Genomic DNA, 72,089 nt, shown 5'->3' on the forward strand with positions numbered 1-72,089 from the left:
AGTTGTTTCAAGTTAACACAGTGATGAGTTCTGTAGGTGTTACCTGTAGCGAAGCAGGCAATGTTGTTGTAGCAGGTTGTTAGTTTGTTTAGGTTGGTTTTCTTGAGGTTGGTGAAGATAGGTGAGGCATAAAGAAGAGTAGAAATAAGATGGGAGTGAGCAATCCTAGTTCTGGTAGATGGTGTAAGGAATGGTCTGATTCGATATAAGGATCCTATTTTTCTGTTGACTTGTTTTATGGAGTTGTTTATGTGTTGGTTGAAAGAGATTATTATCAATGGTAATACCTAACAATTTAGTGGTGGAGTCAGGTGAAATGACAGTGGCACTGTTGGAGGAGATGGAGAAGTTTAAGGGGGAGGTCCTAGAAGTGGGTGTGAAAAGGAGCAGTTTAGTTTTTTTAGCATTTAATAGGAGGAATCGACTGGAGAACCATGTTTCTATGGTATTAAAGATTTTTTGAGTAAGAGAGATAAGTTCTGGGGTGGAGGATGCGGAGCAGATGAGCGTAGAATCATCAGCATATTGAATGCAGGTTGCTTGAGGGATTATAGTATGAAGATCATTAATGAAGAGGGAAAAGAGAAGTGGGCCAAGAATAGAGCCTTGTGGAACTCCGATAGAAACAGGCAAAAGCGAAGAAATGTGGTTGTCCCAAAGAACTGATTGTTTTCTATTTGTGAGATAGGAATTAAACCATTTAATGGCTGGGATATCAAAAGATAGGGATTCAAGAGTATTAATTAATAAAGAGTGGTTGACCATATCAAATGCTTTGGAGAGGTCAATGAAGCGGGCAGAAGAGAGTAGGTTGTTATTACGGTTCTGATTAATAGTGTCTACAAAGGAAAGCAGAGCAGTAGTAGTACTATGATGTGGTCTAAAACCGTGTTGACAGTTTGCTATTATGTTGTGAAGAGAGAGATGTTGTACAAGTTGATGGTGGATACATTTCTCCATAATTTTGACCAAAGGTGAGAGGAGAGCAATAGGTCTATATTTAGAGTATTCTAAGGAGTTTCCACCTTTATGAAGTGGGATAATATGAGAGACTTTCCAGATATCTGGGATGTTTCCTTCTTTGATTGTCCTAGTTATGAGAATAGATATATCACGATAACCTTAGCAGCCTTTTGTAGAAAGAGTGAGGGGAGCTTATCAGCAGAGGGGGTACAGGGTTTTAGTTTGTGCAGGAGTCTGTATATGTAAGATGTGGAGACAGGTTGTAGAGAGAATTTAAAGGTAGAGTTTGTTAGGTTACTTGGTGGGTTTAAGTTGTTGTGACAACATGTAAAGGCTACCTGCAATGTACATGAATGCATGCAACAAAGTCATAATTCATAGAGGTCACTTATGCTAATGTGCAATGGCCATGCATAAGCATAAGCAAATGAAGGCATAATGAGATGCAAATGAGAAATTATGTAAATCTGTGTATGCCAAGGAGGCCTTCTCCTACCTGAGTCATAGTCAAACTTTTGTGCTTTTCTGTCAGTCCACTGATTTGTTATAAAAGGTGTAGTCATATCTATCCTACCTAATTTGCAATACATTATGATGTTGTCATGTGCTGGTAGCCTTGTTATTTCCCAGTGTGAGCTGCTTGTCTTGGACCAGCCAAAACCACTTGTGCCCAGTGACACTTGCTGACCAAAAAGATGGATGTGCAGGCATAGAATAACTCACTGTAATTTTTGACAATCAGGAGATACCTGATAAGTTTAGTGTGGACACTGAAGAGTCTCAGTGAGTATTTATGGCCTACATAGTGGTACTGGGGGTATGTGTGGACTTTATTTCTATGTGGATACAAAGGAATGTATAGCCCTCATTATACATTCCATGAGGGCCTTCCAGAGACATACTGGAAACACACTGGTTATCTCACAGATTTCTGTTTTGGGGAGACTACTGCAGTTCCTGGATGTATTCTTTTTTTTTATTCAAGTAATTTTTATTTTCAAACAAATAAAAGTATTGCAGATACAACATAATCTGAATTCTAATACATTAAGAACTATATACACTATTTACATTTGGCCTGAGGAAAAAATCAATCAATGAAACCAGTTTGATTCAAAATACATAGATTAACATACAATTAAATAAAGCATTTACAGTAATCAAAGAGAGGCATAGTCCAACTGTATATTTTCAATAAGATTTAGTACCTTTTGTGACATCCCTGCAACTGTCCCAGTAATCAAGGAGCCTCAGTCCTCACCACTGGCAACAGTGAGGGATGTACACAATGGGAGGATGACAGATACACACACAGTAAATACAATTTCCCTTAAGAGCACACAGAGATTGCAGTCAGTCAGGGAGTGGTTTCACCCTCTTTCTCCAGATCCCCAGTAAGACTCACCAATGGTAGAGCTATAGGGTTAAGATTTCAGCTGAGTGACCAGGTTAAGACTTCCAGCACCCTCTCTGTCTGACCAGTGCTTCATGTCCCTGCCCAAGTAACTGACACACACACACAGACACACACACACACACAGACACACACACACACACACACACACACACACACACACACACACACACACACACACCATGGAATGAGTGGCACAAGTTTACTAGCTATGCCCCCTTCTGCCCAGACTACCAGGTACCACCAGCCACCCTTATCAGCTACTAGATGGCCCTTACAAAGGGTGACCAATCCTACTGTGTAATGCTATTATCCAAATGGAAAGTGTGACCAAGACTTGCAAGGCTATTTAGGAGTGGCCTGTACAGTGTCACCAAATGCATATACAAGTATTTTAAGAGCTTAAATATGTCTCACAAATATCAGCCACAAAGATAGATTTAGATATATTTAATAATAAATAATAAAAGAACAAGACAATACTCAATCAACATAGTTACTTCAGAGTTCAGAATCACAGGAAATATTTCAAAACAACATTGCAGGACAGTCTCAAATAAATAAAGAAAACATCTAAACAAATCTTTACTATATTTCTCTCTATAGCTAAGATAAATTAATTTTCCTAGTTACTTGCTATTAGCAAATTAAGTGCAGATGATGGTGATGATGGATGTTTCTAGGTCCAAGACAAGATACAAAATGCCAAAGTTTCTCTCTGAGGGAATTCTTAAATTAATATCCCAAATTACTGCTGGGTCAGCTTGGATAACATCACTCTTTATCAACTGCCTTCAGTTTACAGGCTAACAGAAACTTAACATATGTGTGTTAAAATACATATCTCTTAGATGTGCAGCTGCAGGGAAGTCACAGAGCAATAAAACACTTTTACATTTTAAACATAGTAAATACTTCTCTCCAAGACAATAGAAAAAACTTCTAGCTCTTTAAATCCTGTCTTCTTGCTGCAATGAAGCTAACCTTTATATCACATCGTAAAGCACTTAATTTCAACTTATTTTTTTTAAGTTTTGTTAAGTTAATTTTCTATGTTCCAGCAGGGTATGCTGTGGTTAAATTCTTGAAGCTCAGTACATTACATACAGTTTTGTATAAATCATATCAATATTCACAAATGACATAGAACTATTTACAAAATTCCAGATAGCTGGGCTGGCAGTGTCACGTTACTCCCCTTCCCAAAAACTCAAGCTAGTTTTTGAAGTGACCCTTGAGAAACATTGCTTGAGAGGGTTGAGCTTATCTGGTAATACCTTACCACATTCCCTGTCTTGACAGACCATCTGTGTTGGCAATGCTAATCCCACTATGGTGCTGCACTGTCATACCGTATGCTTGCAACCCTAGGCTCCAGCTTAGTAACTTGGCATTTTGCTGGCTGGCTCAATGTAGCCATGTTAAGGGACTGTGGTATGTAAATACAGTGAATTTCCTTCCATACAGATAAGGTTGATATTTCTGCAGTGCCCACACTATGACTAGGCATTCCTTTTCTACAGCTGCATAGCATTTTTCCCTGTGTTGGAGTCTATGGCTGAGATATACCACTGGGTGCTCTTCTCCCTCTGAGGAAGCCTGGCTAAGTACAGCCCCCACCCCATGGTTTGAAACATCCACCTGCACAACAAATTATTTGCTGTAATCTGGACTGCCTAAGACAGGAGGTCCTCCCAAAGCTCCTTTAAGCTTCTGGAATGACTGCTCACATGCTGAGGCTCCACACTACCTTATCTGGCCTATTTGTCATTGTCAGGTCTGTGAGGGGAGCAGCTATAGTACTATAAGTAGGAACAAATTTTCTGTAGTACCTTGCTGTCCCTAAGAATGCCTTCACCTGCTTTTTGGTAACAGGTGCAGGCTCTGCCTAAATGGCTTCCACTTTGGCAGATTATGGCCTAATCTTACCACTCCCTACTCTATGTCCCAGGTAGGAGACCTCTGACATACCAACCTGATACCTGCTAGGCTTAATCATCAACCCTGCCATCTGTAGTCTGCCCAACACCTCCCTGACATTCTGAAGGTGCTTTTGTCAGGAATGGCCATAGATAGCAATATCATCTAGGTAAGCAAGGGCAAAATCTCCTGCTCCTGCTAGGATATGATCTACCAGCCTCTAGAAAGTCACTGGGGCATTTTTCATCCCAAAGGGCATCTTTGTGTTCTTATTCAAGCCAAAAGGAGTCACAAATGTTGACCTCTCTCTAGCATTGGGAGTAAAGGGCACTTGCCAGTAACCCTTGGTAAGATCAGTGGTGGTAAGATATTTAGCCCCACCCAGCAGCTCTAGGGCTTCATCTGTCCTAGGCATGGGGTAAAGCATCTGATTATGTGTGACTATTTAATTTCCTCTAGCCCACACAGAACCTGGTGCTGTCATCCTTCTTTGGTACCAGCAGAACTGGGGAGGCCCAGGGAGTGCTGGACTCCTGAATTATCCCTAGTTCCAACATTTCCTGTATCTCCTCCCTCATAGTTCTTCCACAGACATGCCAGCAGGTCTGACATGAAATTGGCACCTCTGTCAGTCAGCATTTCTTTTGGGAAACCTACCCTGCTGAAAATCTCTAACAAAGCACTTGCCACCTTTTCTGCCTCAATGGAGGACAGAGCCACTGCTTCAGGGTACCTGGTAGCATAGTCTACTAACACTAGGATGTACTTTTTCTCTATGGAACTTGGGTCACTCAGATGCCCCACAATATCCATAGCTACCCTCTGAAATGGCTCCTCAGTCACAGGCAAAGGCATCAAGGGAGCTCTCACCTTGTCTCCTACCTTGCCTACCTTTTGGCACTGCTCACAGGTCCTGCAGTATCCTGTTATACCTCCAGAAATCCCAGGCCAATAAAAGTTCTGAATAATACATCTCTTTGTATGTTTTATGCCCATATGCCCTGCAAAGGGAATATCATGGACTGTGGCTAGAAGTGTCAGACGATAGGCTCTGGGCACTACCAACTGCTGTATTCTCTCAACATCTAGCCCTCCCTCAGAGGTCCACTTTCTATATAGTAACCTTTTGTCCCAGTATACAGATTCCCCCTTCCCTAGAGAATCGGGTACCTCACTAGCTACCATCCCTCAGGCCTTGTAATGTATGGTCTGAGAACTGAGCCTGTCTCAGCTCTCTCTTTGTAACCCATACCAGCTCCCCTTCCACAGGAAGTCTGGCATCTTCTGACAGCAGAGCCTCACTGTCAGCCTGGGTACTACTACTCACCTCTGCCCTTACAGTCACTCTGTCCAAGGGAACATCAGTAACCGCAAGCAGCTGTGGCTCACCTTCAGGCTCACTGCTACAGGGAAGCTCCATCCCTGAAGTAAACACCTCACCAGTCCTGGCTGCAAGTGTGTGGTCTGTCTAGGTCTCCCCCAGGCTACCAGACTTGTATGCTTGTCTCCAAGCCTAACTGTGTGCAACTGCATACATACAAGGTACTGCATTATAAAAAGCATTCCCTATAAGGACATCTGCATGGATATCCTCAAACAGACCTACTTGCTGGCTTCCTTGTCCATCCTCCCAGTCAAGGTGAACCCTAGCTAAAGGTATTTGGAATGGGGTCCCTCCTAAAGCTCTGACCTCCTAAAGCTCTGACTGGAATAGATTGCCCAAGCAAGTAGTCCTCCTCTGTAACCATTTCAGGCTTCACAATGGTTAGGTCAAAGGCTGCCTCTCTCTTAGCAGTGCCCTCTTTCCTATCAACTAAGATAGGATATAACCTGTTGTGGTAGTTTGATACCCTTGTTGTCTTGAGACAACTTACTGCTGGCATTTTGTCATTCCCACTTACTGGCTTTCACACCTTTTATTCATCACCTTGCCTCCGTGGACATCTGTATGCAACATGGCCCCACTGGTTGCATTTAAAACATTTAACCCTTGATCCTGGATGTGTGCCTGGACTAGTGGCTTTCCCTGCTACTGGCGGATTCAGTTGGGGCAGTCTGGACTGCCAAACATAGGTACCCTTAGACTCATGAGCAGCACTGGGTGTCCCTTTCCTGTGCAGTAATGCCCTGCTTGGTTGGTATAGGTCTTCCATGTTCCCCAACTCATCTGCAATACTGCATTGTCTATCTGCTAACCAGATTCTCATGTCCCCAGGCAAAGTGCTAAGGGCTTGTTTCCCCAACAAAAGGTCTGCCAGCCCTTCAAAAGTGGTGACCTGACATCCACTCACCCACCTATGAAAATAAGTGCTTAGTTCAGCAACATATTCACACAGACTTTCATCTGTCTTGCATCTATGCTCATGAAACCTTTCCTATAAGCTTCAGGTGTTAACTTAAAACATTCCAAAAGACAGTTTTTTACAACATTATAACTTGAACAATCTGTATCGGACAATTTAGAAATAACAGTTTCAGCTTTACCATGGAATAAGGGTGTCAGGAACCGTACCCAGAGCCCTTGGTCAACACTAAACTGTTTACATACTTTCTCAAACATGTGAATGAAACTATCAAAATTATCCCCCTCTGTAAATTGTGGAAGAATTTTACTGACCTTTCTTGCTTTTGGGGTTCGGTTATTCCCTTCCCCATTACCTCCATGACCCTGGTGATGAGCCAGCATCTCCTTTTCATGTTGCCTCTACCTCTCCTTCTACTCAGACTGTAGACATTGCAGTTTCTTATTTTCCTCAGCCTCTAGACATATCAGTCATTCAGCTGCTTCTCTTTCCAAATGCTTGGCCTCCAGCACAAGTCTTTAACTCCAGATGGATTTTTAAGTCCTCTGTGTAAATGTTGAGCTGTCTATTTTCTGAGGGTTGTAGATGTCCAAGGCCAGTCTGATTGTCCTCCTGCTCACTGGTCTGCAATACAGCTGTGCCCAAAGCTGCAATCCTGTCTGCTTTAGTCACATTGGCATGCACCAGTCCTTTAGCCTTGCACATTTCAGCCAACAGGCTCCTTGTCAGCTTGCCATGCTCCTCTGCTGACATGTCTGCATCCTCTCCCTGACTAACTTAGCTAACAAAAAAAAAATCAATAAAACAATTGTGATATGAACTCTGAATGTTCACTGCATGGCTGATTGAGAGTACAAACACCTTTAATGACCACTGTACACAGGCTACAGGAATTCAATATCCACGCCACTACAAGCCAATTAATATGTAATGTGGGTAACCCAATGCCAACAAATTAATATGTGATGTGGATGTCCCACCACTGCTAACCAATTAATATGTGATGCCCCTGCACTGGCCCAGTAATCAAGGAGCCTCAATCCTCACCACTGGCAACAGTGCAGGGGCATCACACCTTTCTCTAAGGATTATTTGTAAACATGTTAGGACAGGTCCTCCGTTCTTTAATCTTGATGTTTTTCTGTGTTGTGCCTTTCAGTAAAGATAGAAATTCTTTGATGGATGGTGATGAAGTAGAATTCCATTTCCTCCATAGGCACTTTCTAGCAACTGATAGAATGGTCCACAATAAATAAACACTGTCCCTCTTCAAATACGGAGTTTTATTTATATTTAGTAACATTAAAGCTTTAGATAATATAAACAAATCTGTTAATAGAGCTTGTAAAACATATTAATATCATTCTAGAATTATTTTATATTAGTGCACTCATAAAAAATATGTATCCAGTCTGCCCTGCATGCTTGAGAACATCTCCAACATAAAACATTACTAGAAGTACTAAACTTGGCTATTTTATCTGGTGTTAGGAATGTTCTGTGGAGAAATTTCTGGGTATAAATTCTCCAATGCTGTGAACAAGAGGTTAATTTTACAGAAAGGAAGAGATTATTTCTTTAGTTAAAGATAAGGAATGCCCCTTAGTAAGATAATTCCAATATCTTTCTTGAGGTTTTGTTTTATATGTTATTAATATTTTATACAGACTTGAGGTGATGTTATTCATACTGAAATTGTTATAAACAATTTCATATAAATATATGACAAACTTTTGTTTTTCCTTTGAAAGAAGAACTATTAATTATTCGGCGTAAATCATAGGAATATGACAGATACTTTGTAGAAGTAGCCAATCTTGAGATGATAGCTTAAATTGCATTATGATGTCTTGTCTATCTAGTACCTTACATTCATTCATATAAGGTTGCCAACATATGAAGTTTTTAAGAGTCCCAGTATGTGAAGTGTTTCTATGCAATTTGTCAGTAAAATATTTTGTAATACTAAAGGGAATCAATGTCTCAAACCAAAGCTTGATCTCTATATTCATGTTAATAAATTTCCTGAATGTATTAAATATAAAATTAATGGAATTTAATTTTGTAGGTTTTGAAATATTAGATTGCATACTAAAACATAGGGCATATCAAAACTAATTAAATTGATTGGTTAGTGGAAAGTTAACTGAAGTATGACTTTCATTTAATAATATGGTTAAATGTAAACACTTCCAGTTTGCAGTATTATTAGGGTCAACCCAATTTATAATGGCTCTAATTATAGAGGCCTTGATATATGTTTCTATATCAGGAAATGTAATTCCTTCTTGTTCCCAAGGTCGACTAGGATGAGTAAAATCTATTCTGTTTTTATTTGGAAGCCATAAAAGTTTTAATAAAAAGAGAAATTTTCTCTTTGGGATCATAGATATGGCTTGTGAGATATATAATATTTTCTGTGAAGTTATCATTTTTATTAATTGTAATCCGTCTTCAATGCTTATAAACATTTTATTCCATATTTCCATGTGGAATTCAATTATTTTTATAATATTACAATTTATGTTTATTGTTTCTTTAATAGTGGTGCATAAAATAATAAAACACCAAATAACATGAAAACCTCGGTAGTTCGGTTACAATGAAGGCTGTCTTCCAAAAACCAAAATAATCCATTTCACCAAGAATCACATCCAAAATCTGCAGAATCAAGACTCTTTATTAACTGACAACAAGAAATGGATTTAATGTCCCTCATATGTTCATATATTCTTTTTCTTAGATGCCGTTCCATTTTGCCGACGTAATATCCCCAACAAAATTTGCAGTATGCTAAATATACAACCCCCTTGGTATAGCAACTGCTATATTTACTTGCCCTCAATGTAGTTCTCAGTTTGGGTACTGTAAGTTCCTTTTCTCCTGCTATAAAAGGGCATTGCGGACATCTGCCACATCTAAAAGTACCTTTTTGTTGGAAACTATTTCACCTTCATTATAGTACTTCTTATTCTCTAAAATATTCTTCAAATTGTGATTCCTCCTATAACTGTATGTCAATTCATTCTGAAAAAACGTAATTCTAGTGGGCATAGTTTTGAACATATCCCATGTTTCATTAATGCATTTTTTCAGCCATCCAATGTCCTTGTAATAAGTAAGAGTCAAATACGGTAATACTTTCTTCGTATCTACTTTTTGTACAGTTCTATTATCACCCCCAACTTCATTGACATTCAATTTATTTAATAAGGGTATATAAAAAATATCCCATCTATCTATCACATATTTTTTAATGTGCTGTGTTAGTTCTACAGGGTAGCCCCTTTGGTGAAACATATTTTGTACCATATCTACTTCACAAAGAAAATCTTCCCTATCAGATGTCATTCTGGCTACTCTGATCATCTGTCCCTTCACTATATTTCTTTTGAGTTGGCATGGGTGATCACTGTCAAAATGCAAGTATGCATTGGAATAATATTCTTTCCTATAAATAGTAGATTTGTAGGTTTTAGTTCTGTAGTTCTTTTGTAACTTAACATCTAGGTAATGTATCTCATGCAAATTGATTTGATGTGTAAATCTTAAGAAAGTGGTACTATTGTTGATAAACTTAATAAATTTATCTATGACTTCATCGGGACCTTCCCATAAAATAAATATATCATCAAGAAAACGATAATAACTTTTAATAAATGTAAAAAATTCAGATTCAAATGAATAATGTCTTTCCCAATATAACATTATAATGTTGGCATAAATAGGGGCGCAGGCCATCCCCATTGCAACTCCTTCTTTTTGGTGATAAAATTCACCTTGAAAAAATATATAGTTGTTTTTTAACACCAGTTCCATACATTCTAACACTAATTTGAATTCATCTGGTGTCAACAAATTCATCTCTATTAACATTTTTTCAAACCATTCCATGCCAATCAAATGGGGTATGACAGAAAACAAATCTTTAACGTCAATTGTAACAAACTTAATTCCCTCTCCATATGGGTCCTTACTAATTTTCTGCAAAAAATCCCATGGGCCAACTAAAATGTGTGGGTATCTCATATAATACTTCTTGAGTTTAACGTCTATGTATATAGCTAAAGGTTGGGTTTTGGATCCTTTAGATGAGACAATAGGTCTCATAGGGGGGTTTTGAATGCATTTATGCATCTTCGGTATACCAAAAATAGCAGGAATAACCGGTTTACTAACTTTCAAAAAATGATGTAAGTCCAAATCAATGAGACCTTGTAATACATTGTCTTCTATAATATAATCAATTTTCTGGTAGGAAATATTGATTTCATTTTTGGAAACTATAACATAACTGCTATCATTGTTAAGTATATCAAGCATTCTATTAGTATAATCCCATTTATCCATAAGTACATCTCCCCCACCTTTGTCCGGTTTCATCACCCGGATTCTTTCATTTCTCCTAAGTTCCTGCAGAAGTTTGTTTTCTTCATCAGTTAAATTACTTGCATCTCTATTCTTATTGTAATTATATTCATTCCTAATTCTTTTAATAAGAATATTTTAAAAACTGTATATATCTTGGTGAAGGGGGTTGTATACACTACGCCTAGTCAACATTTCTTTTTTATGCTGATGTCCATCCTCTTTAAATGTATGTATAAAATTAAGCTTCCTAGTAAAGATATTTATGTCCAATAAAATGTTGTCGATATTGGGCTTCTTAACAGGTACAAAGGTAAACCCTTTGGTAAAAAGCTTGAAATTAACTTCATTTATATTCATATCAGTATAATTGAAAATGTAAAAATCATTGCAAGAATGAACAGTAGGTTGTTGCTCCACATCTAGATGGAACTGATCTATAGGGAGATTCTCGTTAGAGTCACTAATGTTAAACTGCTCTACCTGTAGCTTCTCCTCATGTATTGTTTGTGATTGTTGTTGCCCGTAACTTGGGCATATGAGGGCTGTTGGGCACGATTCCTCAACCTCTCGGATCTCCTTGGTCCTTCCCCCTCTAAAGAGGCCCTTTCACTGGTGTTATTAAAACAATCATCATGTTCAATATCCTCCTGTTCATACAGGTAGTTCCCTTCCTGCCCTCTGTTATTGCCCCTTTCATTCCCTCTATAATTATCATGTAAGTGGGAAGATGGAAATTTTTTTTAAAAAAATTCACTGTCAGTATTACCATTTTCAGTTATAATTATTATTATTAAAAGAATAAGACATTGGATGGCTGAAAAAATGCATTAATGAAACATGGGATATGTTCAAAAATATGCCCACTAGAATTACAGTTTTTCAGAATGAATGGCATACAGTTATAGGAGGAATCACAATTTGAAGAATATTTTAGAGAATAAGAACTACTATAATGAAGGTGAAATAGTTTCCAACAAAAAGAGTACTTTTAGATGTGGCAGATGTCCACAATGCCCTTTTATAGCAGGAGAAAAGGAACTTACAGTACCCACACCGAGAATTACATTGAGGGCAAGTAAACATAGCAGTTGCTATACCAAGGGGGTTGTATATTTAGCATACTGCAAATTTCGTTGGGGATATTACATCGGCAAGAAAAAGAATATATGAACATATGAGGGTCATTAAATCCATTTCTTGCTGTCAGTTAATAAATTGCCTTGATTCTGCAGATTTTGGATGTGATTCTTGGTGAAACGGATTTTTTTGGTTTTCGGAAGACAGCCTTCATTGTAACTGAACTACCGAGGTTTTTGTGTTATTTGCATAAAATAATACCTAAATAATCAAAATTAGGTACTTGGTTGCCAATAATGATTTTTTTCCAGCTTGAATGTTTTCTTTTTATTCAAAAACAAGAATTTTGATAGTGTAAACCATAGATTGAATGCATTTTTATTAATAGATCTAACTCATTTAGAGTTGTTTTAGAATTAGATAAAGTGAGTAATATGTCATCTGCAAATAACATTATCTTAGAGGTATAATGAATATATATTTTTACACTTTTTATGTTTGAATCATTCCTTAATAATATGGCAAAAATTTCAATAGCTATAGCAAAAAGAATTGGGGACATGGGACAGCCTTGGTTGGTGCCCTTAGTTATAAAAATGGACTCAGAAGTAAATGGGTCTCATTTTATTTAGGTTGGATTGTTTTTTATATATATTCCTTAAAAGTGAAATGAAGCAAGGAAGAAAAATCAAATAAAGTTAAGACTTAAAATAAATAATTCCAATTTAATGAGTAAATTGCTTTTTCTATATCTAAACCAATTATTAGAGCTTCTTGATGCTCTCCATTTAATATTTCAATGATGGTTAGTATTCTTTTAGTATTTTCACATGTATGCCTATTATTTATAAACCTCATTGGATCTTCATCTATTATATGTGATAGTGCAATTTGTATTCTATTAACTAGTATGGACATAGTTTATAATAGTTAGTTAACAGGAGTGTTGGTCTACAATGCTAGGATCTTTATTTTCTTTTATAATTGGAGTAATTAAATAATATTTCCAGGAAGGTGGTATGATACCCTTTGTCAGTACTTCAATTAGTGTTTTATGAAAAAAGGAGGTAATAGAAGGGGGAAGGCTTATTCTTGGTGCTTTATTAGACTTAGTTTTTTTAATATTGTCTATGACATCTTGATTGTATATTTTATTTTGAATGGATGATTTTAATTTTTCTGGAATTTTCTTAATATTAGAAGCAATTGAATCCAAATATGAGAAGCTATCCACTGGAGAGTCTGACTTATAATACTCAGAGAAATTTTGTTTAAAGGCATCAGTAATGTCTCCTTTACCAGATACTATCTTTTTTTCTCCTTCATGAAGTATGTTTACAGTAACTTTAGTCTTTGACTGCCACTTAACCCTCACTGATAAGTTGTGCAACTGTCTATGTGAAGTATAGTAAGAGTTAATTTTTAGTTTTTCTAATACTAAGTTAGTTTTGTGTATTAATATTTTGGTATACTTTTTATTTAATTCTTTTTTTTCTTTTTATCAATATACATGTTTGCTATACTGTTGGAGTTGATTAATAACAGTTGAGATTGTATGTTTTTTAGTTCTAATTCTCGTTTTTAAGCTTATTTTTAAACCACATTAAAGTTTTACCAGAATATATATATATATATATATATATATATATATATATATATATATATATAATGTGTGTGTGTATAAGACTTTAAGGAGTCCCAAATAATTGTGGCATTAATGTCTGGTATGTAATTCATTTCAAGAAAAAAAAACTGGAGTTCAAAAGATAACCAAGGTTTAAATTCTTTAACTTGTGTGACATAAGCTGGGATTCTTGTACGAACAATCTTTTGTAGTCAGTTTGATGATTCAGAAAGCATGAATTATGATCCAAAATAGGGCAAGGGAGTATGAAGAAGTATGACATGTTTGTGTTTGTCTTGTGAAACATATATTTTGTCTGTTCTAGTCTGAGTATCAAATCTGTAATCCTGATGAGAGAAACTTAATGAATTGCTTTGTTTTATATTAATGGTGTCAAACAAATTAAGTGATTCAGACCACTGCTTGAAGTGTTTTGCAGTAGAAGTTAGACAAAGGCCTTATCTTAGTGGTTTCTGAGCTGTCCAAAATACAATTTAAATTCCCCCAATATTAGATTTTCCTTATAAATATTGATAATTAAATGCAAATGTTTTTAGCAGTTCCCACACCCATGCCCAGAAACCAATTTTGATTTACTATGGTCTAGATTCTATTATTAAATTTTAATTTAACAAAGGATATAAGGCCATTGTTATCTTCATAGTTATGAATGATTTGTAGGTTAACAATATTTTTTTCAAAAGTATCATAACTCTTCTTGTCTTAGATTTATAAGAAGAATAGGCTAAAATTAAATAATCATTCAGGTTCCATATATTGCTATTTTTAGTGTTGAAATGTGCCTCTTGGAGAAAGACCACTTGAGCTTTATTTAATTTTAAATATCTTATTAAGTTTGATCTCCTTCTTGGATTGTTCAGTCCATTAATATTTAAAGATAAAAGTAATAAACCCATGTGAGATTTTGGATGAAGTTATTGATTGAATGCAAGTATCTTTTCCTCATCACCCAATATCTTTTTCAAATCATATGTGAGGCAGATATTAATATATTCGGATGTAATTTTCAAACCAGTTTCCTTTACTTTCAAATGCTTAGTGAGTACTAAAACAGGCTAGAAAAAAATAAAAAATGTAGTATAAAGTATATTAATTCTAAGGATAATAAGTTTCCATTTCAACCACGGAATGATTAGCATTCCTAGTCCAATAGATAAGCATTGATCCACTGGACTAACTCTTTCCTCAAAGAAAATAAACACACACCCTACTGGGCTCTAAATAAGAATTAACAGAGACTTTTTAACACATTTTCTGTAAGATGAGATAGCACAAGTATAATTTCAGCAGTCAATTCTTAAATATACTTAAGTTACAAAGTTCATTACTCTAAAGTTGAATTTATTAAAATAAACTATATGTCATTAGAAATATTTATCTATAATTTATAACAAATTGATATTCTATTAGTCAGATATGTCTTCCAATCAAATATATATTTAAAGTGAGTCTTTCCATAACTTATGATTGGAATATGTCATTAGTTCTGTTTTAAGACTAATAATTTGACAAAATTACAACTTTTAATTAGAGATCATTATAAGAGAAAGATCCAAGCATTTTCCTTGTTTTACTTTAGAAGGAACAGAAGTACACCTAACTTACAGACCTATTGTTTTGTCTAAGGTATTAAGAACACATAATAAAAATACAAATAGTAATAAACATCATTAATTATAAAAATATATTACCATAAAAACTTGAATGTAATATTTCCTGACACAAGTACAACATAATTAATAATTCCCATAAACCCAGAATTTTCAGCATTAGCTAACTTATATTAAGTGCTTTTGAATATTACTTAACATTAATGACAGTTATTATTTTTCAGTGTAGCAAGGAAACCTAGACATTGCCTCTTTCATAAGTATGTGTTTCTAAATATCAGAACGTTCCTGATCTTTCTCATTCAATAAGTAGTTCTAGTCAGTTTTCCTACATACATAAAGCCTATATTTCCAAAGGATCATTATTTTGCCAGTAGCTTACTGCCCAATCAGTTTCTGTTGTCAGTTTTACTTAAATTTCTTATTAACAGGCTGAATCAATTGGGTATTAATTTTGTCATAAATTAAAACAAACAATACAGTGTTATATTATAATTTAATTTTGTTGCATATATCCATGTGAAGCATCCATGGTGAGCAAGACAAATTAGAAGTTCAGTAATTAGGTATAGGATGAGCCTGTCTTTTATAATAATGCCATTAATTATAAGGGAACTGTCCTGAATAAACTCAAAAGAGAAAGGTACTAACTGAGGTTATTTGCACTATATGTTACTCTCATCTCATGTTATAACTAAATTATGTATATATATATATATATATATATATATATATATATATATATATATATATATATATATATATATATATATATATATATATATATATATATGTATATATATATATTGCTAAAAGAATTCATAAAATAAATATATACTCCTTTAAAAAAATCTATTAAGTTACCAACAGACAGATTTACCTGGCTATCCTGTTAGTTATGATCATACATACTTAAAAAAAACCAAGCAAACAAGAAGCATTCACTAATCTTCCTTACTGTGGAAACCTGTTAATAAGTCACTTAAAATGTTCAAGAATAGTTCATTTAAAAAAGCTATTATATATATATATATATATATGCACACACACACACACACACATACACACACACACACACACACACACACACACACACACACACACACACACAAAATTAGCTACTAAAATAAAATTACAACATGATGCACCCTTCTGAAAACATTATGTCAAGCTGTGACCTACGAATACTGTGACCTAAGAATACAATGATTACTCCTGTCTTTCTCATCAGATATACAGAAATAGGTGTCAGAATGGCAGTTTAATAATACCGTCTTCTACTACAACTTACAACTGCATACACCTAGTTACTCCAAAACATTTTCTATGATGTACATATTACTATTCATTTTAATTAAGTACAGGAATTCATGTGTGCATCACTATGAACTATAATAAAGAACATTCCACAATATAGTTATTATAATTCAGTAAAATGCATAACTGAATCCATTAAAAAGTTGTATTTTAATGTACTGTTTCTTTAAATACAGATAATAGAGTAATTGCATAAAGCACTTACTTGCAATATTTTTTTATTTATTTATTTATTTTACATTTGTTGACCAGGAAAGTCCGACTAGGTTCCACAGATCCTGTTTTCACTATGAACTATAATAAAGAACATTCCACAATATAGTTATTATAATTCAGTAAAATGCATAACTGAATCCATTAAAAAGTTGTATTTTAATGTACTGTTTCTTTAAATACAGATAATAGAGTAATTGCATAAAGCACTTACTTGCAATATTTATTTATTTATTTTACATTTGTTGACCGGGAAAGTCCGACTAGGTTCCACAGATCCTGTTTTCAGCGGAGGCCCGGGGAGAAATGCTGTTTCTCTGTTTGTTTTAATTAAATCTCAAGTTTCTGATGCTTGTACTGTATTAAATTAGTTTTCATTTACCCAATCTAGCTATAAATGGTTTATAGTGACTAAATGTACTTCTGTTAGTGTTTTCCATGTATCTAGATGCTAGTTACTTCATAGGGGGACCAAAATATTCACTGTCTGCTTGGGAAGTATATCTGCTAAAAAGTTCCTTTTGCTTCCTTTCAAAACAGTGAAGGAGGCCTTAGTCTGAACTACTTAGCAGTGAGTAAGCAAAGGAACTACACAGGAACTCGTGGGCTCTCATGAGGCATTTAAAAATCATCACTACTCTGCTAGAAATGGAATCTTTTGATTTTGAGTAAAAAGGAAAGAAAAAAAGTCGAAATGCAGTAAATGAAGTTTAAATAAAATAAGCCCTTTATTAACAGTTATCAGTTCTTAAATGCATGGAAACAGTACAATAATCATTTCTATTTTCTTGGGAAATGTATTTTAAGCAGCAGAACAGTAAATTAATGTTTAAATTGCAGGTTAGTAGTTTGGCGTGTAGGAAGATTTTCCTTTACCCTTTCCAGCTTTCTAATTACATATAATAGATGGATTTTTATGTTCACGATTGATATATTTAAAATTATCTAATAGGAATCAAACAATAAACTAGATATCTTATAAAAGTGACAAGTTAAAGGCAGTGAGAATAAGCATTGTGCTAACCATTGTGATAGATGTTGCTTCTTATGGCTTTACTTGATTAAATATAGAGGAACCTTCACCAACATAAACACATACACACACACACACACACACACACACACACACACACACACACACACACACACTCACACACATACACACACACACACATTCATTTTAATCTGTTTAAATAAAACTTTGTTGTTTGGTTATAAATCTTGCAGAGTTATTGCTATTTATGTCATATAGCATGGCTATAAATATTACTGAGAGCATTTTTTCAGTATTTAGAGATTGCTACTCAATATAAACAAGTTATTTAGAAATTTTAAATGTTAAATACCTGTTTCTAATAGTAATAGGATGAATGCATCTGTCCATCATGTTGCTAATAATAGGTTTTGACCTTGATATTTGTTAATGATGATAAATTAAATGCAATAGAATCTGGCATAATAATTAATACATAAATAATTTAGAAGTTGATACTTTAAGATAATTTATGTTATTAGCTGCTGTGAAGACTGACTTTTGTTTCTTCTTTTTAACATTCAACCAAGTATTGTTTTCAGGAATCTTAAGGAAGGAAACGAACAAGCCATTTCCTCTGGTATAGTTAATATGTTGCTTTTTTTTGTTTTGTTTTGTTTTTTTGTTTGTTTTTTTGGATGTAAAGGGAAGCTTCTTCTATGTGTTCTCACTTCATTAGCCAGTGATTTTAGTTTTTGCTGTATAGGTTAGTTGTGCTTTGATGTTATTCTGCTTGAGTAGTTTTAAAGGTGTCTAGCATTCCTTCTTCAAATCAAGCACTCTGGTGGAATAGTCATTGTCAAATCTAATCTGGCTCTGCTTGTACTTCAAGGGACTTTTTCTCCACGCAGTTTTGAGCAGTAGTCTTTTGTCTTTTTCTAGGTTTTCTTTGAAATTATCCATTTTTAGAGACAGTTCCTGTAAAGTGGTAGACACCAGCTGTAATTCCATCTTCAGCTCTTAGTGTTGCTCATTTTCTCAAGGTATAAGAGTCTCCAGTATAATTTGACAGGAAAATATCATCAAAGTCACAGGTTTTGAGTATTAGATTATTACCAGTAAAATTTGACAAGTTTTGTTAAAAAATAATTATTTTCCTGTATTTTGTAATAGTTTAAGAGAGATCTAAAAATATGTTGCTTTCAGTAGAGGATCTTGGCTCTACCCCCTGTGGATGTACTCTTGACACATGTGGATCAGTATATCTGTTTGCCTGTGTCACCTCAGAACTGAGCCAAGACTATGAGTGCCTTTAATGGTGTGGCACTTTTCCCTGAGATACTTGATGCAATAGATTGCACCTGTGTTGCAATTAGGGCACTATCTGGTCCACAGAGAGAAAGGTACCTCAGTAAGAAGGGCTACCATTCCACCAATTGACAGATAGTGTGTGATGCATGGGGATGTACCATCAATGTCTCTGGCAGTGCACATGATTCCCATATCTGGCACACCTGCTCACTCTATCATCCAGTGTTCATCTTAAGTGGAGACATATTTTTTTTTGTTTTTCCAGTAAGTAATTATGCATTGTAAAATCTATTGCAGAATATTAAACCCCTTTCTCATTGCTGTGCCCCCTTTCTCTCTCTTGTTTTTTTTTTTTCTTTCAGGTGATGCTGGATATCCACTGGAGCCATAACTCATAAAACTAGTTAGAAATCCAAGTGTAGATGCAGAAGACAACTGCAAAACATCCCCAGCCCAGAAATGTATTGTCATTTAAAGAGTCTTTGGCCTCTTAAAGAGCTGTTTTAGGTGCCTGGATGAATCTGGAGGTGCTCTTCAGTATTACCCATCTACTACATGCATGACATTTACTGCATATTGCATTCTGCAAAACATGATCATGTGTTTGTGTCCCATGCTGTCAATGCAGCTCCTAGTTGAGTTTGAGTCCTACTATTACTAATGGCAACAAGCTGAGAGCAGTAGTAAGGGACACAATGTGGCAACTTATTCACAGTATATGCCTGCACAGGTAAACAGGTGGCATCTATTCCTGAACTATGCACCACAATATTTAGGTTAGTGTTTACTTTCTTGTAAAAATACACATAGACTATAATTAATGCATGTTGTTGGCTATACTGTGTAGTGCATGGTCTATTGCCACTGCTCATCAGACATTCCTTTTCATCTTTAAGTGATTATTTTTATTGGGAACATATACACATATTGTTATAGTTTGTAAAAGTCATGCCTGAGTGCTCACTGACTCCTATTCAATAATGTCATAAGACATCCTCTAAGGGAAAAAAGTCACATTTTAACTGTTTTGTATAATACATTCTAAAGGTATACTATACGCATAGTGAATGTCCTGAGGTTGGTACAATTAATAAAAACTGTTGCTTCAGTACATATCTTGCAATTGAATGAAAACATATCATTATGCAGTGTTTCCTCATTTTGAACAATTTTGTCTGCTTTAGTACTGCACATCAGATTATTTTATTTTGTCATTCACAATAATTTACAAAAACATCATAATTTGTGCAGTTGTGAGGGTGAAGTGGCAGCAATATTTGTTTACACGGCATTTTAATCTTCAATTTCCCTGGATCCTTGTGTACTTCTATTTTTAATTTTTTGGCAACTGTCATAGGAAACAATTGTAATGAATAGAGTATTAATGGTGTAATAACTGCAATCTTATGTTATGACATACAGCTTTCTTTCCACTATTCCATGAGGCTTTAAGCAGTACCATTATAGGAAAAAAAGGCATACATTTGAAGTGGCCTAAGTCACCCCACCCTTTTTACTTTATTTAATAATGCATGCCACTTCTATTTAAACCTTTACATGTGTGTGTGATGGTCAAATTGTAAGCAACAGAAATGTCACACTTGAATCTCAGTACGTCAAGGTCCAATGCATCAACTGTATCTATCTCATTTATACACTATAGGATATTGAGGCTTGGCAAGTAAATATTAGGTCTAGGGGCCAAAAACTATGTTATCCTCAATATCTTGTACATACATCTTCCAGATTTACTGATATAGTGTAACTCTTTGTTTAAAAAAGTATAACAACTAAAATTCACAATAGTATAATGAGGAAGGAGGTGTTGGGGACATTTACCATGCACACTAACTTCACTGTCATTCTGTGCAGATGTGGGAGGGTTACATGATAATGATAATTGTTGTGTTTTTAATGTATTCATTACACATCAACATTCAAATGTCTTTATAAATATATGCTACTGTTTATAAATCAACCTTCCTGAGCAGATGTGTGATGCTGCTGCAGACATTGGTAATAGACAGTGTCTGCAACAACTGTGATCATTCCAGTGCCATTATCTTCTGTGCCATAATCACCCTCATGAATGGACAGGAGGTATTCATCAGGTGTTAAAGAGATAGGTTTTGGAGGCACCCAGTAGTGAGATGGACAACTGCATTCTGCCCCACCTTAGCTGTAGCTCATTCTACCCTATCATTTGCCCTCTTCATGCACTTTGCTAATATGTGGTTCCTTCCACCAACTGCATTAATATCCATTTCATCTTGATTCCAGGTTTTGCTGTCTTAGCTTATTTGTGCCCCCATTTACCAAACAGCCATATGTCCTAAATGTCCTAAGGGCTGCCATGAGGATTCAGATTTCTTTATGGCTGAAGTGATTCATTCCCTGCCTTGATCCCTTGTTTTGCATCATTACTGCACATAAAAATATGTCACAATTATCCACAAAAACTTTCGATGTAATCATCAGTCAAATAACACAACAAAGAAAGCACGCCTGCCATCCTCAGAAAAAAGTTAAGTTATACAGATCCCATAATTATATACCAACACAAAGTCTCAGTCCAGCCATGTAAAGTTGTGAAGTAATGTTTGCACTATCACTGAATACATTCACAATGGCAAGGCAAGCAGTTTGTTAACAGATCCAACCATTCCCTAGCCCAACCACTTTCTTGTAATCGTAATATTGACATTTTTCTTTCATCAGTGGCACACAATTCTCCCAGTGAAGACACATCACATGTATGTTGAGCCACAAAAAACATCATTGTCACTTTAGTACTTCATACGTAAATCACTGCATTAATACCATGTATTTACAATCACTAAATGACAACAACATAAAATGATTCTCTCGGTGAACACTAAACATTTTCACTGCTATTGTAATGATTTTACTTTTAGAAATGGCTGTTCTACAGTAGTGACTAAAGCCATTGTAATAGTCCCATCATATCAGTAAAAAGTAACAATATATTAATATATATATATATATATTCATAACAATGATTGCTATGGATATAATTTGGGTAGATAACCCTGGTTTCCAAAAGTCAAACATTCCTCTTATGCTGTGCTGATGATGTCATAAGAAGGCAGAAAAATGCATGTCCACAGCTAGAGGTTTGGCTTTATTGGCTTGAAATTGTCCCTAAACAGACTTAAAAATAAAAGTAAAAGAAAAAGTCATGGACATTCAGAATTGCCATTTAGCTGAAACACCTGATATCCTTAAGGGGTAATTTGCATATATCCCATATTGCCTATGATACAAGAGGTGTAAGGTATCACACAGTGGAAAGTCTAGACTTGCTAGATTTTTCTTTTTTTGTGTTTTTATCATATCATTAAAACAAATATTTATTGAAGTAAATTCAATAATCTTACATCATTTTGAAGCATTTCATTTTAATTTGCAATATTTATATTGCTTTTTCTTGCATTCAAAAGTCTGTAGTTTCCTAACTCATTTGCTGCCTAACTTGAGTAATCAGAAGTTAGTATGGCAGTGTTAAACATGTTCAGGTAAGGTCAGGGTCATTTATATGTTTTGCATGCAGATTAGGCCCTTTTACATTTACCTCTATTAATCGTAGTAATATGCAAACATGTACGGAAACTTATCCATATAAGTAAGTTTCTGCTGTTCATGAACACAGCCTCAGGTTCATGTGAGCATGCTGGAGATGGGCATTGTGGACTGGGGGCTGCTGTTGGCACCATACTTCTTCAACCCATTCCTTCCCTTATCCTCTGTACTACACCTTCTTACCTACTTTCCACACATACACCCCTTTTATATAAAAAAAATTGATAAACTAGGGGAGTCTTTTCCCCACTAAAAACATAGCGCCCCTCCTCCAGCATAATCCTTTTGATGTGTTCCTGCTATGTTTCTGTCTTTGCTGCATCAACCCTTTTTTTAGTCTTTATCTCTCCCTTTTGCACTCTTTAATGAAAAGAACATGTTCACATAAAGATGTCCCTATATAAAACATATTAAACATCTATTTGTTTAAATATTAATAAAAAAGCTGTAGAGTCTACCACTTTCCCTTTGTCTACAATAGCCATGTACTTTCTAAGTCATGTGAAGCCTGTGGCTTTCACGTAGTCCTTTGTATATACTTAACACCTATCTTCAGGTACTTTACACTTTTGCCATAAGTAGGCATATTGATCAAAATGCCTGCACATTTATTTATCTGGCATGACTAACCTGTGCTTAGTGTATTTGCCTATAGGTGTAGCAGCGCCCATCCCACATAACCACTACATTGATGCAAAACTCATGACTGTGAATATCACCCTTACATTTACTAGACATCTGACCAGAGTTGAAAGATCTAAGGAATTGGAAACTGATTTTCTTTCTTATTCTTCAATAAAGATAGCAGTCTGACCAAGGACTGATATTTCTGCAGAAATTGTTACTGTTGGTGCCATTTGGACAGTACAAATGATGAATTTATCGCATTTCTCTCTTGAAGCATTTGCCACATACAGCATTTCTTAATATCATAAGGCTTGAGTTTATTCCATTCCCTTCAATGACACTTGAAGAACGGAGTGTGTTTACAAACTCCACACCAGTGAAACATCTGTCTCTTGCAAGGGCTGATCATTACCCATTAAATATCATTACTGCATTGCCACCTTTTACCTTATAGTGCAAGGCATCCTTCTAGTGGCCAGGGTCCATACAAATCATGTGGTAACAATTAGGGATGGTATAAGAAGTTAGCAGGTAAACATAGACTATATGGATGTAATATACGTCTGTCTATCTTGCTTGCTTCTCTTACTTCTTCTACGACTTGCCTTATTATAAGACTGTATCAGTTTTTTTTTTTTTTTTTTTTTTTACAACTGCATTGTTAAATCTGTGCCATGTGAAGCAAGACATCTTGCAAGACTTTAAGGGTGACAGCAGTGGGACAATGCACTAATGTTGACATTTGTTCCCTATTGCTTCCCTGGTGAGCAGCTAGCCTTCTGTACCAAATTAGTTAATTTTTCCTTCCAGTAAGTAAGAGCTCAAGAGACAAATATTGGGCAATGGAGGTGGTAGTGTCATCCTGTCATCTATTCCTTTGTGGAATTTGTGATTCTAATCTGGATTACAAACAGTTCTCACTTTGCATGATAAACAGTTCAGAGTTCACATGTCAAGGGCCTTAATAAGGAAATGTCACAAGGTTTGTTGAATGGCATAACCATTCAGAAGGCCCAGCCCACGTATAACAAATACTTCCATTTGCTGTCTGGAGTTGTCTTTCACTTACGCAACATTCAGTTGCTTCCAGCTCATGAGGTCACGGCTGATGAGCACATGGCTGAATGTTTGTTTCAGGGCTAGGTACTTGAATACACCATCCCTGTAAATATGCTTTCTTTTTCTTCTGTGTAACTTCAGAGGCAGTATATTCATAGACCTAAAGTAAGGGGGCTTGCCCCTACATTGCTGGGGCAGTAGGACCTTACACCTGCAAAAACACTTTTTTTTACAATTTACACACAAACAGCAATTGTACCCTTACACAAGCTGTGATGACCCACCACTGGAGCAGCAATCAAGGAGCCTCAATCCTCATCACTGGCACCAGTGGAGGATGTACATTGGGAGGATAACAGGTCCACACACAGTATTTCCAGATGCAGCTCTCTGCATCAAATGCAATTTCCCTTAAGAGCACACAGAGACCAGAGTCAGTCTGGGGCTGGTTTCTCCCTCTTTCTCCAGATCCCCGATAAGAATCCCCACTGACACAGCTATAGAGTTGAGATCTCACCTGAGTGACAAAGCCAAGACCTCCAGCACCCACTCTGTCCAACCAGTGCTTTGCGTCCCTGCCCAAGTAACTGTCTCACACACACTGTTTCAATTTGATTTACACACACACATGCCTGGAAAAGGTTGGCACAAGTTTACTAGCTATGCCCCCTTTTTCTCAGACTATAAGGTAGTTATCACTGCCACCAGCCAACTCCTTATCAGCTACTTTAAGGCCCTTAACAAAGGGTGTCTAATCTTACTGTGTAATATTAATACAAATGGTATTTGCAATGCCATTAAGAGTGGCCCACACAGTGTCACCAAATAAATATGCAACTACTCTTAAAACTTAAATATCTCCAGACAGATCAGCCACCATGAAATATTTAAATATACTTAATAATAAGTAATAAAAGGACAAGAATGTAATATATATTCACAGCAACATCAGAGTTCGAAATCACAGGAAATAGTTAAAACAACATTGCAGGACAGTCTTCAATAAATAAAGAAAAATATCTAAACTAAGCTTTGCTATGTTCCTGACTATATCCAAGAGAATTATATTATTCCCTATTAACTTACTTCATCAGAGCAAGGCAGATGTGTAGTGAATGGGCCTTCTAGTTGCCAGGTCCAAGACAGAATACAGAATGTTCTGGCTCACTATGAGACTCCTTAAATATCTCAAATATTACTGCTGCGATACCTTGCAGAATTACATCAGTGGATTCTGATGACATGTCATCTGATTCTAGCCCAGGTGAAACCCCACTGATGGAAGCTAGCTATATTTAGCATCTACCAATGAAAATGCATAGACCTCAAATATTTGGCAGATGCTGGAAGTCATAAAACAATTGTAGTAGTTGGTTCACTCCAAAGACAATACAGAAAGCTTCTCAGCACAGGCATTGTGTCTGTAGCTACTATAAAGTAATTTAATTTCAGCTGTTTTTCTGAAGTTAACCTTGTGTATTCCAGTTTCCATTGTTAAAATACATACATTTAAATAGTTACAATAGTGCATGTACATTTCTGTAATCCTCCAGCAGGGCACACTATGGCTACATTTTAAGCACAAGCACTTTATAAAATACCTTTTTAACACACATCTGTACAAACCAGTTTGATATACATATGGCATACAGTACTAATACAGTTATAATACAATCATCTTATATAAATAATGTTGATATACACAAATGACATTTAATTATTTACAAAATTCCAGGTAGCTGTGCTAGCTGCATCTCTCTTTGTCATGCAAGCAACTAGCAGTGAGCACATGAAACTTGAGCTGTTAGTGTCCACATTAATAAGCTCAATATATGATCTGTAGCGGGGATCCTAACATGCAAAAAGGTGCTCTAGACATGCAGCCCTCATCCTGCACCCTGAGAAAGGCAAGTAGGAAAAAACTCATCATTACTTTCTCTTCCATTGCCAGCTCTTCTAGTGTGCCAGGTCTTGAAATTGAACCATGGCCATCTGGGTTGTAGTCAGGACTTAATTCTGTGCCAAGGTAGTTGGAAACTTAGTGCATGATTCAGTGCAAAGCATCATCACCGAAGAAGAAATCTCTTGAGCAGTTTAATAACATCTTGCAATAAAAAAAAATGTGCATTTCATAATGGAAGAGAAATCCAGTACATATGTTTAGTACATTAGGATAACATCTATCTGTATAACTAGAGGTTCAATGGTTTAACTTCAAACACTGTCAGACCTGCTTTAGATAATAACATCTATAGTTCCATTTTTTTGTGCTTCTACACTTGTACATAATTTTCAAGATTTGTAATGGTTTGTATGGCTTAAATATCAACAGATGTACAGAAGTTATTGATCTCACTTAGTATCCAGTTTCAAAGGCAGGATGCTAACATGTTCCGTGTAAACAACCAGCATGGGACATTTAATGAATAACTTTTTATGCCTCTTTTCTTCAGCTGTGCAGTAATGATAAATTGTATCATTTTCCACACGTCCAATAGGAAAATTAGCATTCATGTTGAAAGTAGTTACAAAACAAATACTGAATGCTAATATTTCCCTTAATACCTCTGTGTACACTATTTCCAGTTGCTCAACATTGTTCTATGCCAAGCTCTACAGAAAACTTGCACAGAAACATCAATAAAGTCTTATTTTCTAGGTAGAAGTTTAACATTGTAAATCTGGTTGTGACAGATACCTTTGTTATATTTCACAGAAGGCAATGACGTGAGGACTTTACAGACCATATGCTTATTATTCATATATAAACAAGCAAGTTGTGGTATTCTGAATTACCAAAAAGAAAGATATCAATCACAGGCCATGATTCACAGTCGTCTGTGCCACTTTAAAATAGCAGCAATGTATTTATTTTCAACCAATGAAATTTAGAGGCATTTTGACATGTACATGGTGTTGCTTTAGAGTAAAATAATTTACAGATATTATTCACAAAATTATGCAATTATTTAAATGTTACTTTGAAAAGTAAACATTATCTATTTCACCAATAATCCATGACTGGTTGTGGGTGAAGCATGAGGGGTCAGACAAACCCAAGCAGGGGGGAGTTTAATAAAGCCTACATGGTCTTTTTTCCATGTAGGCATTGTAGCATGGTGCTTACATGGAAGTAAGCAGATGTGCAATCCAGTAAACAGTGCTGATAGGCAAGCATGAGCATATGAACAGGGAAGTGTCCGCGGCATGAAAATCACCTCATAAGCCGGTGAATTTCATGTGAATGAGGGTGGTAGAGTGATCTAGCAAGTAGAAAGGTAGTCTTGAAGACCCCATGTTGGTGTCTGTAATGTACACTGAAAAATTCTGTGCACATGATATAAAACTAACACCAGGGGCTGTAAAAGTGCACTTACAGTGGCAGAAATAGCTTACTAGACACAGATATGTGCAAAACTATCCACTGTGTGTCCATAAAATAATGTAATTTTTTAAATAATTTGGGTATATTTGAGCAGCATGCAAATAAATAAATAAATAAAAGAGTTGAAAACAGATTTAGTAATATGTGACAGTAATGCATTATAGGACCCTGTGTGGAGTATGTACAATGGTAGACTGCTGTGGTCGCTAAGGATGCAGGGCCTGGAACTATATAGTTTCCAGGTATTATGCAGGGGTCTGTATGCAAATGAGCTGGGTTTACTGAATAGCACAAATGGGTATCTGTGTCCACAGATCCCATCCTTGTAGGCACAGAACCATGTTGCTGCCACCAGAAGAGGTAGCTGACATCAAAAGGGGGTGTGTCTACAGGCCTTTAAGCTCATTGGAGGTCAGCAGCGCTTGTTTGCATGGCATGGCGCTCTGCTGAGCAGGAGAGTGTATCCAGTGACAGCTAAGCTTTGTTTACCTCCGAGATGTGTGTTTCAGCATGTTTCAGTGTATTTCTGTGTCTCCTGTTTGCTGAGCATTGTTTATCTTTGTGACACAGGTTTGCATGCTGTGCCGCAGTGCTAAGCAGAAAAGAATGTCAAAAAAAAAAGCCTGGGAAAGACAGTGATATATTAATTACTGATGAAACCTAGTGCACTTAAACTAGGCCATTAAAACTCCTTAATCATGTACTTGGCTGGTGGAATGCATCATAGCTAGCCAATCACACAGGCTTTACCTAGGGCAGAGCACTATAAAGAATGCATAAACCCTACAGTCTGATTTTTCTCATTTAATCTGCACCAGTGGAGTACAGACTTGGGAATTTTAACTGAGAGAATGCTTGGGGCTGCTGCAGGTCTGCTCCATTTGTATGTGCTGGATGATGCTGACAATAGGCCCAGACTGAGAAGGAGAAGAGTGTTCAAGCCCAGGTTAACCTTCCCGAATCTACATGAGCTGGAGATTGTAGAGCACTACAGGGTGGACAGGGGCATACTACATAAGCTCAATGAACTCTGCCAACCTCAACTCAGAGTCAGAGCCAACAGAGGGGAACCCATCCCATTGGAAACAAAGGTATTTGTAGCCCTTAGGATACTAGCTACATGTACTTTACAAAGACAGACTGAGGACAAGATGGGGGTCTTACAGGCATCAGCATCCAGGGTACTCCACCAGTACCTGGATGCCATGCTACCACATGCCAGTGAGCACATTTATTTACCTCACACCCCTGAGGAGATGGTCAGGAGTATGCAACTCTTCTACCATGTAGCACACTACCCTGAGGTACTGTGTGCCATAGATTGCACTCATGTACACATCAAGGCACCACCCAGTGAGGAGGGTAGGGTCTACATCAACCACAAGGGGTAGCACTCCATCAACTAACAGGTCATGTGCAATGCCCAGGGCATTATCATCAATGTGTGTGCTGGCAGTCCTGGCAGTTATCACTACTCCCATATCTGGCATGCATCACAGCTGTACCAGATGTCTGCTAGGGGGAACATCCCGTATGGCTCTTTACTGTGGGATGGTGGCAATGCACTGAAACTGTGGATGATTACACACATCAGAAATGCACACACACCTACTGAATGCCATAATGAGGCACACACACAAACTAGGAACATCATAGATCATGTGTTTTGGCTGCACAAGTCACAGTTCCGGTGCCTCGATATATCTGGTGGAGCCCTGCAGTACTCTCCAGCAACACGTGCACAAATGTTTACATTATGTGCCATGCTACACAATATAATCCTGTGGAAACAGCTGCAGCAGGATCAGAAAAGAGAAGGGATACACAGCACCACACCAGTGCCTAGGTCCCCACAGCCACACCCATAGAGAGACGTGGCAGAGGAACCTCCTAGAGTTCTACCTGTAGGCAGACATAGGCATGCCCAGTATGGCCTGCTCTTGGCCAAGAGACAATGCATAGTACATGCATTGACAACCTAGACCCCTAGGTACTGACACAGTACTCTGACTCACATACATATACTAAAAATGCCAGCCAGCCCACACAACCTGTACCTAACCATGTATTGGCTGTGTACTGCATGTATCAGACAGAATCATCCCCAAACCACATAACACAGGGGTGACTGTGTATGTCTGTATGTTGCTGATAGTTTGAGAAATGCAACCTCTCTCTGTCTGGTGGATGGTGTGGCTCACTGGGCGAGGGACAGTAGCATGGGCGATGGTGTTGATGGTTCAAATCTGGCAGCATCTGCATGTGACATACTCATATGGTGGTATACTCACAGACTATCAGAACCCCTCAGTCTGTTACTACAACACAGCTGGACAAAGCCAGAGAGAATGGGGGGACAAAGGGCCAAACCTATAGGCAGACATTATACATGTTCTGAGTAACCTAGGTGGTGGCTAGCATGACAGCAGTTTGCAACAGATCAGATTAGCTGCAGAATGTAAAGGATCATCACCCACATGTCTCAGTAGTTGCAACACATTGGTGCCTGCATTTCATAGTATATTACTGGAAAACCATAACTGTATGAGGGACAGAACATACATTTGAGGCAAAATTCTGGACAGTCAGCAAAAACATGTACATGGAGAGATATGCAGTCTAACACCCTGTGTGTGGTGTTACAGTATGTACCCCAGTCATATCATATTGCCCAACCTCTTAGAGCAACACATCTGGACAAAGCCATGAATAAAAGTGGGACAAAGGCCCAAAACTAGAGGCAAGTTTTAAATACTGAACTTACAAATGTGCAGAAGCATTAGAATAACAGGTCTTGCATTACCATGAATTTCCTGTAGTGTATGCAGGCTGAATTTCAAATGTCTGTCATTAACTCTTAATTTCAATCTTTAATGATTTGCCCCTAATGTGCCAGAAGACCACAATGTTATGTAAAATGGAACAAAGATATGGGGCACATATCTGGACATTCTGTGCAAATCTGTACAGATGAGAGGTATGAGTTGTATATTACACTCAGCAACCAGCCAGGCAATGCTTTGGATAAAATATCAGGGAAATCCTGGACTGTGGAAACAGGTGCAGTAGCCAATAGTGTGCAGCACACAAAATCCCAGAATGGAGTACAGGTAGCTCTGACAGTCACACATGCATGTATACTGCCATACATTGCAGATGTCATAGTTCTGCTGTGCTGCCATGCCATCCTGTGCTGCTGTATTGCCAACATGTGTCCATACTTTAACCACTCAGACCCCTGGAATGGAAACATACACAGGTCCATGACACACCTGTTACTCTGTAATACTACCACCAGTCTAATATCATGCAACAAAGATGCACAAAGTTTTCTGTGTAGCCATGACACATGCTAGCACAGAGTATAAGTCATGGCCCACAACAACTGTCATGGCATAACAATACTGCACTACACATGTACATTTTAAAGTATTATAGTCAGCCTGTTCATCAGACAAATATATGCACATCCCTGCATCAATTCCATGGATGACAGGGATATGGCACACATATCATCACATGCACAGGGTATGGTGTGGGTTTCCAGAGGCCTAGGCTGTGCCAAATATTTGACAGCATGTGTGTGAGTCAGGAAGGGGTGCAGGGTAGATGGGCAATGGAACGGTGCTGTGTGTGTCTGTTGGTGACCTGCATGTGGCAGTGATGTTTGATGGTGTGCATGTACACAGTCAAGCCCAATGCTAGCTCTACATATGCACATGTTGGACAGGTGTGGACCATACAAGGTAGACTGGACAGATCATCATCTCCGGCCACAAACATGGGAACTGGCTCTGCCAGGGGTAGCTCTGGCACCACCATGCTCAAGACCAGATGTGGTGGTAGTAACAGTGACTGCTATCTGCTGGGCCCTTGTCCCCCACTGGACAACCCAGGACCTGTCACATAGTGGTGTGGACAGCCCACTTCTCCCTATAGCACTGGAGGCACTGCCACTATGGGACCGTGACTGTGTATGGCCACGTGAGCTCTCAGCAGATGGTGTTGCTGACCTACATTCACATGTCCGATGCCCAACTCCATCCAAATGCTCCAGCACAATGTGCGGTCAAAGACAGACACTGTCTCAGCCCACCGCCTGTCCACTGCATCAGTGAAATTATCCAGGGCATCACAAATTCGGTAGAGGCAATCACAGATGTCAGACTGTGCTACATGCATAACCCTAAGCATCTGTCTGCTGCTTTTGCATTCAGAACATGGCTGTGCCTCCATGACAGCCCAAAACATGTGGCGAGTGACCCATGATTTGACACCTGTGACAGGAGGCAGATGGGCAGCAGTCCTCCTATGAGGACCCCTGTCAATCTGCCTGTGTGGGACCTCACCAGCTCTCTGGCTCTGGCCAATGTCTACACTCACTGACACCATAGTTCTCACACTGTCCTGTTCTATGTCATCACACTCTGACTGTCCAATATCTGTGGCCTATGGGGACAGAGTATGTGTGGGCATATTGACTGTGCACAGGGACAATGGAGGCAGAAAGGGATGTCAACCTCTGGGACAGATTTACCCCCTAACAACTCCAACTGTGCCTCAGTGTGGCCACCATCATCATCCATATCCAATGACACACAGTGACATCAGGTTGTGGGGGGACAGACCCAAAACCCACTGTTCACCTTTGAGAAGCAAGACAAAAGCAGCACATTACTACCTGCACTATTATTAGGGTAATCCACACAGACTCGTACAGATGAGGATCGACAACTGCAATACACCTCCCACATCATCTCATCCCTGATTCCATGCACAACACACAGACTCACAACAATGTACACAGACATGTCAGGCCCCTGTAACATGCACGTCACCTAAATCCAGTTTACATCTCTTGTACACAAAAGACCTGTGAAGTATGCAATATGGCAGTGTATGTGACAGAACTACACATAAAATGCAGTACACCTATCCAGAGAATGATATGCCAGTTTTAGTATCACTACCTCAGGTATGTACCATCTCCCTATTGTTTTTGAATGGGCATCTTGGATTACTGCCTCATGTATAGCAGGCTGCATAGCCTCTCATAAGTATAAGTGGAAACATACTAATGTTTCTACAAATACACACCTGTGATTCCTTAGTCTATGCACTGTACTTAACAGCACCAAAATGGAACATACAATTATTGTACTCTGACTAAGCACAACATTTGTGCATACAGCTAAATGGCAGCCCTTAACTTTCATAGGGTATATATCAGTGGTGCACAACATCTGGCCCTGGGGCCAAATCCAGCCCTCGACGCAACACCATCTGGCCCACAGAGAGTAACCAAAATGTTTTAAAAAAGGGAAAAAAATGCTATGCTTTACTCCAGTCACGCAAATTTTCCAGCACATGCTTACTTACCTAATTGACTGCAGTAGCGCACGACTCTAATTTTCGCTGCAGAAGTAACTAGTCTTTGTTGTTTACACTTGTAGTCTGTAAACAGAAGTAACTTTCTGCAAGAGTTTGTAATAAGTCATGACTGCAAGCCAGAGTAAAGTTAAATGCAAAGTTGATGTAGAAAACAGGCAATTTCATGACTGCTGTCTTAAATGAAAATGCCAGTCACCTGTATCTATTGTTAACTCGTAATGACTTACTATGTTTTGAGGTGGCCTGCAGATGCATTAAGAATTCATGCAGTGGTCCTACCCACAAAACAGTCATCTTACCCGGTACAGGACCATAGACTCTGGCCACACCTGATGGACCTATGAAAAGGTGAGGGAGATGTATTGTCAGCAACACCAAATCTGCAGTGTTACAAGGTAACGTGCATATTTCCATGTGTACAGTAGCTAATATGATACTGGCTATATTGCTGACATTCTCAGTATGTGTGCACAACTGTGCATAAAAACCAAACCTGCCCCAGTGCAGATAGACCTGATGCCCATATACTGGCATGTAGAGCCTGCCTGGCTGATACAGTAATATACTGCTGAACACAGTAAGCTTACCTTGGTGCTTCTCTGATGTGGAAGCTGTGGTACCCACCTCCAAGATGTATGGTGTAATTGATGCCTGGCAGCTGTTGGTTGAGCATAGGTTCACCAGGAATTCCTTTGTGGCTGAGAGTGGTTGCTCTGTTACAGGACTTCCACCAGTGGCAACACTATCCCTAGCAACAGCAGCTGCCCTTTGATGTGCAGAATTATACATATCTGTGGCCCGGTGTCAGACCTGCTCATAGATCCTGTCCTGATAGCCAATCTGATTCACAGCCCTCACAATGTTGCCCCATAATACTGCCCACTGTTCATGATTGTGGCAACTCCGGGAAAGCAGTATGTGATGGTAAAGTCTGAGGACATCCAGTATCACATCATTCTCTGCAGATAACAACGGTAGATGTCTCCATCTGTACATTGTTCCTGCAAAACAAAAAGAGGGGAATACATTACAGGACCAGATATGTGGATGTCCACTATGTACAGACCCTACACACCCATAATGGCCTGCACTATCCACTGCTCCATCACATGTCATACCCCACAGTCTTGCAACACACTACGTGTGGCTATCAACAAGATAGTAGCAATAATGGGTCATGTTCCTGTGTGCCGTGACAGATGTCTTTGCACCCATCACTGCAGTCTACTGTGGTGTGTCCTCTATGGACAAATTCCCACTTATATGTCATACAGCCACTGTCAGACAATGTGTTATTACAACTATATGGGGACAGTATAGCAACACCAGTGTGCCACAATGACAGCAAGCAATGCAAACCTGCTGTAGTATATGTTCCCTGTAGGCATCATACGTCTCAACTATACAGATGTTTGCAGAATTTCAACATGTTTGCCTCACAGATGTGCTCCTTTTTGCACAAACCTGAGGCTGTCTGGCAAATTGTTGGCCAATCATTGACAGTTGCTGTCAGAAAATTAAAACTGAGTCTGACTGTCACACATCAGACAGACCCCTTGGACAATACTTATGCAACACTAATTTCTGTTAGTTTATTCACATCCTTACTTTGTATGGCCAATATGTATACTCTGTTGCTGAGTCTGGGCCTTTGTTCCCCCATTAATTATGGCTTTGTCCTGATGTCGTACTCTAGGAGGTTTAGAGGTATGTTAGGCATAGCTCTCAGCCAAAGATGGACTAATGTCAACAAAACAGGAACTTAGCCAGAGTACATCAGGGACATTCATGGACACTTTTAGAATGTTAGAACTATTTGTGTGTGACACTGACAGACTGAGAGAAGGTGAATCACAGTACATCGTTTAATGTTACAGAAGTGTACACCCTTAGTGTATTACACGTAAGACATAGTAACACTATCTTTACTACAACAGCTGACCATTATAGGATGGATTGACAGGGACAGAGCAGAGATGTGATTCAAAGCAGGGACATGCCTGTAGGTGTTGGACAGCAGAGTATCACTGACATATCAATACCATAGATCTAATACGAGCCTTCTGTTGTACTCCCTATTCCCCACACCCCCATCCTCCCATCTGCATCCCGTTATATGGAGAATTCTATTGTATTCCTAGTAAAGTGAAGTATTCCTTGTTTGAAGCATTCCTCTGCAAATGCTTTGCACATCCCTGTCTCTGTGACTAACACCACATACAGACCTGTTCCCCATAAGCATTTGCTTGCCTTTTGTAGGTAATACTTATTAATAGGTAATTGCCTCTGCACCAATCTGTGGCTCATACTTGCTAATTGCATATAAAACAGCTGAATTGCACTATTATTAGCCAATGACATAGCACTGCAGTGCAATATATAAGGCCTTCCTCTAGGCCTCAGCCCCTTTCTTAGTTTTTGAGATGGACATTACTGAGGTGTGGAGACTACAACATCACCGATGGTAAGTACAAATACTGTCCACTGTAGAGATGTATAAAATATGTCCACAGTTTTGCCTCATATGTTTGGTTAGTGTCCTGTGATACTGTGGTCATCTGGCAGTTCAATGACAAACACTGTGGGTTGAGGTCAGTAAGGGGAGTGAGACATGCGAGTGTCACACTTCATACCCTTCAGAATATACATGCTAATGCAGTAGCTGCTAGTCTATCTACCTATCTACCAACATGTCCCTATCTCTGGGCCTTTGCCACCCCTCTATATATGGTTGTGTCTGGATCCCTTGTCCTAGGGAGTTGGGAGGTATGGTAGCCCTATAGTAGCAACTTTAACATACAGCTGTGTATGCTACTGCAGCCTAGGACACACAGGGGGAATGTGAACACTTTGGAGAACAGCAAGCTCTACATGTAACTGTGCAACAGTGGAAACCCTGTTGTTACAGCAGAGCCAGGGTAAGGGTACCCTTTACAGTCCATATGAGGCATGTGCTTAAGGTACATCTGTTATGCAACAGTGCCAATAACACAGTAGTAGGCGGCATATAGTTAAGATACAGGAATATGTGCAGTCTGTCCCTAACTGCAGGCCTGTGACTTCTGAAAATGGGTACCAGCTATTTTAGTAGCAGTAACCTGTGGGATTAAAATTGCATGACTCTGTCATTACTTGTGCCTTCACAAAAATGTAAATAAAGTGCAATACTGTGGATTCAAACCCAGCACTATATGTGGCAAAATGTACTGCATGTAAGGAATTTAACATAATGAGCTACTGTCAGTGCTGTAGCAGGTATATTTGCAAGATATATGTGCAGACATTCAGTCTGTGACACCCCTTGTCTGCATCCATTTGTATGTGGGTTTATGCACTGTGCTATAGTGGAGAGGGGTCTGGGTTAAAGACATGGCAGAGCTGTTTCCTTTGTACATGTGAGTAACAATAGAATAGACACGTATAGACTTTAAAACACATTAAAGCTCATTTAAGCTGAGCTAAGCAAAATGGCTTGGTGCGCTGCTCCACCCAATCCCGAGCTATGAAAATATACAGAAAAGAAAAAAGGGTGATAGGACAATGGTGAAATGGGGGCAAGCAGGGGAAAACATAGTGAAAATCAGGTAGGAATGTGCAAGAAGGGTTTAGGAAAGAATCATAGCTATCCATTTCTTGTACAGCAACAGCTGTGCATTTTGACATATGTTGTACATGAATCAAACCCCAGAGTGAGGGGTGAGGTCAACATAAATGTGTTGTCAGATGAATTGAACCAAATTAGGTGTGCCCAGTGGACATGTGTGCAAAATGGAGAGCTTTGTATGGGGCAATATTTTTTGTTGGACAGGTGCCCACTTTTTATTAAGAAGAGATTGGAATGTTGCGGAAGGGATATAGGTACATGTGGGGTGATAAGTTGGGTAGGAGAAGATGCAATTGCAGACAGACAAGACAACAGACAGGGGCAGTGTGTTACACATGAGGGAGGTAAACAACTTAGATAGGGAGGGTGTTGTGGAATGCAAGACACATGTGCCTCCAGATGGCAGCAGTGTGACTGACATCCACACCAGTGGACAGTCCACACTGCTCTTTCACTGCCCCAAAGATGGCTGTGCTAGAGGCTGGGTACCAGGGCCAGCCTGCACCACCCGGTTGGCCAGTGTGCCCTCAATCTGGTGCATCTGACATTCATAGCTGCGATGGATGATCCTGCACACCATAGCTGGTAGCTGCTTTTGGGTGACTACTGTCAGTCCACCACCACTCACAGCGGAAACCGGGCCACGTCTCCTGCGGCGGTTCACCCAGAGGTGGTGCAGGGCAGTGGAGGGAACACCATCTGCTTGGGTCCCAGACATGCCAGGACCCAGTGCCAGAGTCAGCTGAGGTGGTGTATGCGGATCACAAAGAACTGGTCTACCCTGTCATGCTGTAATGATGGAGATATAACACTGAGTCTAGGTTAATTATGAATGAAACATATTGTTAGTAATAACAGCATGCCAGAACATTGGAAGTAACCCAATTACATTTCAATGCATATTATATGAAACACAACAATAAATAACAGAACAGTTAGTATATGAACAGCATGCCAATAACAGTTACAGCAAAGGCCAATGACATAAGTAACTGAACAAGATATATTATTATGCAACCCTTATAATACATAACAATAATAAAACACATGCCACAAAATAAAGTTTAATGTAACAACAGATGTTAATATTAAACCATAACCAATGAATAACAATAATAAATAAATGAAGAGAAGTGTTGGGGAGAGAGAGAAAAATACAGTCCATTAATACCATTATTGTCTATTTAATTGAGAACAGTACTGCTATCTACTCTACAAGTCTGTCCTTTCTTTATGTTTACAAGTGGAGTATAGCTGCTGTAGCACAAACGTACCTCTCAAGCTATCCACATGGGACAGTATGGGCCAAGCTGTAACAACTGTGGGTACTAAACTGCACATAACACTTGCACATCAGGTGGACCTACATAACTACCCAGGTGTACTGTGGGTTGATGTAGTGATACATTCCTGGTTAGATACTAATGTCAATGATAAATCTGTGACAGCGGGATTATGCACTACTAATTACATTCCGTGACAGCGTGACCCTTGAGAGACATGTATGTGTACAGTAGAAACACTATGCAACTATCACACCTTGACAGACATGGGGTTAGACCCAATAGCAGTGACTGAGAGGACATCTGCATGGATTGTATACAGCCATACCAAGATTACATATTTTATTTATTTTATTTTGTTATTATTATTATTATTATTATTATTATATTCATTTCCTTTATTTTATGCTCTATATTCACATACCTGGTAATGGGTTTAACAGTCTGTGACATCTATTTTCTCATAATATGGGCTAGCTCACCCATTTACCTGAAGTTCTTATGGAGGGAAAATCTGTAATCATTATGTGACTGATACTGTAATATTTAGTGCTCCATGGCACTGGATTCGAACCCTGGTCTGTGTGTGGATAAATGTACTTCACACAGACCATTTAACAAACTGAGCTAATGAGTCACTGCTGATTACTTATTGACTGATATTTTCCTAGAGTTGACCTTGAACCAATATATGACCTCGTAATAGTACTACAGTTTTTTAATAGACTGCAGTGACAGTTGAACATATATACATGAAATTCAAACATGACAGAGATACTAGGTTACCTGTACATTGCTACATAGAATACAGGTGTACACAATATATTGTCAGTGGGTTGAAATATCAGTGAAGTCAACAAACCATATCAGATTATTGGGTTGGCTATATCACCCATATACATTTGCAGTCAGTATATTTGCAGTCTACAGCTATAGTAGTGTTACACTTGACTGCAGCAGTGTACCTCAGAGCCTGAATGCATATAGCTGAAATGTAATGGTTAAAACAAGACAATCTGATATACACAATTACCTTGGTATTATTGGTATTGCTTCATGTGTTTTTGCAGAACAGATCTCATAATTTGTTTATTGAAAAATAGCTCTGATTCTACACTTATTGCACAGTACTCTTTACTGGATATACCTTAAGGCAGGTACTGGTATTGTTTCATGTTTTTATTGCAGAATAGTTGTCAATCAATTTCATGCAAAACAGACCTAATTCTACACTTGGTGCACAACACAGCTTTATTAGAGGTACCTTCATGCAGTTACTGATATAGTTTTGAGTTTTTATTGCACAACAATAGTAGTATTGCAGGTGTAATTCTACAGTTATTGCACTAGAAACTTTATTGCATTTACATTATCAGAGTTAATGCTTTAGTCTTCACTGCTTATTGCACTACAGTTGGCAGTTGTCACTTATTGCAGTACAGCTCTATGTCCACATTAATTGCTATATAATATTTACTGTATAAAGTGGATATAAAAAAGTTTACACATGCCTGTTAAAATGCCGGGTTTTTGTGATATAAAAAATGAGACCACAATAAATCATTTCAAAACTTTTCCCACCTTTAATGTGACCTATATCATGTACAATTCAATTGAAAAACAAATCTATTAGGGGAAAAATATAAAAAATAAAAATATATCCAATGAGCTGGTTGCAGAAGTGTGCATACCCTTAAACTAATACTTTGCTGAAGTACCTTTTGATTTAATTACAGCATTCGGTCTTCTTGGGTACACATCTGCCATCAATTAAAGAGACTCTGATTAACACCCAAATAAAGTTCAGCTGTCCTAGTAGGATTTTCCTGACATGTACTCAGTTGCCTGCTACAGTAAAGGCAATGGTTTGCAGAGAGCTTACAAAGCATCAAAGTGATCTCATTGCTGAAAGGTATCAGTCATGAGAAGGGTATAACAATATTTCCACAGCATTTTTAAATAATGCAATTGCATATTAGGATTTTAAGGTAGTATTCATAGTCTGGGGCTACTCAAGCAAGTGCATAGCAAGCATCCATTGCCTGTGTCTCTATGCAGATATGCAAATCAGGTCAGCATAATGTGGCTGCATTGAATATGAAATCACACCCTTTTTTCTAAATTAATAAATTGTGTAAAGGTCATCTTTTTGAACATGCGTGGCTAAGTGCAATCAAATTTACAGCATTATAGCAGAGCTCAAAACTGTTCAGCAGCTAAAACTGTATTTTTTTAAGTTGAGGTTAGAACAGCTTCATATAGGGGTATCCTTCTGAAGATACCTTAATGGTTTCATTAAAGAATAGAAAGGGGGTGATAGAAAATATTTAAAATAGTTAGACAAACAAAGAGGGGAGCACACAAGGGAAATATCACTAAAGTTTGAGCTTGAGGAGGTGGGGAGGGTATGTAGTATGTTTTTTATGGGTGATAGACCCCCCTATTTTTCAAAAAAAAAATTTTTTTTGAGGGCATTGTGGGTGGGAAATATGAAAGAGCGATTAGGAGCAACTGTAAGGGATCAAGGGCTGTGAAAGTCCCAGCTCTGTACTCAGTCCACAGAGCCTCAAACACATCCACTGCTGCATGGTGTTGCAGTGGAGGTCCCCTATGTTGAGGGGAAAGGGGATTGTGTTGATGCTGTGGTTGACACCACCTGAGTGAGCTTGTTTTCTACGCACTGAAGAGAGGCTTCAATTGGTGTAATTCTCCTGTCTACTACCTCTTCCAGTATGTCCTCAACCAAGCTTTGAAGTCCACATTCAGTGAGGCTTGCCAGGCTGCCACGTGCCAGACTGCCTGCAGGATCAACACCTCCACTTCAACATTGGGAGGACAGCCCCAGATGGGCAGAGGGTGGTCTCTCCCTTGCCTGAGAGGTACATGCCTGATCTGCGCCTGAAGGACTTGAACCTGTATAAAAGAAAAATATTTTGCTTCTCTCTCCTTTCAAAGCAAAAAGAAATGTACAAGTAAAATAATAAATAAAAGAGAAAAAAGGAGTTGAGGAGAAACAAAACAGAAAAAAAGCACAATAAATGCACACAATACTGTTAAAATGCAAGATATCAAGTCAATTAACCACTGAGAAAACAATTTTTATTGAAGAACAGTTGTGTATGGGAAGTGCTTATGCATACACTTTAGGGTAGTTATTGGGGAAGGGCTTTTGTAACTTGGGCAAGTGTGTAAGAGTAGTGCTTATGCATACTTGTAATTAACTGAACTGATAATTGATTTTTTAATTTTGGAATGGTTTTGTGTTCAATTCCATATTTTTTAAACATTTACAGTACACATCCATCAGCATGAAAGAAATCACTAACTACTTCAGTCAACCATGCATAAAAATGACAGCATAACACATTTTCCTTGATGTGGTCCTGTCCTGTCTTCCTTTAAATTCCTTTCTTTCTGCTGTAAAGGTGTAAAAGAAGCTGTTTGTAGGATTACCATGCAAATCAGTTTTAAAAGAACTGCTGCACTACTGTTTATGTTAACATGAGTTATGTGTAATAATTTCTACTATGGTTAGTTAAGTAATACATTTCTTATGGACACCTATTACCCTTGTGAGAAGTTTCTACCAGTCACTTGGTTCTCCTTTCTTTTTGGGAATTGTATTGTATTTCTTTCTCAGCTACAGGTAAAAGAGAGTACAATCTTGTTTACCTCTATCTGTCTGTATTCCACATATGCACATCTTATATTCCCTGTACTCATTTTCTGTTTGTCTTAAACTGTCAGATTGTAATTGTTGAATGCATACATGTGTTGAATGCATACATGTGTGTTCAGATTGTAACTGTTGAATGCATGCATGTGTGTGCATTATTAAAATTCAGTACTGAAATAGTTTACTGCATTTTGTAGGTGACTGAAAATGTATGAATGCAGGTCTGTGTTTTCCTTTAAATAGTGTATGTAACACTCTGGGGAAAATCTGAACTGCAAATACTGAAATGTACCAATGTGAATTTCATTTTCTGCAGAACTTTCTCTAATGTACAATAATGAAGTAAAACAGCTTGTTCTGTGAAAGGATATTTGCTGCTCACTATTAAAGTAAAGTAACCCTCCACTCATCTCCCCCAACAGTCAGACTGAATAGGGTGTGGTAAGTAAAGGATGTGGTGAATGTCATTTCAGCTATGATGTACGTGCAGCAAGAAATGCTCATGAACAAATAATTAAATTCAGCAATTTTTACTTACTTTTAATTATCTCTCACAGAACTAGTCATGTTGTAATAATTTGAAAATACCTTACAGCATTTTCAATGCAATGCTACACAATTCTTTGCATCTGTAACTGCAACTTTTATTTTCTATCTGTATTACACGCAGTCAGCATTACTGATATTTGAATATTACTAATACATTTACAGATTTACCTGTACAGATTGCTGTTTTCATTTCCTTACTGACATTTTTATTATTGCAATCTCTTAACAGGTAATAGCAGTATTTTCTTTCTGTTATGAATAGACGGATGTCTGATTACATGAAATGATATTTATATAAATAATTGTTTTAATGCATTTTAGAATGTCACCTCAAGTACATATTTTAGGTTAGGATAGCTGACTGTTGAAGTACATGTACTTGTGCAATTTTTTTCTATGGATTAAAAATTGTACTTACTGTAGAACTTTGTCCAGCTCACCTGATCAATCCACTAGGCCAGCTAGTCAGCACTACGATTTTGCAAGTTGTTATACCTGTCATGACACTACGGACTGGAGTGAGTTATATCTGTCAGGGTTGATAGGTGGTCACCTAACTCCCGCCAGATATCAATTTTTTTTCAAGTACTGGTACGTGTGCATGCCTGGACCTCCTCCAGGTATGAGTCATGCGGAAGGCAGAGTAAGACTAAGGTGTCTTTCTAGGACCAGCCAAGAGAAGGGCCTTGCATCTTTAGAGATGCTACCATCATTCAAAGAACCAGAATGAGGAAGGTATGGTGAGGGCTGTATTAACCAGGGTTAGAACCAGTCACTGTTGGGTGTGAAATCACCTTGACCAAATCCTTTTTTACTAGCATGATCATTAGACCAGGTATTGATAACACTGACAGGCTTGGTGTAACCAAAAATACTTTGTCACACCCTGTTTTTTTTTTTTTTAAAGGGAAATACTTACCAGACCATACAATTACTAATGGATTATTTCTAACGTTATACTTACCAAGCCAGCAATTACTGATGGGTTTTTTTCTAATTTTATCAGAATCAGCTAGGTGTTGCCAGTAATGCTTCTTCATAACATTTACATTTTTTTCTTAAGTCTGACTGTAGCAGCATTTGGTATCATGCATTAAAGTGGGACCCACCACTTTTATATTCATTTTTTATTTATTATTTTAACAGGTAATAGAGAAAGAAATTCAATATTAATATGAGGTAATATTTCTATGAGTTTTGTATATGTATTACTTGTTAGAGTGTGACATACAGACCTGACTGACCAGGGATTAACATTCACATTTATTTTAACCTGCCATTCAGATGACTCCATTTTGAATTTACTAGCACATCTCTATAATAGTTAGTTTTTGCCAAGCAGCATGTATTTGTGAATAGCTTGGTGTTGCTGAGTTCATAAGCATCCACAGCACATACACACCTTCTCAGACTCATTCATGCAGCATGTCACATGTGTTCATAAATGGTGAAATTCTGGAATATGCCAATGTATTTCTTAACACATTTGCATTATATTATGATTCATAGATATGCATATAAATCACCCTAATTTGCATACTAAAATGTAAATCAGCCTGAATTTACACCGCAAAGTTAATCTGCTCCATATTGTTTCATGGTAGTTGAGATAGGTGGCAAAATTAAGAAAAAGTTTATAAAATAAGTAATAGCTATTAACAGAGCAAATAACAGTTCTTGTCATATTTCTTTAAGGGTCAATTGCAATGGATTTTGAACTGCATTGTGTTTTGACATTGAATGAGTGCTTAATTATCGGGAACTGCTTGCAAGTTATTTGTCACGTGCTTACGTTCATTAAAAATGTAATAGCTGAACAATTCATCATTGTTATTTAGACATCGGTATTGAACAATGTTAATTATGCATAAGACAGACAGACAGATGGGTAGTGAAGGTGTAGTTTACAAATGTCAGTGAGAGAAGAGTACCTATCAGTGGCAGACAGTACTCCAGATTTGTACTGAACAATCTGAACTTGTGCTCTTTGTGATAGGGCAGGAATAGCAGACTATTGGATTACAATTTAACTACTGATGTCATGCAGACAAGTACTGTGGCAATTTTCTGACAGTAGCCCTTTATATATAATCCTCAACTCTGGTGATCTAATTTTTGCTGCTATAAATGTTAGTAATATAAGAAATAAAACTGCTGAACTCCATGCCTGGATTACCCAACATAAGCCTGATGTTCTGAGTGTAACTGAAACTTGGCTTAAACCCAGCATAAACAAATCAGAAGTTATACCTCCTGGTCATAATATTATCTGTAATGACAGTACAAAGAAGAAAGGTGGTGGTATTGCTTTAATATTTTTCAATATTAATATCCCCTTACAGTATACCAACACCAAAACTCAGTTCAGCAGAGCTTTTTATTGCTTTCCTCAAAATAAACAATTATAAATAAATATGTATTACAGTCCTTTATTCCTCCTGATGAGCATACAGTTATACTGGAAGATATCCTACATTGGATATCTATAACATTTCCGCAAGAAAGATATTACAAGGTGATGTGAATGTCATTTGGGTGGAAATAAACTCTAACTCCCCTAAATCTAGCATGACCTTACATGGTTTCACACAACTAATCAATAGCCCCACACATTATAGCAAGACATCAAATTCTCTATTAGACTAGATCCTAGTATCAGACCATAGCAATTACTCCACCACAGGTACAATGTCAGAATGTTTCAGTGATCCTCTCCCAGTCTATATGACTAGACATCTCACACACCCAGTTAAACAGCATATTTATAAAACAAATCATAAGCTTTCCAAGTGATCCTAGAAATGTTCATTACTACGCTATCTATTAACTGGAACGTCCTAAAAATCCTCCCATTAGACAATGCTGCAACTGAATTCAATACAACTTTTCTAAGTATCCTTGCACCTCCTAGAAAACAAATAATGCAATTTGGCTATCCAAAAAGAGAAGAATGCTAATGCAAGATAGAGACAAAACGTGGAAAGAATGGCAAAAATATAAAACACCTCAATATCTTGAAAACTTCAGAATGCTCTGCAATCATAGTAAAAAGCAAATAAATGAAGACAAAAACTATACTATAGTAACTTTCATAATAACCTTAAACCCAACCATAAAAAATTTGGACATCCATTAAAGAAATCTTATATCCCAGCCAGAAATTCAACCCATCCCTTTCTCCTGATAACTCATCACTCAAAACTGCAATATAGTTTAACTCTTATTTTATAGATAGTATGGCATCTGTAACCAATGATTCCTCAACATCTAATCCCAAAACTGCCCAACAGCCAAATATCACCACAGATGACCTTCCAAGCAAGTACTTAAAAATAGCAGCAAATAGCATTGTCTATACTTTCTCAGTTCTTATAAATGGGTTAATCTGGGAACCCCACATTACCACTTTTTGGAAAAAGTGACACGTTATCCCTCTGCACAAAGGAGGACATTCAGCAACATTAATAATTTTACACTTATAGCATTCTTATCTCCCCCTCACAAAAATACTTGAAAAATTTATTCAAAAACATCTCTTGCTGGAAGAACTCCTATCCCCTACACAACATAGTTTTTGTCATTCCCATAGTACTAGCACTGACCTGACTTGTATAGATACTGTCAATAAAGCAAGAGATAATGACAAACTAGTCTCCTCTTTATTTCTAGAATTGTCTAAAGCCTTTGATGCAGTTTGTCACAGCAAACTTCTACTTCAAATGTCCTCACTAAGCCTCTCATAACCCACCCTTCGGTGGTTCAAAAGCTGCCTGTCTAGTTGGTATCAGTCAGTAAAATAGCACTCCACACTCTCTCCTTACCTCGTGGTCAGCACTGGTGTACCACAAGACTTTATCCCTGGTCCTCTCCTCTTTAACATTTTCACCATCACCATCTATACTTCCACACCACAGGCCGCCCTAATACAATATACAGATAATTCAACATGATACAAATTACTCAGGAAGCTTTAACAGCCACTGAAGCATGCTTTTGTAACTCACACCTCATGCTCAACCCAGAAAGACCAAACTGCTACTTTTTTCCCTAAATTCCTGTCTCATGAAAAAACAAAACTTAAAAGTCCTCTCTCTTGATGATACAACCATTGAAGTCACTTCTCAAAGCAAACTGTTAGGGGTGATAGTGGATGATAATCTTACATTCAATCTGCTTACAAAATTGCATAAGAAAAACTCATCAAAATCTAGGGATGCTTTACAGAGCCAAAACCTTTCTCATTGATGCAACTAAAACTACACTTGCCCCTACTTATCTCCTCCCCACTCTTCTTTATGGGGCTGCCATCCTTACTAACCTCCAGGCTTTACAAAAATCATAACTTGAACAATGCTATAATAAAGGTGGTAAATTTGCAGCACATACCCTTTTCAGAGCCCATCATTGTATAGCACTCAGAAGCCTTAATTGGTTAGAACTGCCACATTGGGTCTATATTATAAGATTGACTTTTGAAAACATCGAACAACATATGGCCGACACCATATCATCGACCTTATAAAAAGGCAAAAAAAAAAAGAAAAAAGTACCCTAACGGGTTTAAGAAGGGGGATAAGCCACCCTGCACCCCCCCGCTGCTTAAATATACCAACTTCGAGACCGCACTACATTGCAGGAAATAGAAATCTCCCCTTACGGAGATTTCCGTTTACATGCTCAAGATTCTGAGTGTTCAATATTCTCATGTCAACAATATCAGATTCGACATTGTCAGTTTTCGAGAATATAATATAGACTCGCCACATCAACTAACTTATACACAACTTCTTACCACCTATAAAATTATCCAGCATCCATCTGCCTGTCCAGCCCTAAAAAGATTCTACACAACTATGTTACCATTTGGTTGTGATCCAGTGACCAAAAAACCTGTCCATTTACAAACCTAATAATTCTGTTGGGCATTGTCTGTACTCATACAAGTTTGCTAAGGCCTAGAACTCCTTACCTGTATTCATTAGGTCTATATCCTCTCTCCCATCTTTCAAAGCCACTCAAAGACTTTCTAGGTAAATCTGCATCTGTGCTTACTCAAAACCAGGATAACCTATATCTCTAAATGTGAACTAGTACCTTTTCATTCCTTATACCTCCTTACTCTCCCTTCTTCATGCACTTCCTTACTGCTATCAAATTCTCTTTCCTGACTTTCTAAATATACGATAAGCCTGTTTTCCCTCACTTCATATAATGTAGCAATTCCTATTTGTATTAGAGCAACAGCTTTAATTACTCTACAAACCATCTAACATTTCAATAAATATTAAATGATTGTCATATGCCTAGTATTGATTCTTAATCAATATTTTTTATATTATGTCTAATTTACTGAAACTGCAGATGGTTTTGTTTCATTTTTGAAGATTGTAAAATTGTTCTTAAAATGTTTTTTAAGTATTTGAAACTTTTCTTCCCAGGCCTTTGTTGAAAATGGGCTTCTACACATTTGAATTTTCCTAGTAATCAAATGTCAATAAAGAAATAAATCCTGAATCCCCTTATATTTAAAAGAGAGAGAGGGGGGGGAGGGGTGGCAAAAGAAGGCAATGCAGATTAATATAGAGCAATTACCTTTAATATTAATACTTGTACTTAAAGTTTCCACTTAACAGCAAGATGACCACTGGGCTTTGTACCATGCAGGAAGAGGTGGATAAGTTAGCTAGTATGCTAGTTGTGAGAATCATGTACACTGCCAGGATGCTGGGCAGAGACATTGGTGATGCAGCCAACACATCACACACTGTCAACTGATGGAATGGAAGCCCTTTTTATTGTAGTACTGCTCACTCTTTGGACCAGAAAGGGTCCTAATTCTGATATGGGTGCATTTACCTTAGGGAAATTTGCTATCACACAAAAGGCGTGCAAAGTCTGAGCTTGGTTTTGAGGTGACACCTGGAAATAGATGCACTGATCCACATGTGCAAAGACTACATCCAGGAGCTCCTTCAGCATCCTTGAAGCAGAAGCCAGTGAGATCCCAAGGTGCCCCCAGATTGTCTCTGGAACATGTCCATATAAATTACTGTGAGGGCTATACATACCTTGGTGTCCACATGAATAGGAAGTCCATGCATTCCTACAGTGCCCCTATGGGGATCAAACATATCCACTAAGACCCTTATAATGTCCATCTCCACTCTAAACCTATTAAAGATTTCCTGATTATCAAGGATATAAGTAATCCTTTGTCTATATTTCCACCTTCTTTGTGGGTGAGTGCTGCTTGGTGCAAGCTGTTTTGGCCCATCCAAGACAAGTGACTAGGACCTAGAAATAGTAAAGCTCGCTGAAAGAGATAGCATTTTTGGCAATTGCAACTCGGATACTTAGGACTGTTCTCTTTGGACTTCTGATATTATTTCCCTGAAGCTTCTGGTTGCATAAATAGTGAGGCGGACAAGTTTGCAATGGCTGTGCCAACCCTAACATGTTTTAAAGTTTTCCTCTCACTGAAGGTGGGCATATGGCCAAATGCATTACTAACTCAACCGCAGTATGGTTGCGCATTATTTATACATTTCTGAACTGTCCCATCATGTATTTTTTACTTAATTAACATACAGCATAACTCACTATACAGTCATTAGCATACATCTCTGATAAGCTAGCCACAATATGTTACGGTGTTTTCTATAAATTGCACTTATTCTGCTTATTAATGGTTATCAAGCAAATGTACTTAGTGCTACATGGCAGGGGTATATGGATCCCTACCAGAGTGGAAGTATTTTCTGTATGTGGATCTACTTTATCACTCAGCACTAATACAGCTATGTACCACAATACTTTCTCACCTTATATCTGAGTGTTTTGATTAGACATTCTTATATTAAAGAGATGGCATTGATTACAGCTGACCAAACTGACCATCATCTCATTGTACCACATACAAGCTTGGTTCAGTTGCTCACCCATTTGCTACTGCTTTAGGATTCTGATCCAAAACCTTGGCAGGAGGGTCATGAGCCCTGGTAGTGTTGTCCTGAGATATGGTAGGTTACTACATTCTGAATGTGTCTTCTTAACATCCCGAAAATCTTTGTGATTGTTAGCCTTGTCAGTATGCTTACATTTGTTGACTTATTTATGTCAGCTCTTTCCCCTTGCATTAAGTCTCTGCCAGTAGCAAAACCTTAAAGCTCAGTAATTGGATTTCAGATATGCTTCCTTTTGATAAGTGAGCTGATAAAAACTGATATTCAGCTAAGGAGTATTGTTATTTCCTAAAATTGCATAATAGCTACTTCTATCACTGGTCAGGATAGGTATTACAAGCATTAATGTGAGTAACAAATGCAAATGGGGACTTAATAAAGGTAAAATTACATACCTGGTGCATCTCTAGTTGAAATCCACTGGGGCCTGTCCTTCTCTGCCCCAACATCCAGCTCTGCACTGTGAAACTCTGAGGAGAGGCCAGTACCCCTGAGTGATGCCAGGTACTCCTCTGTCTTGGTAAGTGGTGGAACAGTAGATGGCCCATCACCTATAGTCCTCCACTCTTGTCCAGTGGTCTCCACTCTAATGATGACCCTATGTATAATATTACTGGACACATGTCAGACCATTTTGTAATTCCAGTCATGACTATTAACAGCATTCATATTACTCACCACCTGTTACTGAAGAGCTTTTGGGGGGGTTTCACTACAATGAGCTGTCCACACTGAAGACTGAGGTGTGTAGTATCACCTCATTCTCAACCTCTGAAAAATGAGACTTGCATAAAGATGTGCCCTTTGCAAGCTTTTTGTAGGAGGCATATGCCTGTTGACTTGGATTAAAAAATAGATATCAAAAGCCAGGATACTATACTGGTAATGCACACAATTTAACAATTATGTAATATATACTAATACACCCTTAAGAACTGTCTCACTTTGGCCTAACACAAATACAGCAGTATTCTAAAAAAATGCAATCTTCACTCTAAAGTCCAGCTGCATGTCTCTAGCCCTCCCCCTCCCCCAAAAAGAATTAACAGGTGCAGGAGTGGAAAGTTATCAGGCAAAGAGCCTCTTAAGCATTGCAATAATATAAAATAGAAAACAGAGAACCTAACCTAGCACTGACAAGGATAGTACACACTTTTTAATTTGCCCAGCACTGAAGTCACTCATGTCAAAAGGTATTTTTATCTACAGACAAAATTATAAACTGTTTTACTGGCAAACTACTAAAGGCTGTACATATGTCTTGCACTGTACCCATTAAAAACAGTTATTATTACTTTTACCAGTTGTGGTAAACAATGCAAGTAGACAGCAAAAAGTAATAAATATCAATACTTCACAATGATCTAGTTGTATGAATCAAGGCATAACTTTAAATATTATAAAATACATCTGTAGTTCACAAGCAGTTGTGAAAACACTTTCCTTTGGCACACGGGGAAGAAAGTCATTGTCCATAGTGTGATGGAAGATCCTTCTTCCATGTAGCATGCATAAGGTGTAGATAATCCCCAAAGGGGAAGACTGACTATTGTATTTAGTTCTTAACTCATTATAACATTCTGAATCCCTCAATTTGCATGATGAGGAATCAAGGTAAACATTATGGTGGGGTCTACAAAATGCTATGCACACACCTGAGCAACACAGGAGCAGGGATTAATAGTTTCAGAAGCTAATGCTTTTCAGTGATCATTCAATGATATGTTAAATATCCATGCTCTGTATGTCCCGCAGGTTACAGTTACAAATATGTTAAAATTATACACAACGGGAACCATACTGAAGTCTGACCCACATACTGGCCCTGTCATCTAAAATTTATGTTACGTGGCTATGCAAAAATTTCAGAAATTTTTGAAAAATTCTTAATAATGAAGTTGGACTACCTACTGAGTGCATATTCACAGTAGAAAACAATTGGATGGAGTTATGCCTTGTGTTAACACATTCAATAGACAACAATAGCACAATTAATGTTTTCTATAAATTTTATGATATGCCATCCAAAATTGGGATGTTCCCTTGATTTTCAGTCCAGTTCTCCCATTTTAACATTTTAATGTGATCCAAAAATAATAAAATACATCCATGCCCAAATTCTCATTTCAGAAGAAATAAATAACAGCAATTGTAGTTGACTTTAACTGGCTACTTGTTAAAATGTGTTAATGATGTGAAGTGCCCATTCCAGTGTAATTAGTGCAGGGTTTGAATCCTGGCAATTTATTTTTAAAGTGTGCAACTATGAATTCTTTTCCGATGAATAACCTCTCAGAGATAAAAATGTTTTACAGATATCTGTTACTTGTGCACCGTGGGTGCTGCACACTGACTTCTTAAGTGGCTAAGCTATTCATTCAGTGGTACCGTGTCTGTATTAATTGCAGCCTTGAGTACATAGGCATTGAAACATGTCCTTGAAACTAAAACCATGCACATTCAAAACGACATTACATAGTATTCACATTCACAACCTTTAGCCATTATCAAGTGTTACAGAAACAAATTTCACATGTAGCCCCAAAGGAGTTATGGAAAATATGTGGGTTTATGTTCAAACTGCACAATAGTTGGCATAGGCACTTGCATAGCATTAACAGTTGAAGAAATATCAGTGAATGGGTTTTATCATTAAAATATGCACATCTACATTCTTTTGGCAATATTTGCATGGCATCATTTGGAAAATCATGTGGCGTCAATTGGTGACTGTACTGAAAGTGATCTAGCTGCTATTGTGACTTTGTGGGTGAGATTCCAAACTATCTCTCACCAAGATACTCTGAGTCCTCAATATAATTAAAGGGTCAGTGTACTGATTTTGGGAAACTTAAACATGGCAATGTAACAGAGTTCATGTGTAATATGCATAGGAATTGCAATACTGACTATAAAAATCTATAGAAATGCACTAATGAAGTGTATGTTGGCTTTGCTTACATTATGGTTATATAGAGAAACACACACATGCCTACATTTTTTTTATACAGAAGTCCATTTTCAGCAGAGGCCCGAGGAGAAAAGCTCCACTATCAGACTAGACACTACTAGATTAGAAGGAAAAAAAAAAAAAAAACAAACAAATATGCAGAAACATATATACTTTATAGATGCATACATATTTTATATAAATCTTTCTATATAAATGTATCTATATAGCTAGACAACATCTATATCAATATATATATATATATATATATATATATATATATATATATATACAGTGGATATAAAAAGTTTACACACCCCTCTTAAAATACCAGGTTTTTATGATATAAAAAAATTGAGACCACAATAAATCATTTCAAAACTTTTCCCACCTTTAATATGACCTATAACCTGTACAATTCAATTGAAAAACAAACAAATCAGTTAGGGGAAAAAATATAAAAAATAAAAAAACTTACAACAAGTTGGTTGCATAATTATCCACACCCTTAAACTAATAGTTTGCTGAAGCACCTTTTAATTTAATTACAGCATTGTCTTCTTGGGTAAGAGTCTGGCACATCTTGACTTGATGATATCTGCCCACTCTTTCTTACAAAAGCGCTCCAAATCTGTCAGATTGCGAAGGCATCTCTTGTGCACAGCCTTCTTCAGGTCACTCCACAGATTTTTGATTTAATTTAGGTCTAGGCTCTGGCTGAGCCATTCCAAAACTTTAATTTTATTCTGGTGAAGCTATTGTTTTGTTGAATTGGATGTATGCTTGGGGTTATTGTCATGTTGAATGGTGAAATTCCTCTTCATCTTCAGCTTTCTAGCAGATGCCTGAAGGTTTTGGGCCAAAGGTATGTGGTATCTGGAACTGTTCATAGTTCCCTCCACTTTGACTTAAGCCCTAGTTCTAGCTGAAGAAAAGCAACCCCATAGTATGATACTGCCACCACCATGCTTCACCATGGGGATGGTGTTCTTTTGGCAATACAAGGTGTTGTTTTTCTGCCAAATATACCTTTTGAAATTGTGGCCAAAAAGTTCAGCCTTGGTCTCATCAGACTATAACACATATTCCCACATGCTTTTGGGACACTTGATGTATTGTTTTGCAAATTTTAGCTGGTCCTGGATCTTTTTATGTGCAATAAAAGGCTTCCATCTTGCAAACCTATCCCATATCCCAGACATATGGAGAATACGGGAGATTGTTTTCACATGTAGTACACAACCAGTACTTGCCAGAAATTATTGTAGCTCCTTCCATGTTGCTGTAGGTCTCTTGGCAGCCTCTCTGACCAGTTTTCGTCTTGTCTTTTCATCAGTTTTAGATGGACATCCAGTTCTTTGCAATATCACTGTTGTCCCATATTTTCTCCACTTTTTGATGACTGTCTTCAGTGTGTTCCATGGTATATCCAGTGCTGTGGAAATTATTTTGTACCCTTCTCCTGACTGATACCTTTCAACAATGAGATCCCTTTGATGCTTTGTAAGCTCTCTGCGAACCATGGCTTTTGCTGTAGCAGGCAACTGAGTAAATGTCAGGAAAATCCTACTAGGACTGCTGAACTTTATTTGGGGTTAATCAGAATCTCTTTAATTGATGGCAGGTGCGTATCCAAGAAGACTGAATTCTGTAATTAAATCAAAATGTGCTTCAATAAAGTATTAGTTTAAGGGTGTGCACACCTATGCAACCAGCTTATTGTACATTTTTTATGTTTTATATTTTTTCTCCTAGCAGATTTGTTTATTTTTCAATTGAATTGTACAGGTTATAAGTCACATTAAAGGTGGGAAAAGTTCTGGAATGATTTATTGTGGTCTCATTTTTTTATATCACAAAAAACTGACATTTTAACAAGGATGTTTAAACTTTTTTATATCCACTGTATATATATATATATATATATATATATATATATATATAGCTAGATATAGCTATAGATATATAGGTTATGTTCATTTGATTGTTAGTTCATTTTATCAACAAAAAACAGTGGCTCATTTGATAGACACTATATCTGACTGACATTCATTACACTGAAAAGTGTGAAATGGTATAGAAAATGACTTCTGGTGTGGTTTTGGAGGATAGGAATTACAATGCAAATTATTGTTGATCATGTACATTACTTGCAAGTAATCTGTAAGTAATGAACAATTTCTGTCAAAGCATGATGTACATTAATAAAGTTATAGAACAGTCATAATTACAATTCTATAACAGAATCTATCCAGTAAGCCTAAAGACAACTAAGGAATATCACCGTAGGTCCATTATTATTAAAATATGTTAGCTATCACTTACTGACTCTAATGGAATCTGTAAATTTTTTAATAAAAATTTAATAAATACAAAGGGCAGTCATGGCCACATCACCACATTATCTAATAATGGGTGCTGGACATGTGTGGGGAACACAGGTAATGCACACATTCAAGGACATTGGGGGATAGAGAAGCAGACAAGTGGTAGAGATGACTAAAAGGGACACACAAGAGGTGTGCTGGAATAGGAAAGTCAAAGATGCAAGGGCAATATGTTTTTTTTTTTTTTGCTGGGAACAGGCCCTATTTTTTTACCTATTTTAAGAATAGAAGGAAAGATACATATAGGGAAAGAACATATGAAGGCCATCACCGCAGGTATACCCATAGAAGAAATATCACAATACAAGACAGACAAAGGCTGTAAAAAACATTAAAGACAGGGAAATTAGACAGACAGCATAATACACAACAGAGACAATAGAAAGTTGTCACACAGGGTAGGGATGCATACCAGCCATGGTGAAATGCAGAAAATAGCATATCTATCTATGCACTATCACATTACATGTTGCAAACAGTGTGGCAGTCATACCTAGATAGATGTGTGTTGTAGGGCTATAAATAAGGATCAAAGTGCACATTGGATAAATAAACACATATCCAAGTCGTCTTTTTTAAGTTCACTTATGAATACAGCTGTAATAGAATCTCCTATTTAGTTGCTGATTTAAGAGTGAACCCTGAATTAAAATGGCTAGAATCAGGAATTTATAGAAAGCCCACATTTTCAAATGCATAGATAAATTATGAGAGCTGGCATCCATACCATCAGAAGAAATCAATAGTTAAAGGGCAGATGGTACGTGCTGCCAGGATGGTTAGTGGGGATAATGATTTTTGGAAAGAAATAGATTTTATTATTGGTTTATTTAAAAGGAGAGGGTATCCATTGGATTTACTGAAATCAACTAAGGAGGAAGTGATGAGTAAATGAATGGGTGGAATATATAAACCCATCCTGAGGAGTGATGAAATTAATATGGCCAGTAAGCAAGGAATTGGTTGTGGTTGTGACAAAGAAGATGAGGGGTTAAGTTTTATCACTACCTACAATCAGGATTCTGGAGTTGTCGCTAAAATAATAAGGAAGAATTGGAAGATTCTAACCATGGATCATAATCTAATTAGAAAAATTGGCCTTTAACCTAAAATAGTATACAGGAGGGATAGGTCATTCAAAAATATTTTGGAGACATGTAATAGTTATTATAATGGTAAATGTAGTAAAAATATGGGGAATTACAAATGTGGAATGTGTAAATTTTGTGTGCACATATTAGAAACACATGATAGATTTGTTTTAAATGGAAGAGGTTTATTTATTCATTGACATTTTAACTATTTAAGTAAAAATGTGATTTACATGGCAAAATGTTTAAAATGCCTGGTATTTTATATAGGGAAAATGTGTAGGCATTTTAAGGAAAGAATACGGGAGCATTTGGGTGATATACAAAAGAAAAAAATCCACCAATGCCCTGAGTAGGCATATACAGGCACATAATGAACATGTGTTTGCATTTTTGGTCCTGCAACATGTTGTGCAAGATTCCCAGGGTAGAGTGGTTGATGCACATTTAGATGTATGTGAAGTTAAATGGCAGCTGTGGTTAAATGCAACCATATATCCAGGCATCAATGAAAATATTAGTATCAATAGTTTTCTTAGAATTAGGAATATTTTAGATTAATTTTTAATGTATGAAGGTTTTAATACACACATATACAGTTTTTTACATTTTTTATGATAGACCATTGTATGCAATTTTGTCATATTTTTGTATGGGTTGCTTAACTGATGGTTTAATTGGGGTGTGGTGTATGTATAAAAGGTGGTGTAGGCACAGCAATGTAGTTCTGGTGAAGTCCCATATCAGGAGATGAAAGTGCTTAACTGTGTATAAAACTGTATTTTGGCACTGTGCTGGATGTTCATGTCTGCTTTTCTGCTTTTTGTGGCAAGTTTGTGTCCTTACTGTGGTTATTAAGTTACACATACACAGTAATGTGCAATCATGTTACCATCAACAGGAATAGGTAAGCAAGCTAAGATGTTCAATCACATGCACATATGCTGTCATGCCAATGTGGAATAAACCACCGGTGTATGTCACACACCCTGCTTACTACTGAGCAGAGGGGATTCCTGTGAGCATCCTTTAAGCACAACAGTGATAAGTCAGTTGAATGCTCTCATGTCAAAGGTACAATGGTGTCTCATTATGGACAGAACTATGCACAGTGACATGTACAATCATCAGTTAATGTCTACAAATATTGTCAAGGTGTAAACTACTGTGAATAAGGAATGGATGTGGAAATGTGACACAGTATACTGCACTGTTACTGAATAAATCATCCTTAACATGGTGTATACATAAATGTTCAACTGGGTTTGATGCAATCTGAAAAGGAGGAGGCATGGCATCAGTATTGCAAGCACCTGGTGCACAAGACATCATGCCTATTGGTACAGCATGACAGCTGTTATTTAAAACCCATGGGCAATGAAATGCCATTCTGTTGCACATACATGATATGGCAATACACAAATCTTAACTATATCACAGTGGTAATGATAGACTATGGACAACATGTGTTGTCTGTCAGTTTCCCTCAGTAAAACACATATTTACAGTGTAATTGCTGCATCAGTCACTGCAGGTTAATGGCCATTATGCATGGACAGTAGAATGAGTGAGGAGAGTGTAATGTGTTAATGTCTATCATGCACACATTAAAACATAATTAATTGTTTCAGGATGTCACTTTACATATACTTATGGACATGCCCAATAACAGAACATGTTACAAAGAATGTATTCATCACAAAATATGAGCAGTTCAATCAAGGCTGTACAATGGCATGCATAACATAGTTTACCAGTGGAAATCATGACATGACCTGAACATTTTTTTACTGTGCAGCATTAAGCATGGTAAGCATATGCAAAACAAGCCACTGTAACATATCTTGGCATTTGAATGTAAGCATGCCCAACACTACCTCATGCAACATCACTGTAACTGCAAATTGCCAAAACAAAACCTTGTAAACAACATGATAACATTATTATTGGGACCTGAACAGTTTAATAATAGTGCCTACCTCAGTTAATTGTCTGTCTCAGTAATTCCATTCTTCTTCCCTTATATGTGTTCCTTGAGCAGCCATGTCTGTGTGTGAATGTACATTGTAGTCTCTGCATGTAATGAGTCATATGAACAGCAATCAAGTGACATGTTAAAATGAAGAGATGACAAAATGAGATGACAATGTTGCTGAAACAATCCAAGCCATTTGACAAACATCTGAGCCAGGTAGCAGTGTAATTTTCTGACTCCCACATCAATAAAAGGAATCCAACTGTAACAAACAGTAATAATGTTCATTCATAAGCACTGTCACAACCTGTACTTGAGAGTCTAGTATATGTTGAACTAACAGTATGGTTTGTCTACAACTGTATGCATAACCTACCTACACTTATTTGCAATAAGTAGCCTGCAAAAATGCAAACATCCTGATGACGTCTGCTGATTATGAAATGGCACAAAGAAATGCCTACCTGCACTACAATTTGCAAACAAATTATACAAATATTTTGCAACAAAAACACCTAAGATGTTGCAATCAGATGCAATACTAACACTGAACTGAAAGGCATACCACACTGTGTGTCAACAACACTGTGAGCACACACACAACAGATACCCATTTAGTCAGTGAATAAGCATGCCAACAGATCAGTCACTGGGAACCACAGCTACACAGAAAACTAATGCATACATTATAAGCAGCAGCCAGTTGTCCAAAAAAAATCCGCTGCAACACATGTATGACAGTTATACACACCCAACTGCCAATTAGGTTGTGTCCTACACTTCAAACACTGTCTTCAGAAAACTTGACTTGCTGCTGACTGATATTTAAACATATTTGAATTTCAATCAGATTTGGATGCACAGGTATGGTGTGATTATTGTTCGTACCATACAAATGCATGATGGGTATTCCGGGATTCTAAGCAATATATGTGGTAATGTAAAATAACATATGGGCCTGTAGCAAGGCTCAGGGTGTATTTTATTTAACAAACAGAAAAATCAAGCAACATATTTCTCTCTTGCTTTTCCTTAAGCCTGTGCATCCAACCGATGCACAGTACATGATTTCTAGTCCTTTCCTTGTCACTTGGAAAAAGAAAAAAGAAAATATGAATGATGTTGTCCTCAAATAACAGGGATATCCATTGCTCAGATCATGTTCTAATTTTTTTTGAAACATGTCAGAGAATCACTATATATATTATATATATACATATATTATATATATATATATATATATATATATATATATATATATATATATATATATATATATATATATATATATATATATATATATATATATATATATATATATATATATATATATATATATATATATATATATATATATATATATATAGATATATATTTCACAACACACAGACATTTATGAATTTGAAGAGAATTGAACACGGATTGGAGAACCTGAGATTCAAACCTGCAACTTTAATTTACATCTAAACTTCAACTCTGATGCTTACCTACTAATCTGGTATATGTGCTCAAATGTACACAAAAATGAATTCATGTCAGCACTATAATCACTACCAGTAACAACAATTGAAAACCTTCATCACTCTGACAGTAGGACGGTGTCATGTATCACATAGCGTCTGTTAACCAGGGACACAGTAAGGTATGTGGCAGGACTATATTTACAGATATTCATTGGCAAAGTGTATATCAAAAATGAAATGCATAAATGACTATCTCCCTGATCTACATTTCAGCAGTAAGTCTGACTATCTGACTCACTCAAAAGATAAGGATGATTTGGTTGGTGAAGTGAATTTAATATTAAAAGACAAAATCACACTTGATAGCAGTTTTTAAAATAATACCATATTCCACAAAAACCTTTTGCTAGACATATAACAGTCTGTTGCAAGCTTTATACACAACTCAGTACATAAAGAGGTGTTATTTACAGAACAAAGATGGTCATAGAAATTTTATGAATAACTGTGCTATTCATAACCATGCACAAAATCAACATTTGTATCAATAAGCAGTTATGTAGAGAAACATATTCAACAATATAATGCTATATTTCCACCTCTGGGGAGTTGAATAGACAGCACACCAAAGTAGAAACATGCTGACTTGTTTCTTTACAGACCAAGTAAACATACAGCACCTACTTCTGCTTGGCAAACAGGTACTGCTTATGTGTATTCATATTCCTATGGATAACGGATGGATACAGAATAATCTAAGTTATCAACACATAACTAGAAAGATATGTGTAAACAGTCAGACAGACATTCCTCTTGGCTTAAACAAACAGAACTGTAGTAAAAATGTTCATTTTATTAAGAGAAATGAAGCTATTCATGAGTAAGTATTCACGCATACAGGTAAAGTAGGGGCTACTTTCATAGTGTAATGGCTAACTATGAAATGTGTAGTCACTAGAGGCCGAAGAGTTATAGGTGTCAGTGATATATGATTATAATGAATGTGTGAAATGATGTTTACAATGTTCAGTATTATGCATATATCATGCAAAATTACTTAATAAATAAACAGAACAGGAATATAACCTATAATTATATGAAGAGCAGGTACTATGTATTTTTAATTAGTCAGATGAGCTAATTATCAGAACAGCTACTTGGTGTTTTTAAAAGCCATATATTTGATATATTTGGGAAATACCTATATCTCAAAATTCTGTAGGAATGCTTAGGTATGTGTATTATTATGACACTTACTGTAGGCATGTCCTGGCTGTTTCCACACTTCAGTGACCCTCTGACGCAGGTCATTGTAGTGGAGGCAAACCTTCACTCCAGTCTGTTAGATCCCCATACATCATCATTACTCCCTTGCAATCTGTTTAAAAAATGTCAGTCATCACAAAGTTCCTTGATGTGGCTTTTGTTTGATGCTCCACTCCAATGTAGATGATCAGCATCTTGGTAGTCTCCTCTTTAGTCCAACTGGGTGCCCGAACATGTCGAAATCTCCTGGAAGTAGCCATATCAACAATGCCAGTACTCCAATGGAAAATACAGTCAGATTTGAAAATTGCTCACTGAGATCCAGTCAGTTCCAGGTAGCAATGATCGGATCTATACATTTATCAAAATCAATATTTAAAAGTAGGACTTGTGTCATGTCATCAAATGATTGGAATATATTGGACAAGTGCTGCACATGATATAATTTATTGATGCTTATTGGGTACTTGGGAAGAGCACCTTCGTGTTATGTAGAGCTATTGGTCAATGCATCGAATTTCAAGAACTTATGTGGATATCTGCAAATGGGATTCCAAAACCTGGAATTTTACTGATCCTTTTCTCTGGAGCAAGCTTCCAATTCTCATGAAAAAGAGCATTTCCCTGACCCTCTTCAAATATAACCTAGATCATTGGATGGGTGACCACAAATTCACTCCTGGGGCAGCACCCATGTCCTTCTTGCATAGAAAAAGTCAGTATTAAGTACCATAGAACCTTACCTCTGCAAACTTTGCTCACATAACCACCACCAATTCAGGCAACTTAAGATAAATATGGCTAGGCTTGTAAGGGCTCTAGGGCCATCAATCTAGTAACCTTCTATGAACCTATGTATGTCTGAAATGAAACAATGAGTAATAGGGTTACACAGACAAACCAATCAGTAAAAACTACAAGTAAAAAACAGACAAGCTAGACTTTCTACTGTGTGATTCCTTAAAACCTCTTGCATTAGAACTAACATGGGATATATGCAAATGATCACTTAAGGACAATCAGGTGTTTCAGCTATATGGCAGTTTTTCCTTTGTTTCCAAAGCGTAGCCAAACAGTCCACTTATGCTGTGCTGACGAGGTCATAAGAAGACTAAAACATGCATGTCCACAAATAGTGAAGTTTGGCTTCATTGGCCTCAATTTGTCCATAACAGACTTTAAAAAGGACATAAGTCACGGGCATTCAGAACTGCCATATAGCTGAAACACCTGAAGTCCTTAAGGGGTCATTTGCATATATCCCATGTTACCTCTATACAAGAGGTTTTAATGAATCACACAGTGGAAAATCTAGCTTAGCTAGTTTATTTCTTGTAGGTTTTACTGATTGCTTTGTCTATTTGACCTTGTCACTCACTGTTTTAGTTGGTAGTTGGGATATTTTGCAGACACCCTAATGGTTATGGACATCAGCTGGGTATGGCAACCGTGTGTTGCCAAACATTAGCTAAATAGTTCTCTTATGCTGTGTGGCTGTGGCCAGCAACAGGTTGAAACATGTATGTCTGCAGTTAGTGTGGCTTGGCTTTATTGGACTGAATGGAGGTTGCCACTTTTTCAAATACATAAAGTGTGGCATTTTTTTGTAGAAATGTAAGACTGTGATAGGGGTCATTTTTATATATCCCATGTTACCCCTAATACAAGAGGTTTTAAGGAATCACACAGTTGAAAATCTAGCTTAGATAGTTTTTTTTTCTTGTAGTTTTTACTGATGTGTATTCCTGAATTGGTATTTAATGGATGAATGCACATTAGATGTGCTTGCTTTCATTTATACCTGAGGCATAGATAGTTGATAAGGTAAAATGGCTCGTTAACATTTCTGTTTTTGGGAATATTAGCTTTGTTAACATTAGTCATTCTCAAATGCATCTGTTTAGATTTCTTTTTATGGAGAATATGGGTATTAACACAAATGTTTATAACTTACTGGAGTGGTGTTTGATTTACCATGTGAGCATACAGGTGTTGACATCTGCATCAAGAGCATGCAGCAACGTCCTGTATGCAGTTGTATAGACAGATTTATACAATAAAAGTGAGCAGTACATAAAGACGGATTTAAGGATTATCCATATATTTTGTTTGTGTCCCCATACACTCATAGATGTATGTATAGAAACTGACAGATTCCATCAGTATCTGTATGTACTATGTCCTATTGCTGTCATGGATATTTATTCATTGATGATTCTTAAAACAACTGTTATAAATATTGATTTAATACAAAAAGGATCCATACTGTTTGTTGCCTGCTTACAGATCCTGTGGTGTTCTGATGCTTTCCATCAGATGTTCAATTGATAATTTATAGATACCGTGTGCTGAAGTGGATGGCATTTACTATAATATTTTGATGGGAAATGCATACAGATTTTGGCTTCTGTGGCATGAAGATGTTGTATTTGGACCTCAGTTCGATGCATATTCAGGGTAAGTGGTTTGAATCCCACAGACAGCTTGTAAAAATTTCACAAGTTATGTTGCTTTTACAGCTGTTATGTATTCAAGCATTGTTATAAGTGTTTGTATGTCACATTACTATATGTCACAGTAAGTGTTTCAAAGACTTTTGCATTGCACAGGAATGCATAACTTTTATGGTGACATAATTAGTGAGCCCCCACATGAATATGAACATGTGCATGTCACTGTGTTTCAAACAGACCTAGGGGTGCACATTTTTACCCACAGAAAAATGTGATTATAATAGATGCTCTGTGACAACATGGATGGAGACTCCTTGGATGGACAGGGATGGAAGAATGAAGAATGGGACAACATTACTGACATGATTAATGTGGTGGGAGGTCATAATATATCCCATGAGGCCTATCAATGATGCTACTCTGACATTATCCTCCGTGCAGCCAACAGGCTATGATGGCATGAGAGATACAGGGATTCCAACAGTGCTTGCCTGCCATTGATCCCCTGATGAGATGAAAAGATTTCTTGCATCAGTGCATACAGTGAATAGGGTGTGACACATACCAGGGGGTGGAATAAAAGGAAGATTTTCAAGCCAAACATGTATGTGTTACTTTGCATGACATGGATGACTAGAGAGTCAATCATGACATATTGTGGTTATATGCAAATTCCTGTATTGTCACATTGGATTTACAGCAGCAGAACTGAATCACACACAGAAATCCACACAAAATGACAATCAATATAAGTATAAATATATGTAGTCATACAACTGCAGTATAGCGGGTACAGTGCAACAAACATGCATAATGTCATTATTAATATCCATAGGGCCATATGAAAAACACCAGGGAATGGCAGGTGAGTGTTTCCATGTAGTGCTGCTGTGACCACTACCTATTCTTGCCTCAGGCTCATGTCATGGCACTGATATCGTTATATTAATATTTCCATACCATTGTACACTGCAGGTCCATCCAGGAGGGGCCCAAGCCATTTACTTATTGCTATTTTTATTCTACATTTGTTGACTGGGTTTGTCCAACTGAGCTAGGTAGCCCTTTTTCAGAGGTGGCCCAGGGAGAAAAGCTCCACATGTTCTCCAGATTATAATTTACAAAAATAAGTAAACAATCAACAACTAGTTTACAGAAAATATTCAAAGCAGCATATACATAAAAAAACAATGATTTACTACAGTAAACTAATCATTATGTCTGTCATGTTTAGATTCCTATATCATTAAGAAGACTAAGAATAGTTTTGTCACCAGATGTACAATCTTACATTATGCAGCTATGAATTATGTAATGTTCTTAGGATAGAGAAGTTAATGTGAGACAAGGTCTAGAGAGTTAGAGAACTTACATAGGTTGTGCAGTTAGGATTGATAAGCTGTTTAAGGAGGGTGGATACAGAGACAGGTCCATTGGCTTAACAGGTATTCTTTAGTGGTAAACTCAAAAGACAGGCACAGCAGATCAGCAAGAGATGTTTATTTTCACTCCACGAACAAACCTCACAGAACAGAAACAAAAACAATAACGCTGCTACAGTTCTCAGCACATTTTCTTTGACATGCACTTCATCAGAAAAGAAAAGCTTTTCTGATGAAGTGCATGTCGACAAAAATGTGCTGAGAACTGTAGCAGCATTATTGTTTTTGTTTCTGTTCTGTGAGGTTTGTTCATGGAGCGAAAAATAAACATCTCTTGCTGATCTGCTGTGCCTGTCTTTTGAGTTTACCAGTGTGAGTTTGGGCACATTGACCACTCATTTTTATTTACTAGGTATTCTTTAGTGGCTAGCTTGAATTGACTAAGTTGCTTGAGTGACCTGATCTCTAATGAGAGTTTGTTCCATGCCTTGGAAGGATTATAGGTATAGAGAATGCATCCTTTCTTAGTTTTAGGTTTGTGGATTTTAGCAGATCTAGGTTAGAGCTCCGGAGGGATCTAGCAGGTGAATAGTGGGAGATGACAGATAATCGGAGGACAGTAAGTAGGCTGATAAAGGATGGAGTGGATAATCTGGAGTTGAGGGAGAAGAAGGCGGTGAGGTAGTTCAAGCCAGTTAAAGTGTTTGAGTGAGAGACAGTGATGTAACTTGTAAGTTCGATGTGCTGCAAATTTGGCTATCTTGTTGTAGGTAGATTCAAGTTTGAAAAAGAGTGTGGGTTAAAGCAAGTAAGAATCTGAGAGCCACAAAATAGACTGGGTAGGAGGTAGACATAAGAGATAGTTACTTTAGCTTCACTGGTGAGAAACGTTTTGTTGCGGAAGAGGAGCCCTAGTTTCTGATGAGTTTTGTTGATACAGTTGTTAATGTGTAGATCGAATTTAAGTTCGTCATCAATGATGACACCAAGGAGTTTAGTGCTAGTTTCCACCTTGATGTGTGCTATTGAGGGACAGGATTGTGAAAGTGGATTTAATGTGGTTGTAGTTTTTAGGAAAAGAAAAGCAGTAGCTTAGTTTTTTTTTTTTGGGGGGGGGGGTTAAGGATAAGCTGGTTATCAGAGAGCCAGTTTTCTACTAAGTTAAAGGAAGTCTGTGTTGTAAAGATGACTGTGGAGGGAGAGTCAGCAATAGTGATGACAGAAGAGTCATCAGTGTATTGGATCAGTGATGATGGAGGACACGAAGAATAAAGATGATTAGTGAAGATGTTGATAAGTAGTGGACCAAGGATGGAACCCTGAGGGACATCCATTTTAATTGGGAGAGGAGGGGAGAGTGCAGATTGCTACTTCACTGCTTGAAATCTGTCAGTGAGGTAGCTGGAAAACCATGCAACAGTAGCAGAGGAGAAGTTAAGGTTGGTTAGTTTATGGAGAATGAGAGGGTAAGAGATGGTGTCATAAGCTTTAGAGAGATCTAAGAATAGGCAGGAGACATGTTTGTTATTATCTCTGGCAATAGCTATAGTATTGAGGAATGATAGTAGGGCAGTAGTAGTACTATGCTTTGGTCTAAAGCCATGTTGAGTAGCTGTAAGCAGATTTTCAGAGAGTGGGTAGTAAATAACTTGTTTATGTATGTATTTTTCTAGAACTTTAGAGAGAGGAGAGAGGATGGCAATTGGTCTAAAATTAGTCATGTCTAAAGAGTTACCCCCTTTAAGTATTGGTAGAGTGAATAATTGTTTCCATATGGAAGGGACTTTGGACTGAAATGGAGCAGTTGATTAAGATAGATACAGGGAGAGCAAGAGAGTCAGCAGCTAACTGAAGGAAAAGGGAAGGAATGTTTTCAGCAGAAGCTGAGCAAAGTTTGAGTTTAGAAAGTAGGGATTTGATGTAGCTAGTGGGCACAGGTTTGAGGGAAAAATAATTTGATGAGAGTATAGTAGGATTTGATAGAGAGTGGTTGGAAATATTATTAAAGGTAGATGAATTGGCATTGGGTTTAAATAGTTTGGATACAGAGTCAATACAATATGTGTTGAAGGTGGAGGCAGTATCTTTGGGAGTGTTATCAGGACAAGGACTGAGGGAGCAGGGACCACCAGGATGTAGTATGTGGTTTAAGGTGTTCCAAAATTTTGGGGGGGTTAGATTTCAAGGCTGAGGGTGGATTATAGTAGAAGTCTATTTTATCTTTATTAATACACTTTTTGCTCTGATTTCTAAGTTCTTTGTATTTTAGCAAGTCTGCAGTGAGCTTTGTTCTTGTCCATGTTTTCCATGCTCTGTCTCTACTTTTCATAGGATGTGGGTGGAATCTGGTAGCCATGGAGATATTTTATTTTTAATACAGACTGTGCAAAGTGAGGCAAGTGAGTCAAGAATACTGAGAAAGGTAGAGTTGAAAGACAGGACTGCATCGTCAATGGGGAGCTGAGTAAGGAAATTCCAGTTAACTTTAGAGAGAAGAAATTTAAAGGTGTCAGGGTGGAAGTTAGTAAGCTTGCGGCATGTGATAAATCTGGGTCTATATTATATTGTTGAAATGGCATTACAGCGAATGCCATTTATGACAAATATAGAGTGAAATCCCAAAACAGCCAAAGCTCAGGTCAGCGATTTCTTTTCTAGGGAAAAAATTGCTTGGCCTGAGGCATGACATTGCCATTTACCCCACTGTAGTGCAATCACAGAGTTGGTATATTTAGTTAGAAGAGGTGTGGGGGGCACACGTCCCACATTGGGGGGTGAAGCCTCTCAGTTTGAAATATTTAAAATATTTCATTATTACAGTATTTCAGCAGGGGAGTAGGATGGAATAGCTTTATTAGGAGTTGTCAGAGTAAGATGGTTGCAGTAAACAATGGCAACTCCACCATCCTTTTTCTTTTGGCGGTCAAGGCGCAGCGTATTATAGCCAGGAGGGAGAAAGTCTTTTCATGGTGTTGGAGTTTTAGCCAAGTTTCTATTAAGGTGATGACATCAGGAATGTGGCTTGAGATCCAAGCATGATGTTCACTAACTTGTTTAATATACTTCTAGTGTTTATTGAATAAAAGGAGATTTGTTTGTTTGCGGGGGCAGAGGTTTATAGGTTAGTGGGAGTATAATTATCAGTGGAGTTGTGTTGAGTGGGACCTGGATTGAGATGAATATCTCCTGCAAGTAGAAGAACATTAGGGTAGTAGTGGCAGTTATATTGGTAAAAGTTAAAAATAAAATACTTTGTTTTATTTTTAGGGAATGTGGTGTAGATGAGGGGAATTTTGATTTTAGGAAGAGGATTTTTAGTAGGAAAGATAGAAGTGAAAATAGCAAATGAATGATAAGGAGATGCAGTATCCCTAGTATGAGGTATTGTACGAACTATGAGAATAGGAGATACCTGGATATTAAGTGAGGTGAGAGTGTGAAGGAGGAGTAATGGAGGTAGTACAAGAAAAAGAGTAGCAGAGAAAGGCATGATGGGTAAGAGTACTGAGTGCTAGAGTACTGCAATTGGTGATTGGGGAGGTTTATTTTGCTGGTAGGTATGTGAGAGTGTGCTGCTTAGGTCATGTTTGAGTAGGGGAGTAGGAGTAATGTGGGTAGTGTGCCATACCTGGCTTACAGTTAACAAATACACTATGCATTTAATACATTGATAAGCCCAAAATGTTGTGGAATTCAGGTGCACCTACAATGCTTTTTTAGTCCTTTTTCTTTCAGGATGATTGTTTCCTTTTATTATTTAGTGGCCAGGTTCATGAAGTTGCTAGAGCAGGTAAAAACTGCTGTGGTCTAGTAAAAGGGGAACAGCTGAGGAACCTGTTCGAATTGGCTTTGGAAATCTAAAAATAAGAATGAAGAGTAAAAAACAGCTGCAGTTAGTAGGGTCACTGAAGAAGAAGGAGGGAAGTACAGGAGCGACAAACTATAGCAGAGAAATGCAAGCTTTAAATATGAAACAAAAACATTACTATCAGGGTATTTTGCAATTCTAACATTTAGTAGAAGTGTAAAGCATACCAATGAATAAATGCAGCACAAATAGACCAAAGCAATACTAATATGTGATAAACTGCCCACATATGCTATACTAACATTAGTATGTGCACATGGTATATAGAATATATCATGCAGGTCTAAGAAAACAGTACAGGAGTCACCAACCACATATTAGCTAAACAGTAGAAGGGAAACACTCTCAATAGTTCACTAGACAGTGCACTGTTCATTAATACAGTTTTAAATGCCTTGCAAGCCTAGAAATTGTAGCCCTCCAAACATAGGCTTGAAAACAAAATGCTTGAATAACAAATAACCAACTATTTTGAATGAAACAGACTTAAGGTGGACTTTTATAAGATTGCAGCAATAAATAAGCAAAATATAGATAGTTTCCTGCAAGACTCCACTAAAGCTGCATTTAATTTACAGAAACAGCTACAACATACATGTTAGAGTAACAGAAACATAGTACAGCAGAGGCAGATTGCTTAAGGTTGCAACCCTAGATATTATGTGGGAATGGTAAGCAAAAAAAAAAAAAAAACTATAAGGCTGTAAAAACAAAATAGCTTAGTACAAAATATTAAACAATTGTCTCAAACTGCACTTTCTGTTATAGGAGAAACAACAGAGGCAGGATACTGGAAACACTTGAAATATTATAATAACTTTGCAACTATTGTTTCAGAAAGAATAAGCACTTTAAGGTATACTAATGGCTAGAGGGCTATGGGTAGCTGCTTTGGGAATACAACATGGCACCACAGGTTTAAATCACCTTTACTGAGACCATTTTGGAGGGGGGAGGGGGATGTTTAAATCACTTTTGCTAAAACCATATTGAATGAGGGGGGAGGAGAGGTTGTAAAGTGTAATGACTAATTGGAGCAGGGGCTGGCCTTGGGTAGGTGTGAATCAGGAAAAAAAATCACTTATGTTTGCCAGGCTGTGGAGCGGTGATTCATCACTGGGACAAAGCAGAAATTCCCTAAGACTCCAAGAGCAGAATAAGTTATTTTTTACATTTATTTCATTGAAGTGTACTTCTTAACAGTTATAATTGTGCTATGCAGCTAATCTACTTAATTTTGCACTGTTATAAAGCTTTTTTTACTATTTCACTGCACTTGTGTACTGTTTTACATTGTTTTAACTGTATTTTACATTGCTAGATAGTGTTTCCTTACTGTAATTGCATTTTTATGGAATTGCTTAACTTTAAACTGCTTTTTCATACTGAGAGCTGTATTTTCTGTTTGTGAGTGCTCTATCTTAGCTTTTCTGTGGATTTTTTGTGAGGTTTCTGTGTTCTAGTCAGGTAGCATAGTCTTGATAGAGGCCTGCTGTTATCCAGGCCTGGATGTTTAGTTTGCTGAGTGTCCTGTGCTTCTGGAACCTAGTATCACTGTGTGTAAGGTATTAACTGGAAATGTTCTCCATTTGTTAAACATGTTTGTTTGTTCTGATTTCCTGCCAATAAGTGTATCATATAACTGATTTGTTCATAGGTTCATAGGTTCATAGGTTTATACTAGGCTATCTGCCCTAAGGCATTTATAAGCCTAGCCCAAATTTTTGTGGCTTACGCCACCTATATGAAAAATACTGTGCCCATTAGTTTGTTGTGCCTCTGTCCAGCAGTGACCCAGAGATGATTCCCGGGGTAAACCTACGATCTCCCATCCACAGGTCTAGATTTCTCTTGAACAGAGTCAGCGAGGTGCTCTGCCTCACATGGACCGGGATTTTATTCCACAGCATAGGGAGTCTCTGAGTGATAAATCTATCCCTCCAGCACGTCCTATTTATATCCGTGCTAAGGTTTAAGTCGCTTGCTCTAGTGGTTTTGGTGGATTTGGATTTTTGAGGTGGAGCATGTCCATTAATTCCGGGTTGGACATGGCCTTGTATGTCAGGCACATGTCACCTCTGAGCAGACGGTATGCGACTGAATAGAGCTGGAGTTTCTTCAATCTGGCAGCATATGACAGATTTTGGAGTCCCTTTATCCTTTTGGTGAGGAACTTTTGGGGTCTCTCCAATTGCTGCAGATGTCGGGTGAGATACATCCCGAATGGGGCATTGTACTCGATCATTGGTCTGATAAGTGAAGAGTACAGGGAACAATGACCTCACTAGATCTGGATGTGAATCCCTTCATGATCAGGTGGGCAATGTAGAAGGTCTTTCTAACCACTTTAGCAATGTGAGTGTCAAAAGAAAGGCCACTGTCAACCTGGGTCCCCAGGTCCCTGATAACCTCTTCTGTGCTTAGTGGATTGCCACCTATATGGTAGCTTGGGGTTACCTTGTTTTTCCCGAAGGGTATGACTATACATTTTTGGCGTTTAACTTCAGGCCATGGCTCTGGCACCAGCTATCTGTTTCCGTGAGTCCCTTCTGAAGGATATCAGTGTCCGATGCACTTTCCACTATGGCCCAGTTTGCAGTCATCTGCAAACTTTGTCAGCCAAAGTCCTCCCATGTTGGCCTGTACTTCTGAGAAGTAGATGCCAAACAATAGGGGCCAAGGACCGAGCCTGTGGGACACCACTTGTGACCGGCTTGGAGTCTGACACAGCGCCAGCAACTCTAACCCTGTGGGTTCTGTCCTTAAGCCAGTTTGCAACCCATCTTGTGACATATGGGTTTACATTTAAGCTGGTAAGTTTTTCTACAATACCCGAGTGGGGTATTGTGTCGACCTCGCTTCTTGCAAGGTCAAGGTAGGCTGTATGGACTGCCTTTCCTCATCAATGGCCTTGGTGACTATTTCAAGAAGTCGACCAAGTTCAAAAGGCATGATCTTCCCTTGACAAAGCCAAACTGGGTCGGGTCCAATGTCTGCAAGTCCCTATATCTTTGTTTATGAGCTCCATTATGATCCTCTCCATAGCTTTGCAGACTAGACTTGTTAAGCTTATGGGCGGTAATTACCAGGGTCCGTGAGGCCACCTTTGTGGAGTGGGACCACAGTTGCCGTCGCCACTCCTTGGGCACGTATCCTGTGGTAAGGCTGAGATTAAACAGCTGCCTTATGTGCGGGTTTAATTCCTCATTTAGCTCGTGTAGCACACAGCCGGGGACACCATCCGGTCCCATTGATGCTGTGTTTTAGCTTTAGAGAGAGCAGCTTTCACCTGCGCATTTGAGATGTCCGGGAGGCTACACTCGGCTGGGATAGTTATCTCTCCTTTAGGGGAGGGGGTGAAGTTTGCACTGAACCTGTCTGCCAGTATGTTGGCAATGTCTGTGGGTTCAGTGATTTTGTATCATTTTGGACTAATTCTGAGCATATCTGTGAGTTTCCACCCAGGTTCCTAACATAGCTGAAAAAGGCCTTATGATTGTCCTTTGAATCCATGGCAATTTTTCTCTCAAAATTGGCCTTAGTTGATTTTATGAGTGCTCGTAATTCTTTACTAATAATGATCAGGGGTGACTTCCCTTTTATGGATTTTGTTCTATCATGTAATAGCTTTCTCCTCTTATTGTAAAGTTTGTTAATGGCTGGGGTCCACCAGACTGGACGTTTGCCCTTTGTGGAAAGAGTCTTGGTTTTATTTGGGATTGCCTGATCCATGCAGTCCTGGAGGTGTTCATAGAAGGCATTTGTAAGGGCTTCCAGCTTGGGTTGTGGTTTCCTCTGACTCAGGGGCCTTGAAGGATACCACACCAGTCTTGAGTAGTGTGAAGTTTGCTTTAGAGAAGTTCTTCACTATGGTCTTTTGTTTGGGGTGGGGCGGATGTGGATTTCCAGTGAGATTAGTTTATGATCAGATCTCACCAATGAGGGATATACTTCGGTGTGGAGCATTTTGTCCCCATGTTTGTGACAATGAGATCTAGTAT

Source organism: Protopterus annectens, chromosome 14.part0 (genome assembly GCF_019279795.1).
Source record: "Protopterus annectens isolate FY-2018-M chromosome 14.part0, PAN1.0, whole genome shotgun sequence".
In the NCBI taxonomy this organism is placed as follows: domain Eukaryota; kingdom Metazoa; phylum Chordata; order Ceratodontiformes; family Protopteridae; genus Protopterus; species Protopterus annectens.